Raw genomic sequence first — 72,089 nt, forward strand, 5'->3', positions numbered from 1 at the left:
CTTTACCTTGTGAATGAATTGTTACTTTAGCATAAGAAATTATATGGCATTATATGTTGCTGTTCTAAAGATGATCATGATGCCCTCATGTCCGTATTTTATTTTATCGACACCTCTATCTCTAAACATGTGGACATATTTATCGATATCGGCTTTCGCTTTAGGACTAGTAAGGTCTAAACTTGGGGGAGTTGATACGTCCATTTTGCATCATGCTTTTATATTGGTATTTATTGCATTATGGGCTGTTATCACGCATTATATCACAATACTTATGCCTATTCTCTCTTATTTTATAAGGTTTACATGAAGAGGGAGAATGCCGACAGTTGGAATTCTGGACGAGAAAAGGAGCAAATATTAGAGACCTATTCTGGACAACTCCAAAAGTCCTGAAACTTCACGGAGCATGTTTTTGGAATATATAAAAAATATTGGGCGAAGAAAGTACCAGAGGGGGGCCACCAGTTAGCCACAAGGGTGGGAGGCGCGCCCTACCCCCTGGGCGCGCCCCCCGACCTTGTGGGCCCTCTGGAAGGCCTCCAGTGCCCATCTTTGGCTATATGGTGTCTTTCACCCTGGAAAAAATCAGAAGGAAGCTTTCAGGACGAAGCGCCGCCGTCTCGAGGCGGAACTTGGGCAGAGCCAATCTAGGGCTCCGGCGGAGCTATTCTGCGGGGGAAACTTCCCTGTCGGAGGGGGAAATCATCGCCATCGTCATCACCAACGATCCTCTCATCGAGGGAGGGTCAATCTCCATCAACATATTCACCAGCACCATCTCCTCTCAAACCCTAGTTCATCTCTTGTATTCGATCTTGGTCCCAAAACCTCAGATTGGTACATGTGGGTTGCTAGTAGTGTTGATTACTCCTTGTAGTTGATGATAGTTAGTTTATTTGATGGAAGATCATATGTTCAGATCCTTAATGATAATTAATACTCCTCTGATTATGGTTATGAATATGCTTTGTGAGAAGTTACGTTTGTTCCTCTGAAGTAATCATGTGAATTTGGTATTCGTTCGATATTTTGATGAGATGTATGTTGTCTTTTCTCTAATGGTGTTATGCGAACGTCGACAACATGACACTTCACCACTATTTGGGCCTAGAGGAAGGCATTGGGAAGTAATAAGTAGATGATGGGTTGCTAGAGTGATAGAAGCTTAAACCCTAGTTTATGTGTTGCTTCGTAAGGGGCTGATTTGGATCCATATGTTTCATGCCATGGTTAGGTTTACCCTAATTCTTCTTTCGTAGTTGCGGATGCTTGCGAGAGGGGTTAATCATAAGTGGGAGACTTGTCCAAGTAAGGGCAGCACCCAAGCACTGGTCCACCCACATATCAAATTATCAAAGTAACGAACGCGAATCATATGAGCATGATGAAAACTCGCTTGCTGACAACAATTCCCATGTGTCCTCGGGAGCGCTTTCCATTATATAAGAGTTCGTCCAGGCTCGTCCTTTGCTACAAAAAGGATTGGGCCACCTTGCTGCACCTTAGTTACTTTATTTACTTGTTACCCGTGACGATTTATCTTATCACAAAACTATCTGTTACCGATAATTTCAGTGCTTGCAGAGTGTACCTTACTGAAAACCACTTATCATTTCCTTCTGCTCCTCATTGGGTTCGACACTCTTATTGAAAACTCGTCTGAAATTCATGAAACTTGACATGATATCATTGAACGGCGACATGTTGTGGTAAAAATATTGTCCCATTTGGGGGAGGTTTGGGTATAAGCTTCTCGCAAACCAGAGCTTCTCTCACAACAAGCCTGGTGGTTTCGGTAGGGAATGTGCCACCTTGGGGGACGAAACGATATCTGTTGCCTCTTCTTACTTTCAATTTTTTTCTCGTGTCAACATAGAACAACAGGAGTGTTGTGTCAATTTTTGGGACTTTTCGGGGTTCGCTTGGACATTCTTATACATTAACTGATATTTCTATGCATTTATGTGCATAATTCAAATTTGAACTACATGCACATGCTCTAGTGCATATAAATGGGTTCAAAATTAAAATGTGTGTCCTTGGTTGCATGCTTAAGTCCCATGCAAGAAATGAGAATGAATGTCAAACACCTTGCCACCATCGCTCGACTGCTAACATTGAGATACATGGTTTTTAAATTCTAGTAAATCGAAAACGCATCTGAAATTTATCAAACTTGACATGCTAGCATGGAACGGCATCAACATGTCGTGGTAAAAATATTGTCCCATTTGGGGTAGGTTGGGGTATAAGCTTCTCACAAACCAGAGCTTCTCATAACAAGCCTCATGGTTACGGTAGGGAATGTTTCACCTTTCTGGACGAAATGATATCTGTTGCCTCTTCTTGATTTCAATTTTTTTCTAGTGTCAACATAGAACAACATGAGTGTTGAGTTAATTTTAGGAATTTTTGGAGGTTCGTTCAGACATTTTTATACATCAACTGAGTTTTCTATGCATTTATGTGCATAATTCAAATTTGAACTACAGGCACATGCTCCAGTGCATGTAAATAGTTTGAAAAATCAAATCTGTGTCCATGGCCGCATGCTTAGGTCCCATGCAAGAAATGGGAATGAATGTCAAACACCTTGCTACCGTCGCTCGGCCGCAAACATTGAGATACATGGTTTTTAAATTCTAGTAAATCCAAAACTCGTCTGAAGTTCATGAAAATTGACATGCTATCATGGAGTGGCATCAACATGTTGTGGTAAATTTTTTGTCCCATTTGGGGCAGGTTTGGGTATAAGGTTCTCGCAAACCAGAGCTTCTCACAACAAGCCTCATGGTTACGGAAGGGAATGTTTCACCTTTCTGGACGAAACGATATCCATTGCTTCTTCTTGATTTCAATTTTTTTCTAGTGCCAACATAGAACAACATGAGTGTTGTGTTAATTTTAGGAATTTTTTGGGGTTCGTTCGGACATTTTTATACATTAACTGAGTTTTCTATGCATTTATGTGCATAATTCAAATTTGAACTACATGCACATGCTCCAGTGCATGTAAATTGTTTAAAAAATCAAATTTGTGTCCTTGGCTGCATGCTTAGGTCCCATGCAAGAAATGGGAATGAATGTCAAACACCTTGCCACTGTTGCTCGGCCGCAAACATTGAGATACATGGTTTTTAAATTCTAGTAAATCCAAAACTCGTCTGAAGTCATGAAACTTGACATGCCATCATGGAGCGACATCAACATGTTGTGGTAAAAAAATTGTCCCATTTAGGGCAGGTTTGGGTATAAGATTCTCGCAAACCAGAGCTTCTCACAACAAGCCTGATGGTTTCGGTAGGAAACGTGCCACCTTTGGGGATGAAACGATATCCATTGCCTCTTCTGGCTTTCAAAAAATTTCTAGTGTCAACATAGAACGACAGGAGTGTTGTGTCAATTTTTGGGATTTTTCAGGGTTCGCTTGGACATTTTTATACATTAACTGGGTTTTCTAGCCATTTTATGTGCATAATTCAAATTTGAACTACATGCACATGCTCCAGTGCAGAAAAATGGGCTGACATATGAAATGTGTGTCCTTGGGTGCATGCTTAGGTCTCATGCAAGAAATGGAAATGAATTTCAAACACCAGGGCACCATTGATTGCCGGCGAAACATTGAGATACTTTGTTTTTAAATTATACTAAATCCAAAACTCGTTGAAATTCATGAAACTTGGCATGCTATCATGGAATGGCACCCGACATGTTGTGGTATTTTTCGTGTCCATTTTGAGAGAAGGCGCACTCGAATAACAGCCAACAAAGGCATTTTGAAAAAATAGCCACCACTTTAACATCTCAAACGTTTGTATAATTTAAATCGTGTGTGTTCTGTTAACCATTGACGTGACGCCACGTGTCTGGCTTTTAATGGCTATAGGAGGTGCCGTGCGGACAACTCCTTGACTGCACGGGAGGCGTGCGAGCGCAGTCCGGTGCGCAGGCTGACCGAGAGGCGTGCAAGCTGTCCTCCAATGCACAGGCTCACCGGGAAGCGTGCAAGCTGTACGCTGGGCAGGCTCACTGGAAGCGAGCCCTTTGACTTCCATGGCCGCCTGCCTTGCTTGCATCCTCTCTATTAATGGCGCCTGAGCCGCTATTTAATAAGGGTGGCCTTACTATTCGCCTCCCATTCCCCTCCCTCCCGCAGACCTCCACCAACGCCATGGCACAGAAGGATCATCTGCCACTAGTCTTCAAGTTTGGTGAAGTCGACTCCGAGCCGGAGGAGATAGAAAATAAGGAGGAATAGGGCCTCATGGACATGGCCCTGAACGAGCTGGCCGCGGCGGTTGCTGCCCCCATGCCCGTCCCAGCTCCCATCCCCGCGCCTGCGCCAGCGACCGTCCCCATAACATTGACAGGCTGGTCGCCGAGCACTATCGCAGAGCTGGAAGCTGCAGGCGTCAGCGAGGTCTCCGCGGACCCGCACGAGCTCGTGTACATGCCAGCGCTAGCACCCGTGCTCGTGCCCGTGTGCGCCCCTCCACCCACCGCGGCGCCGGTCCCTGTGCGTTTGCCTGCACCTGCCGCACCCGTACTCATGCGCGCGCCCCCCTTAGCGGCATGGGACACCGCCGTCGACCGCTACCTCGTAGCGCTGCCAGTTGCCGTCCTCCCGCGCCCTGCCCGTCAATCGCGCGACGACATGATGTTTGATTTCCAAGTGAAGAACATTCTGTGCTTCCTTGAAGACTTCAACAACGGCATCCCAGAGGACGACAATGACAACGCCGGCGCGGCATGCCGCCTCCGCCGCTGCTGGAAATATTTTTTTGGGTTTAATACTATATCTCGATCATATGAGTATAAATTCGAAGTGTGACTGAATGAAAGATATGGTTTTAACGAACTTGTGTTTTTCTCTCTTAATGTACAGACTTATCAAATGATTTTCTTTTGAAAAAAAGGCAATGGTTTTTAAATATGAAACACTCATCGCAAACGTTTTAGTTAGAACACCCGTATGCAAACCGACAACTTCCCCATGAAGCCAAGGGAAAATGTGCCGAGCATGTGCAGCTCTTGATCGTAAACGTTTTAGATAGAACACCTGTATGGAAAGTGAGAGCTATGGTCTTCCCCCATAAGTCAAGGTAAAATTCGCAGCATGGGATTTGTGCATCTCTTCAACGCAAACGATTCAGATTGAATATGTATGCAAAGCCAGACTTCGGCGCTAAGCCAAGAGAAAATATGCCGAGCAGGATTTGTACATCCCTTCAACGCAAACGGTTTTTTGGATGACCCGTGTGCAACCATGTACAGACAATTTGATAAGATTTGCATCTGTCATATTAGGTATATTGCCATTTGTCAAACTGGAAAGATTGACATCTGTTGACCTAGTAACATTGCCATTTGTCAACCTTGTAACACTGCGATTTTTCAAAATATGCAGCTAAAAATCACTAGCACTATCTAATTTTTGCAACTAAAATTCAGTAATTAAGCATAGGTTTCATTCATAGATTAAGCAGTCGTTCTTTATACAAACAGTTCAACTTGACAACTGAACCGACCAAACTTTTCCCCAATTGTTGCCAACCACATACTGAAATAGCTAGTTCAACTATATATACTAGCTAATTTTTAAGTAGGTTGTACAGTTTCACCACATCTATAGTCAGATGAACTGAACAAAATAGCCCCTAAATACTACTACTACGGAGGGGCTTTGTACTACTTTCGGCAGCCTCTCCTCTGCCGAGCGTGCTCGGTAAGAGGCAGAGGAGGAGGAGCCTACCGACGAGCTGGACAACTACAATACGGTGCCTGCCGCTGCAACACCTTCAGTGACGCTCACCTCGAATGCCCTCTGCCGCTCCAGACGACCCCTCTCTACGCGGTGGTTCTCCTCGTAGATCTCCTACTTCCTCGCTTGTGCGTCGACGTGTGCTGCGGCCACGGCGGCGGTAAGGCCCTTTGCGTGCTCGATGAGGCGCTCCTCCTCCTCCCGCAGGACCTCAATGTAGCGCGCAAGGTCGCTGACGCACGTGCGGGCCTCTACCTCTGCCTCCCGCCTTCGAGCGGCGGTGGTGGACCGGGTGATGACCCCAGCAGTCGATGGTGGGCTGGTGGCCACGGCGGTCGACGATGGGGTGCCGACCAGAACCACCACCTCCCGCCTTTGGGCCGCGGCGGCGGCGGGGGTGACGGCCATGGTGGCCGGCAGTGGGGTGGCGGCCACAACGGCCACCTCCCGCCTTCGGGCCGCGGTGGCGAAGCGGGCGATGGCCTTGGCTTTCGATGGTGGGGTGATGGCCACAGCGGCCGGCAACAGCCGCCGACGGGCAGCGGCGGCAGAGTGTGTGGTGGGTGTTCCGAGCAGACCCAACAGGGACACCACGCGCACTACACTACACCGGGGACTGTGCCGCCGCGGTGTAGCCTCCCAGCTGGAGTTGTCCTCTGATGACGATGGAGTGGTTGAGCGACGATGATGGACCGGTGCCATTGGCGATTGTGGGAGAAGCAGACGAGATAAGCTACAGGGAGGGATGGGAAAAATGCAGCGCAGGACTCGCCAGCCGTGAGGATTTATATAGCAGGCCGGTAAGCATTGGGATTTGTGGGGGATTTCACTGACTCGGGCAGGAAGCTTGCACGGGAACCTGCGCAGTTGCGTGGGAACGGGCTCACCACCGTTTGGCCAAAAGAATGCCCCCGCGCGCTCCTCAAGCTTGCGCTCTAAGCCGTCTATGGCAGCGGCGTGACAAGACGTGCAGAGGAGGACGAAAGGACATGTACACATACGGTTAACAAAATAAAAACGTTTGCGATTAAATTACCTACTACCCCCGTCCTGGTTTATAAGTGGTCTATGTATTTTTGTGCCAAATTTTGACTATAGATTTAACTAATAAAATACGAATGCATGTCACTAGAGATTATATCGTTGGATTCGTATTTGAACCTAGTTTCCAATGATATAATTTTTGTAACATGCATTAACATTTTGTTGGTTAAATTTAAGGTCAAAATATGGCACAGAATATAAACGAGACTAATAGACCAAGACGGCGGTAGTAGCACACGGCCGCTCTCTACGCTGCGATGCAACTGTCGGCCGGCTTGTAGACGACCATTTCCTGCGTGCTCAACTGCTCTATGCGTGTGGTTGCTTGCGGTTGGGGCGGCCGCGACGCGCTCTGCTCGCATCCCTCCGGGTGCTCTGCCTTGTCCCTCCACGCGCACTACAAGTGTTTGGGGTTGGCGCACGGTCACACACGTCCCTGTGCATGCGGCTGCGCCGGACGCGACGCCATGATGCAGTTACCCGCTGCAAAAGCTGCCATGCGGATGCGCCGAGAATCCAGGCCGCCCGGCCCCCATTTGTTCCTATGGCCAGTTACCTTCATTTCTCGCGTCACACGACACAATAATCACACCCACGGCGACACATACAGAGAGGACATCCAGCGGTTCCAATGGCGCTCCCCGTGGCTCCAATGGCGCTCCCAGCGGGCGACGGCGACAACAGTGGGCAGTTCACCATGCATCACGTAGTGGACACCCATGTGAGGGGGAAGGCCCTCTCGATGGTGTACACAAATGAGCTGGTCTCAGTGGAGAGCTCCATCCAAACTATCGAGCAGTTGCTTTGCCGAGGACAAGTACCAAGTGGTCAGCTTCGACCTCGAGTACACCATCGGTCATGCCCGACACGATCAAAAGGTTGTCGTCGCCCAGTTGTGCGTGCAACATCACGTCATCGTCTACCACTACCACCTGGCCACAAGGCCTTGCGAGAGTTTCTCCAGGTTTATCAACATCTCTGAGTACAGTTTCGCTACGGTGGACACCACCAACGATCTAAAAGTGCTCAAGGTTTCGGGCTTGAAATGCCAGAATCTTGTCAACATCCAGGACCACTACAAGGTCTGGGGCAGCGACAACAACAAACAGAACTCCCTAGTTGACCTCGCCTCAGCCATCATCGACCCCTACTACATGAAGATGAAGGATGAGAGCAAGAAGGACAAGAACTTCTGGCACAATGTCTGGCATGAGAGACTGGATGAACAACACGTCAAGTACGCGGCCAAGGACACGTACACAAGCTACGAGATGTACATGCGGATCGTTGACATGAGGGAGTGTCTTCTTCCTGCCCTAGACAAGGGATCGAGCCACAAACCAGTGGCGTGAGCGTCGCAAGAAGTAGATGACTAGACGATCGTTTCTCCTAGTTTAGAATGCATACAATTGTTTATTGAGGTGTGTGCGAATGATCTGTACACTCACTTATGTAATAGGATGTTTATTTCAGTTATATATATATATATATATATATATATATATATGTTATTCTTCTGTAGATAGAGCAAATCACATGGCTTATTAGCAGCAATCGTCTGTGTTATTAGTGGTCTTCGCACACATTTCTGATTACTGATATGTCTCCAACGTATCTATAATTTTTCATTGCTTCATGCTATATTATATTCTGGTTTGGATGATTAATGGGCTTTGTTATACACTTTTATATTATTTTTGGGACTAACCTATTAACCGGAGGCCCAACCCAAATTCCTGTTTTTTGCCTATTTCAGAGTTTCGCAGAAAAAGAATATCAAACGGAGTCCAAACGGAATGAAACCTTCGGGAACGTGATTTTCGGAACAAACGTGATCCAGAGGACTTGGAGTCCATGTCAAGACATCAACCAGGAGAGCACGAGGCAGGGGGGCGCACCTACCCCCTAGGCGCGCCCTCCACCCTCGTGGGGCCCATGTTGCTCCACCGACGTACTTCTTCCTCCTATATATACCTATGTACCCCCAAACCAACAGAAGCATCCACGAAAACCTAATTCCACCGTCGCAACCTTCTGTACCCGTGAGATCCCATCTTGGGGCCTTTTCCGGCGTCCTGCCGGAGGGGGCATTGATCACAGCGGGCTTCTACATCAACACCATAGCCTCTCCGATGATGTGTGAGTAGTTTACCTCAGACCTTCGGGTCCATAGTTATTAGCTAGATGGCTTCTTCTCTCTTTTTGGATCTCAATACAAAGTTCTCCACGATTCTCGTGGAGATCTATTCGATGTAATCTTCTTTTGCGGTGTGTTTGTTGAGACCGATGAATTGTGGGTTTATGATCAAGTTTATCTATGAACAATATTTGAATCTCCTCTGAATTCTTTTATGTATGATTGGTTATTTTTGCAAGTCTCTTCAAATTATCAGTTTGGTTTGGCCTACTAGATTGATCTTTCTTGCAATGGGAGAAGTGCTTAGCTTTGGGTTCAATCTTGCGGTGTCCTTTCCCAGTGACAACAGGGGCAGCAAGGCACGTATTGTATTGTTGCCATCGAGGATAACAAGATGGGGTTTATATCATATTGCATGAGTTTATCCCTCTACATCTTGTCATCTTACTTAAAGCGTTACTCTGTTCTTTTGAACTTAATACTCTAGATGCATGCTGGATAGCGGTCGATGTGTGGAGTAATAGTAGTAGATGCAGGCAGGAGTCGGTCTACTTGTCACGGACGTGATGCCTATATACACGATCATACCTAGATATTCTCATAACTATGCTCAATTCTATCAATTGCTCAACAGTAATTTGTTCACCCACCGTAATACTTATACTCTTGAGAGAAGCCACTAGTGAAACCTATGGCCCCCGGGTCTATTTTCCATCATATTGATCTTCCAACACTTAGCTATTTTTATTGCCTTTTATTTTACTTTGCATTTTTATTATAAAAATACCAAAAATATTATCTTATCATATCTATCAGATCTCACTTTCATAAGTGACCGTGAAGGGATTGACAACCCCTTTATTGCGTTGGTTGCGAGGTTTATATTTGTTTGTGTAGGTGCGAGGGACTTGGGCGTGGCCTCCTACTGGATTGATACCTTGGTTCTCAAAAACCGAGGGAAATACTTATGCTACTTTACTTCATCACCCTTTCCTCTTCAAGGGAAAACCAACGCAGTGGTCAAGAGGTAGCAATTACTAACCTGTTTGCCGCGTATCACACACATCTTGTTCAGTTGAACTATTTCTATTGTGTTTCCTAATCACACATAGTTCATCCTAGTGAACTGTATGTCGTATATCGCACACACCCTCATCTGGCTGCCTGTTTCTATTGTTCTGCATCATCGCAAATAGTTCTTCTGGATTAACCGTTTGCCACTCATCGCACACGCAACTCCAATATGAACCGTGTTTGATGTCACCGCCATTGCAAACGTTTTCCATCTTTTTTGACGGTTTTATTACATCACCATTTGTGATTGATGCATCGCACACAGTTTCGTCAAAGGGTCTCAGATTCGACTGTCGCGTTTGGACCATCCTGCAGTAGTGACTCCACCTTCGGGATGGGAGGTTGAAGCCGAAGAGTAACCCGCTTGGAGTCTTGAGATCGGATGTGTCATGTTAAAGCACGACGGAAGCACAAACTAATTTTAAGACCAACTTTTGGATTGGCACCAAAAAACTTGATTTACTTTCGATGTAATGTTTTCGCATAAGTTTTTTTTTGTTTTTCGAGCTTAAAACACTTTAACCTATTTTATGTTTTCGTTTCAGTAGGCGGGACATCCTCTTGGTCGAGGTGTTTGGCATGATGGTTTTTCTCAGGAAATATTTTCTGACCAGCAGTTCGGCATCTCTCCTGCCGAGCTACCCCTCGGTGTTATCAAAATACATTCAATAGATGAAACAGTTTCCGAAGAGATTACGATCCTCGGGTTGGTTCATTGCGGCTAGAACTACGTCGGTATTTCCCCAAAGAGGAAGGGATGATGCAGCACAACTACAGTAGGTATTTCCCTCAGTGATGAGATTAAGGTTATCGAACTAGTAGGAGAACCATGCAACACTACGTGAACGGCACCTGCACACAAAGAACAAATACTTGCAACCCGACGTGCAAAAGGGGTTGTCAATCCCTTTCGGGTAGCAGCCCCAAAAAATGGCAAACGGAGGTGAGGAAGTTGTAATAGATTAGATGCAAATAAAAGTAAATAAAATTTAGTGAGGTATTTTTGGGTTTTTGATAATATAGATCTGAAAATAAGAGATGCAAATAAAAGAAAAGACAAATAGCAAAATAGATCTGAAAGTATATGATGGGAAAATAGACCCGGGGGTCGTAGATTTCACTAGTGGCTTCTCTCGAGAAAAATAGCATACGGTGGGTAAACAAATTAATGTTGGGCAATTGATAGAACTTCAAAAAATTATGACGATATCCAGGCAATGATCATTGTATAGGCATCATGTCCAAGATTAGTAGACCGACTCCTGCCTGCATCTACTACTATTACTCCACACATCGAGCGCTATCCAGCATGCATCTAGTGTATTAAGTTCATGGAGAAATGGAGTAATGCAATAAGAACGATGACATGATATAGACAAGATCTATTCATGTAGGAATTAGAACCCATCTTGTTATCCTTAATAGCAATGATACATATGTGTCATTTCCCCTTCTGTCACTGGGATTGAGCACTGTAAGATCGAACCCATCACAAAGCACCTCTTCCCATGGCAAGAAAAATCGATCTAGTTGGCCTAACTAAACCAAAGATCCGGAGAAGAAATACGAGGCTATAAGTAATCATGCATATAAGAGATCAAAAGACTCAAATAACTTTCATGGATAAAAAGATAGATCTGATCATAAACTCAGAGTTCATCGGATCCCAACAAACACACCGCAAAAAAGAGTTACATCAAATAGATCTCCAAGAGACCATTGTATTGTGAATCAAAAGAGAGAGAGAGAGAGGAAGCCATCTAGCTATTAACTACGGACCCGAAGGTCTACAACGAACTACTCACGTATCATTGGAGAGGAACCAATGAGATGATGAACCCCTCCGTGATGGTGTCTAGATTGGATCTGTGATTTCTGGAACTTGCGGCGACTGGGATTGTTTTTCGTCAACTCCCCTAAGGTTTTTGGGTATCAAGGGTATTTATAGAGGAAAGAGGCAGTGCAGGAGGCGGCCAAGGTGGGCACAACCCACCCGGGCACGTCTGGGCCCCCAGGCGTGCCCTGGTGGGTTGTGCTCCCCTCGGAGCCCCCTCAGGTACTTCCTTGGCCCATCGTGTGTCTTCTGGTCCAAAAAAAATCACCCAAAATTTTTGCTGCGTTTGGACTCCGTTTGGTATTGATTTTCTGCCAAGTAAAAATCAAGAAAAAACAACAACTGGCACTGGGCACTATGTCAATAGGTTAGTCCCAAAAAATGATATAAAGTAGTTATAAAATGATTGTAAAACATCCAAGAATGATAATATAAATGTTGGGAAACGTTGCATGGAAAAACAAAAAAAATTCTATGCACATGCAATGATCTATCCATGAGATGCATAGCAACGAGGGGGAGAGTGTGTCTACGTACCCTCATAGACCGTAAGCGGAAGCGTTTCACAACGCGGTTGATGTAGTCGAACTTTCTTCGCGCTCCACCGACCGAGTACCGAACGTACGGCACCTCCGAGTTCTGCACACGTTCAGTTCGGTGACGTCTCTCTCCTTCTTGATCCAGCAAGGTGTCGAGGTAGTAGATGAGTTTCGTCAGCACGACAGTGTGGTGACGGTGATGGTGAAGTGATCCTCCCAGGGCTTCGCCTAAGCACCGCGAGAATATGACTGGGGGTGTAAACTGTGGAGGGGGCGCCGCACACGGCTAACAATTGATGTTGTGTGTTCTAGGCGCCCCCTACCCTCATATATATAGGTGGGAGGGGGAGGGGAGCAGCCAGGGTGCGCCCCACGTAGGGTCCGAATCCTACTTGGGGTTTCCCCAAGTGCCCCCTTCTGTATATCATCAGAGAGAAAAGGGAAGGGGAAAGAGAGAAGGAAGTGTGTGTGTGTGGGGGGGGGGGGCGAACCCCTTCTCCTCCTTCTCCCAATCAGCCTCCTGCCATAGGGGGGGGGGCGCCACCCCTTGTGGGCTGGTGTGCTCCCCTCTCATGGCCCATATGGCCCATATATTCCCCCGAGGGTTCCGGTAACCCCTCCGGTACTCCGATAAATACCCGATACACTCCCGAACACTTCCGGTGTCCGAATACTATCATCCTATATATCAATATTTACCTCTAGACCATTTAGAGACTCCTCGTCATGTCCATCATCTCATCCGAGACTTCGAACAACATTCGTTCACCAAATCACATAACTCATATAATACTAAATCATCATCGAACATTAAGCGTGCGGACCCTACGGGTTCGAGAACTATGTAGACATGACCGAGACACCTCTCCGATCAATAACCAATAGAGGAACCTAGATGCTCATATTGGCTCCTACATGTTAGTTGCCCGAGATTCGATCGTCGGTATCTTCTTACCTAGTTCAATCTCATTACCGGCAAGTCTCTTTACTCGTTTTGTAATACATCATCTTGCAACTAACTCAATGGTCACTTTGCTTGCAAGGCTTCTTATGGTGTGCATTATCGAGAGGGCCCAGAGATACCTCTCAGATACTCGGAGTGACAAATCCTAAACTCGATCTATGCCAACTCAACAAACACCTTCGGAGATACCTGTAGAGCATCTTGATAATCACCCAGTTATGTTGTGACGTTTTATAGCAGACAATGCATTCCTCCGGTATCCGGGAGTTGCATAATCTCATAGTCGAAGGAATATGTATTTGACATGAAGAAAGCAATAGCAATAAAACTGAACGATCAATATGCTAAGCTAACGGATGGGTCTTGTCCATCACATCATTCTCCTAATGATGTGATCCTGTTATCAAATGACAACTCATGTCCATGGTTAGGAAACCTTAACCATCTTTGATCAACGAGCTAGTCAAGTAGAGGCTCACTAGGGACACATTGTTTGTCTATGTATTCACACATGTATTTAGGTTTATGATCAATACAATTCTAGCATTAATAATAAATATTTATCATGAATAAGTAAATATAAAATAACAAGTTTATTATTTCCTCTAGGGCATATTTCCTTTAGTCTCACACTTGCACTAGAGTCAATAATCTAGTTCACATCACCATGTGATTAACACCAATAATTCACATCACCATGTGATTGACAACATAGTTCACATCGCCATGTGACCAACACCCAAAGGGTTTACAAGAGTCAGTAATCTAGTTCACATTGCCATGTGATTAACATCCAAAGAGTACTAAGGTGTGATCATGTTTTGCTTGTGAGAGAGGTTTAGTCAACGGGTTTGCCACATTCAGACCCGTATGTATTTTGCAAATTTCTGTGTCTACAATGCTCTGCACGGAGCTACTGTAGCTAATTGCTCCCACTTTCAATATGTATCCAGATTGAGACTCAGAGTCATCTGAACCGGTGTCAAAGCTTGCATCGATGTAACTCTTTACGACGAAGTCTTTATCACCTCCATAACCAAGAAATATTTCCTTAGTCCTCTTAGGTAACTAAGGATAATTTTGACCGCTGTCCAGTGATCTACTCCTGGATTAGTATTGTACCCCCTTGCCAAACTCATGGAAAGGTACACAATATGTCTGGTACACAGCATGGCATACTTTATAGAACCTATGGTTGAGGCATAGGGAATGACTTTCATTCTCTCTCTATCTTCTGAAGTGGTCGGGCATTGAGTCTGACTCAACTTCACACCTTGTAAAACAGGCAAGAACCCTTTCTTTGGCTGATCCATTCTGAACTTCTTGAAAACATCATCAAGGTATGTGCTTTGTGAAAGTCCTATTAAGCGTCTTGATCTATCTCTATAGATCTTGATGCTCAATACATAAGCAGCTTCACCGAGGTCTTTCATTGAAAAACTCTTATTCAAGTATCCTTTTATGCTATCCAGAAATTCTACATCATTTCCAATCAACAATATCTCATCGACATATAATATTAGAAATGCTATAGAGCTCCCACTCACTTTCTTGTAAATACATGCTTCTCCGTAAGTCTGTATAAAACCATATGCTTTGATCACATCATCAAAGCGTATATTCCAACTCCGAGATGCTTGCACCAGTCCATAGATGGATCGCTGGAGCTTGCACACTTTGTTAGTACCTTAAGGATCAACAAAACCTTCTGGTTGCATCATATACAACTCTTCTTTAAGAAATCCATTATGGAATGCAGTTTTGACATCCATTTGCCAGATTTTGTAATCATAACATGCGACAATTTCTAACATGACTCGGACAGACTTAAGCATCGCTACGGGTGAGAAAGTCTCATCGTAGTCAACTCCTTGAACTTGACGAAAACCTTTTGCGACAAGTCGAGCTTTGTAGACAGTAACATTACCATCAATGTTAGTCTTTTTCTTGAAGATCCATTTATTCTCTATGGCTCGCCGATCATCAGGAAAGTCCACACTTTGTTCTCATACATGAATACTATCTCAGATTTCATGGCCTCAAGCCATTCATTGGAATCTGGGCTCATCATAGCTTCTTCATAGTTCGTAGGTTCGTCATGGTCAAGTAACATGACCTCCAGAACAGGATTACTGTACCACTCTGGTGCGGAATGTGCTCTGTTAGACCTACGAGGTCCAGTAGTAACTTTGTCGTGGAATTGTCACGGCAGATGTCCTAATGAAAGGACTTAGTCATGAGACCAATGCATCTATGTGGTAGCTTGAGAGGGGTTGAGCGGAATCGAGAGACGCGACACAAGACAGGGATTTAGACAGCTTCGGGCCCCGGGAAACATCATCCGATAACAACCCTACATGTTGTTTGAGGCTAGGTCTCATTATCATGACGAGGGAGTCGCCGGTAAACCGGCTCTTTGTGTCTAGCCCTAGAGATTGTTTCTTCTTCCTTGCCCCTCCTTATATATGTTGAAGGGGCGGGTTACATTTGGAGTCCTATTAGGATTAGGACTAGTCTATCTCTAATACAAACTGGATAAAGGTCCAGGTCTTAACTCCTTGTAAAACAAATATTCCCCACGCCTTTCCTCTTAAACAGGCCCACCATAGTATGAACCGGCCTTCATGAACCGCCCGTTGGGCCACCGGGTCTTGTCGCTCTTCTGAACCGCCTGCCGGATTACCAATGAATCGTAAACTGCCAGGTCCAAATGGGTCGCCAGTGAATTGTTATGTCTCAGCCGGCTCTCAAGTAAACCGCCAAGTCCGGCCGGGTTAAACTTTCGGCCGGTTTACGCCGCGGAGTATATCCCCGACATTAGCCCCCAGTTTAATTTGGATTTATCCATGTTAAACTGATCCTGTAAAATAAACACAAGAACAAACTTGACAGATTATGCTCCGGGTTAAGAATTCTTGTAAACCGGCACCTGATCATCATTATTTTCTTGTCATTTCCTTCTTCTAGAAAACCCAGGTCAATAAGCCAGCTTCATACTCAATTTGCTGACATTGGTTTCTCACAGAGAAATATTGTGAAGAATAATCCACTTGAGTTGGCTTCCAAAGCGCCGGTTTAAGTACTTATCTGATATCCAGCCGGTTTGAAGATGTAAAACTTGCCGATTTAATATTACCAAAATTGCCGGTTTATAAATATTGATGGCACCGGGTCATAATTGTTGTCGACACCGGGTCATGTAATTGATCTTCCTGATTTGCTCAAAACTGATAAACTGAAGACGTTCCTCCTTTATATGCATAATACCTGTAGCCCCCAAGTCTTAAGAGGAGAACATAGTGATAACTTAAGACTTGCTCTAAGTGTTTTCAACCTTGAAGAAATCCGGTTTGTTCATCTCAATCATATAAACTGAATACTCCATATATGTAGCCCCCAAGTGCCGGGTTGTCATGCTTGCAGCAACCTGGGACTTGTAATTGCTTTAAAAAACTTCAATCAGTGTAGCCCCCAAGGGCCGGGTCATTATGCAATAATGAGCAGGGACTTTGTAAATGTAATCATGTAGATTTTAGCAGTGATGTGTAGCCCCCAAGGGCCGGCTCATTATAATATGATGAGTCGGGTCTTCAATAAGATGAGCAAAAAATGACTTTGCATTGGCCCCCAACTGTCATGGTGCATGCTCGCAGTTTCATGATCATCATCATTAGCTTCCTCTCTAGTTGGTGTAGGCATCACGGGAAATTTTTTCTGTGATGAGCTACTTTCCAATTTGAGAGAAGGTACAATTACCTCAACAAGTTCTACTTTCCTCCCACTCACTTCTTTCGAGAGAAACTCCTTCTCTAGAAATGTTCCATTCTTGGCAACAAAGATCTTGCCTTCGGATCTGTGGTAGAAGGTGTACCCAATTGTTTCCTTAGGGTATCCTATGAATACGCACTTCTCCGATTTGGGTTCGAGCTTATCAGGCTGAAGCATTTTGACATAAGTGTCGCAACCCCAAACTTTAAGAAACGACAGCTTAGGTTTCTTGCCAAACCATAGTTCATACGGTGTTGTCGGTGTTCTGGGAACGGGGGTCCCCAGACTTGCCTGCGTGCGGCCCATGGCGTGGCTCTGCGAGCGGGCCCGTATGGCCCATCTTCACCAACAAGCATTCAAGACCCTTGCGAGGGGCCAAGCCTCGTGAGGCAGACGACACAAGACCTCCTAAGGAGCGGCCTCACCAGGTTGGCTCGCGAGGGGCGGAGAGATCAAGGCAAGGCAAACCTCGCGAGGTTCTCGTGACGTGAGCCATGACGACCGAGGCCAGGCGGGCGCCAGGTGGGAGCCAGTGCGCGCAGTGTCCTTGTTTCCTCTTTGGTGCTAAGGAAGCAGGCGCAGGCGAGGAGTACCGAGGCGTCAAGCAAAAGTTTCCATATCGGTGCAACAAGACCAAGACCAGCAGGACGGCAAGACGGAGGTCACCATGGAGCCCAAGCTGGCGTCACCACCAGAGCCTTTTGCAGGCGAAGATTGCTTTTGTCAGGATAAGCTGTACTAGCTGTCCCCTTTCAAATTGGCCATTGTTGGCTCCCTTCCCGCTCAATATTTGGGGAGAGGACCAGGGCCTCTATAAATAGGACTAGCCACCACAGTAGGAGGCAACTCAGCTCGATCTGATCTTTAGCCAACCCTTAGCCACACACTGAGCACAAGAACACCTCAACCTCAGGAGGCTGTTCTTCCCCTTGTAACTGTTCATCCTCGGCCCGAGAGGCAATCCACCACCACCACACTGGAGTAGGGTATTACACCACAACGGTGGCCCGAACCAGTATAAATCTTGTGTCCTTTGTGTTGCGAGTTCGTCGAGTTAGTCCGTGAGATCTTAGCAAAGCTAGGACGTGGATCGGTAGGGGGAGATCTTCGTGCGCACCCCAGTGTTCAAACCTTGAGGGTTTTGCCGGAACCCATGATCCGACATTTGGCGCGCCAGGTAGGGGTGCGCCGTAGCTTTCCTTCCATCGACCTGTGCCCCGACTGCACCGTGCTCCACCCTCATGGCAGGTGTCCCGCTCCCGGCTCCGATGACTGGCGCCGACGACGGGGCCAGGGGCTCCGAGCCCTGGCCCTGGCCTTGCGGCAGGTGCAGTGGCCGCCCAAGTTCAAGCCGGAGATGCCGCCGCGCTACGACGGCGCAGCGGACCCGTCAGCTTTCCTGCTGGCATATGAGGAGGCCGTCCTCGAGGCCGGGGGTGATGACAAGGTCATGGCTAACTGGCTTCCCATGGCCCTCACTGGCGCGCCGCGCGTCTGGCTGCTCAACCTCCCCGGATCTACGGTGGCGTCTTGGGAGGAGCTGCGCGGCCTCTTCACTGCGCGCTACACGGCACCGGCGCACCACGCGGTCACGGCCCTGCTAGGCGGCTCTCAAGCACCGCCTTCAGATCGCCGTATCAAGCCGTTCCTTCGCCAGATCAGCGCCGCTTCCAAGCGCTCGGGGGCTCAGCCGGGCTGGGCTGCGCCCGAGGCCGACCTCACCTTCGACTCGGAAGACCACCCCGCCACCACCGCCGGCTCGGGTATGCTCCCGATGCTTTGCATGCCCACCATTTGCAACGTGGCTGTCACCAAGACCCTCATCGACGGCGGCACCGGCCTCAACGTGCTCTCCGTGGAGGCCTTCAGCCTTCTTCATGTACCGCTCGAGCGGCTCCGCCTCAGCAAGCCTTTCTTAGGAGTTGGCGGCGGCACCGCCCACCCCCTGGGGCAGATCCGCCTCCCTGTCACCTTCGGCACATGCGACAACTACCGCACCGAGCTGGTCGACTTCGACATCGCCCGCATCGCCCTCCCGTACAATGCCATCCTTGGGTACCCAGCTCTGGCCCAGTTCATGGAAGCGACCCATCCGGCCTACAACCTCATGAAGATGCCTGGGAGCAAGGGCGTCCTCACCATCAAGGGGGACGCCAAGGAGGCCCTGACGGCGCTCAAGCTTGCCCTCAAGACCGCCGCGGCGGCATAGCCCGCCGGCGCGGACACCTCCGAGGCCGAGGGAGCCGCACCAACTAAGAAGAAGCAGCTGTTCACCCAGGACAAGGTAGAAACCAAGCAGGTGTCGGTCGATGAGGATGGGTCCTCAGGAGCCACCTTTACCATAGGTGCTGACCTCGACCCAGGCCAAGAGGAGGCATTGGTGAAGTTCTTGCGCGCAAACAAGGAGATATTTGCATGGGAACCCAAGTAGCTCGTGGGGGTCCCGACAGAGGTGATTCAGCATCACTTAAGGGTATGCCCCAATGTACGCCCTGTGAAGCAGCGGGCGAGACGATAGTCCACAGAGAAGCAGGCCTTCATCGTCCAAGAAACCCGCAAGCTGGAGGCGGCGGGTGCCATTCGCGAGGTCCGGTACCCCGAGTGGCTGGCAAACCCCATCGTTGTGCCGAAGAAAGGCGGGAAGGAGCGAATGTGCGTCGACTTCACCAACCTCAACAAGGCCTGCCCCCAAGATCCGTTCCCGCTTCCACGCATCGACCAGATCATCGACTCCACCGCCGAGTGCGACCTGCTATGCTTCCTGGATGCGTTCTCAGGGTATCACCAAATCAAGATGGCGGTAGAAGATGTAGAGAAGACAACCTTCCTGACCCCGTGTGGGGTGTACTGCTACACTTGCATGCCTTTCGGACTGCGTAACGCGGGCGCGACCTTTCAGCGGTTGATGCACATCGCCTTAGGGCAGCAGCTCGGGAGGAACGCGGAGGCCTACGTTGATGACATCGTGGTGAAGTCTCGGGAGGCGAGAACCTTGATCCAAGATCTGGAGGAGACTTCCGCGAGCCTACGCCAGGTGAACTTGCGACTTAACCCGGAGAAGTGCGTGTTTGGTGTCCCTTCCGGCAAGCTGCTGGGTTTCCTCGTATCCCACAGAGGGATCGACGAACCCAGAAAAGATCAAGGCCATTGAAGACATGAGCCCACCGCAGACCCTCAAGGAAATGCAGAAGCTGGCTGGTCGGGTAACTGCGTTGGGGCACTTCATCTCCAAGCTGGGAGAGCGCGCCCTGCCCTTCTTCAAGCTGATGAAGAAGAAGGGCCCGTTCGAATGGACCCCGGAGGCCGACCGAGCTTTTCAAGACCTCAAAAGATACCTGACCAGCCCTCTAGTGATGGTGGCGCCACGACCTCTTGAGCCCCTAGTGCTTTATCTTGCCGCCACCCCACACTCCGCCAGCGCGGCTCTGGTGGCGGTTCGGGAAGAGCGCCAAGCCAGAGGCGCGTCGCGCCTAGCTACATCGCCAGCCGAGATGACACAAGATCAGGAAGGCGCCGCAAGAGCCATGGCAACAACAGAGAACCAAGCTCGGCAGGACACCGCCGCCAAGATCCCGACAAGCGATCAAGCGTCGGGAGTTCCGCTACCTCAGGAGACGCCCCGACTCCCGCAAGACACAAGCCTCACCAACGCGCCAGCTCTCGTCGAGCACCCGGTGTATTTCATCAGCACGGTGTTGCGGGACGGAAGGGCATGATATCCCATGCCACATAAGCTCTTACTCGCGCTCCTGGTGGCCTCGCGTAAGTTGCGGCACTACTTCCAGGGCCACCCCATCAGGGTCATCTCAGCCTACCCATTGGAGAGAGTGCTCAGGAGCCCCAACTCCGCTGGAAGGGTCACTGAGTGGAACATCGAGTTGCAGGCGTTCCAGTTGGAGTTTAGCACTACCAGGGTCATCAAGGGAGCCGCACTCGCTGATTTCTTGGCAGAATGGACGGATGCCCCGACGCTTGAAGTAGGCGAGGACCAGTCCACCTCGCCGAGAGGTGAGGCGCCTGATGGATGGGTCATGTTTTTCGATGGCGCCTTCGCGCACGAGGGCACGGGGGTTGGAGCAGTACTTATCTCGCCCACCCAAGACAAGCTCTACTACGCCGTGCAGCTCTGCTTTCAGCAGGGCAAGAAGGTCTCCAACAACATCGCAGAATACGAAGGCCTCATAGCTGGCCTGAAAGCTGCGGCAGCTCTGGGGGTGAAGCGCCTCACCGTTAGGGGCGACTCGCATCTCCTCGTCAACTTCTCCAACAAGGTATACGAGCCGAAGGAGGAGCACATGGAGGCATACCTCGCGGAGGTGCGCAAGATGGAGAAACAGTTCCTAGGCCTGGAGTTGCAGCACGTGCCCCGCAGCACCAACAAGGAAGCTCACGACATCGCCAGGAGGGCATCCAAGCGGCAGCCCCAAGAGCCTGGCGTCTTCGAGGAGCGGCTCTTCAAGCCATCGACGACACCACCACTTTCAAGGACAGCTCGACCTCGGGAGGAACTCCCGCAGCCGCCTGCCACAGGAGCCCCAGCCTGTGGCCCGACTTCGGGAGCACGCCTACTCTTGGCGCTCGAGCCCCAGGAGGGAAGCTGGACCAAGGAATTCAAGGAATACTTGATGCAAGGGGCGCTGCCGGAGAAGGAGGGGGACGCGGAGCGTGTGGCCCGGCAAGCCACGACATACTGCATTTGGGACGGTAAGTTGTACAGGAAGCGACCAAATGACATTTCACTGCGTTGCATCTCAAGGGATCAGGGGAAGGAGTTGCTATCTGACATACACGCTGGGGATTGCGGGCACCACTCGTCATCACGGACCCTCGTCGGCAAGGCATTCCACAGCGGATTCTACTGGCCCACGACGCTCAACGACGCAACCGAGCTGGTGAAGTCCTGTGAAGCCTGCCAGTTCCACGCCAAGCAGATCCATCAGCCGGCTCAGGGCCTCCAGACCATCCCACTCACATGGCTGTTCACGGTCTGTGGGCTGGATATCTTGGGCCCGTTCCCTCGAGCGCCTGGGGGCTACCGCTACCTCTACGTCACCATTGACAAGTTCACCAAGTGGGCGGAGGTGGAAGCCGTCCGCACCATCCCAGCAGGCTCCGCGGTCAAGTTCATCAAGGGTCTCGTGAGCCGTTTCGGGGTCCCCAGCCACATCATCACTGATAACGGCTCGCAGTTCACTAGTAATCTCTTCAAGACATGTTGTGCTAACCTTGGAACGCAGATCTGGTACGCTTCGGTGGCGCACCACAGGAGCAATGGTCAGGCCGAACGCGCCAACGCAGAGGTCGTGAGGGGCCTCAAGACCAGGACCTTCAAGAAGAAGCTCGAGGCCTGCGGCAGGGGCTGGTACGACGAGCTCCAGTCCGTGCTGTCATCCATCCGCACCACCGCCAGCAAGCCAACGGGCGAGACCCCGTTCTTCCTCGTCTACGGAGCAGAAGCGGTCCTCCCTCATGAGGTCAAGCATCGCTTCGCACGGGTCCCGGCGTTTGATGAAGCGCAACAGGACGCCACGCGGGGGATGGACCTCGTGCTAGGGGAGGAACGTCGCCGCGAAGCCGCACTGCGGGCGGCAAGGTATCAGCAGGCACTGCGGGGATACCACTGCCGCAACATCCACTCCAGGACACTTAAGGCGGGTCCTCTCCAGGGAAGGGATGCATAAGCTCTCAACCATGTGGGAGGGCCCGTTCAAGGTCGTCCATGTCTCCAGGTCTGGCGCCGCGTGCCTGGAGACACAAGACGGGGTACCCATCCAGAACGCCTGGAACATCCAACACCTCCGGAAGTTCTACCCATGAAGAAGGCCCAGTGCCTGTGAAGAAAGGCCCAGTGCCTGTGAAGAAGGCCCAGTGCCTGTGAAGATCGCCACCCGTGACACTCTCACGTAATAACAAGTGGGGCTGTACACGCCCCGGAGTCTCAGGAGTGCCGCCCTCGGGCCTCGGGGGCTCCCTCCACGTCCTAGTGGCAGCACTTAGCTCTGCGCTGGTGAGAAGACTTGAAGACTAGACTAGGTGCCAGACGCGGCTTTTCATTTGCTTTCCGTAGTTGGCTCGCCTCCTTTTAATTGAAATTTGCTTCTGGTGTTCCTTGCTAATTTGGTTCCGTCGCCTTTTGCCACTATTTCCGACTCCGGTTTAACCTGTTCTCTCTCTCGCATTCCTCGCGAGGGGGCTAGGCAGGTGCCCTCGCGAGCGTTTTTCCTTTTCTCTGCCTTCCGTCTGTTTTTTCGTGAGGCACCCTCGTTCGAGCCCACAAGCTGGCGCATCTCTCCTAATCTGTGCCCCTCGGGTACCGCGATATGAAGCATTGGGTCAAGGCTCGGGTGAACGATAAGCCTCCTAGCAAGCTTCCTAACGATTTTTTTGCAGTTCCTAAGCGCCCACTGAGTCAAGGAAGGCCTTGACAGGCACCAGGAAACAAGTGCCTCGTGAAGAGGAGGCTACCCCGAACGTGCCAAGCTAAGTTGTCTCTACACAAAACAACGGCACAACATAGAAACGATAGGCATAACATAGTGATTGAGGAATCATGGTTCGATACACGCCCCACCGGGGCCCAAACTGGTTACTTTTTTGATACAGGAAGGAAAGGAAGAACAAGATAAAAACGGCGCCTGCCCCTACAGTGGTTCACGGGGATGGGCTCTTGGCGACGTCCTAAGCTCAGCCGGACCCCTCCTCGCGCTTCACGGAGGCGCGGTGACGAGACGACCCGCTGCCACCTTCGAACCGGGCGCGGCGGCATGGCGTCTGGTCGTAGCCACCACTGCTGAAGTTGTTTCCAGGGGAAGAGCCACCGTAGCTGGACGAGACGCGGTCGGCACCAAGGGCGGGTTCGCCCTCCTCCTCGTCCCGACCATCGCCAAGGCCAAGCACCTCCTCGCCGTCGTTCACCTCGGGGCAGCACCCGGCGCGGCGACCATCTTCCCCAGACACCCTCACGTAGAGGGTCGCATCACCGTCATACTTGAAATGGAGGGTGCACCGCCTGCCCAGGCCGCGCGCGCGGGCGAACGTCTACCAACCGCGGGCCAGAGCAACGTTGCCCGCGACGGAGACCTCGACTGCAACCCAAGAAGCCCTGCTGCAACAACCGTCCGCCTCCAGCCAGAGCCCACCTGGACCGGAGGCTGGCAGCTCGTCGGAGAAGAAGCGCGGGAGCTGCGGCCAGTTGCCGGCCGGGTTCTCTGACCAGACGACGAACTCCGGCAGCACCTCTGCCGAGTGGAAGCGCGGCCGGGGAGGCCGTGCAACCATGGCACATCTCCCTTCATCGAGAGGGCTGCCACGACTGGAGCGACCCCTGCCACGCGCAGCGGCGCCACCGCGGGAACAGGGGGCCGCGGTGGGGGTCACGGCGTGCTTACGGGGACGGCCACGTCCACGCTTGGGCGCCGGGGAGCCGGGCCCCTCGCGAGGGGCCTTCCCCTTCTCCGCAGCAGAGAACCTCCTCGACGGCGCCATTGGTGTCGTTGCTAGCAATGGAGCAAGGGGGAAGAAGCAAGTGGATTGGAAGAGATGGGCGACGGGGGCTCTGCCCCCTCCTCAATTATAGCAAGAGAAGGCCAACCAGCGCCCCCCATGATCACAGGTAATGATGGTTTTTCCTTGCATGTCGCAGGGACTTGTCAAGTCGGGCAGTTGCCAAGGCAGCGTGGGGAAGCGGAGACACCCACGTCCAATCAACCGCCACGCGTCGACCAAGGCCGCAGGCTATTGGGGCCCGCGGCGCTCCGCACTTGACCTTTGGTTCGCCTCGAAGCCAAGCCCGAGCGCGCCTTGGGCCCAGGGGCTACTATCGGCATTCTGGGAATGGGGGTCCCCAGATTTGCCTGCCCGCGGCCCATGGCGTGGCTCTCCGAGCGGGCCCGTACGGCCCATCTTCACCAACAAGCATTCAAGACCCTCGCAAGGGGCCAAGCCTCGCGAGGCGGACGACACAAGACCTCCTCAGGAGCGGCCTCACCAGGTTGGCTCGCGATGGGCGGAGAGATCAAGGCAAGGCAAACCTCGCGAGGTTCTCGTGACGTGACCAATGACGACCGAGGCCAGGCGGGCGCCAGTGCGTGTAGTGTCCTTGTTTCCTCTTTGGTGCTAAGGAAGCAGGTGCAGGCGAGGAGTACCGAGGCGTCAAGCAAAAGTTTCCATATCGGTGCAACGAGACCAAGACCAGCAGGACGGCAAGACGGAGGTCACCATGGAGCCCAAGGCGGCGTCACCACTAGAGCCTTTTGCAGGAGAAGACTGCTTTTGTCAGGATAAGCTATACTAGCTGTCCCCTTTCAAATTGGCCGTTGTTGGCTCCCTTCCCGCTCAATATTTTCGGAGAGGACCAGGGCCTCTATAAATAGGACTAGCCACCACAGTAGGAGGCAACTCAGCTCGATCTGATCTTTAGCCAACCCTTAGCCACACACCGAGCACAAGAACACCTCAACCTCCAGAGGCTGTTCTTCCCCTTGTAACTATTCATCCTCGCCCCGAGAGGCAATCCACCACCACCACACTGGAGTAGGGTATTACACCACAACGGTGGCCCGAACCAGTATAAATATTGTGTCCTTTGTGTTGCGAGTTCGTCGAGTTAGTCCGTGAGATCTTAGCAAAGCTAGGACGTGGATCGGTAGGGGGAGATCTTCATGCACACCCCAGTGTTCGAACCTTGAGGGTTTTGCCGGAACCCGTGATCCGACAGGTGTAGTCTCAATGGATTTAGACGGTGCCCTATTTAACGTGAATGCATCTGTCTCTAATGCATAACCCCGAAACGATAGTGGTAAATTGGTAAGAGACATCATAGAACGCACCATATCCAATAAACTACGGTTACGATGTTCGAACACACCATTACGCTGTGGTGTTCCAGGTGGCGTGAGTTGTGTAACTATTCCACATTGTTTCAAATGAAGACCAAACTCATAACTCAAATATTTGCCTCCAAGATCAGATCGTAGAAACTTTATTTTTTTGTTACGATGATTTTCTGCTTCACTATGAAATTCTTTGAACTTTTCAAATGTTTTAGACTTGTGTTTCATCAAGTACATATACCCATACCTACTCAAAACATCTGTGAAGGTCGGACAATAATGATACCCACGGCGTGTTTCAACACTCATAGGACCGCATACATCGGTATGTATTATTTCCAATAAGTCCTTAGCTCGCTCCATTGTTCCGAAGAACGGAGTTTTAGTCATCTTGTCCATGAGGCATGGTTCGCAAGTATCAAATAATTCATAATCAAGTGATTCCAAAAGTCCATCTGCATGGAGTTTCTTCATGCGCTTTACACTAATATGACCAAAACGGCAGTGCTACAAGTATGTTGTGCTATCATTATCAACTTTGCATCTTTTGGCATCAATATTATGAATATGTGTATCACTACGATCGAGATTCAATAAACCATTAACATTGGGTGTATGACCATAGAAGGTTTATTCGTGTAAACAGAACAACAATTTATTCTATGACTTAAATGAATAACTGTATTGCAATAAACATGATCCAATCATATTCATGCTCAACGCAAACACCAAATAACATTTATTTTGGTTCAACACTAATCCCGGAGGTAGAGGGTGCGATGGTGATCGTATAAACCTTGGAATCACTTCCAACACACATCGTTACTTCACCCATAACTAGTCTATGTTCATTAGGCAACTCCTGTTTCGAGTTACTAATCTTAGTAACACAGCCGGTATCAAATACCCAGGGGCTACTACGAACACTAGTAAGGTACCCATCAATAACATGTATGTCAAATATACCTTTGTTCACTTTGCCATCCTTCTTATCCTCCAAGTATTTGGGGCAGTTCTGCTTCTAGTGACCATTTCCTTTGAAGTAGAAGCACTCAGTTTTAGGCTTGGGTCCAGTTATGGGCTTCTTCACGGGAGTGGCAACTTGCTTGCCATTCTTCTTGAAGTTCCCTTTCCTTTTTTATTGAAACTAGTGGACTCGTTAACCATCAACACTTGATGCTATTTCTTGATTTCTACCTTCTCCGATTTCAGCATCGCGAAGAGCTCGGGAATCGTTTTTGTCATCCCTTGCATATTATAGTTCATCATGAAGTTCTAGTAGCTTGGTGATAGTGACTAGAGAACTCTGTCAATCACTATCTTTTCTGGAAGATTAACTCCCACTTGATTCAAGCGATTGTAGCACCCAGACATTCTGAGCACATGCTCACTTGCTGAGCTATTCTCCTCCATCTTGTAAGCAAAGTACTTGTCAGAGGTCTCATACCTCTTGACACGGGCATGGCTCTGAAATACCAATTTCAGCTCGTGGAACATCTCATATGCTCCGTGGCGTTAAAAATGTTTTCGAAGTCCCGGTTCTAAGCCGTAAAGCATAGCACACTAAACTATTAAGTAGTCATCATATCGAGCTTGCCAAACGTTCATAACGTCTGCATCTGCTCCTGCAACATGTTTGTCACCTAGCGGTGCATCAAGGACATAATTCTTCTGTGCAGCAATGAGGATAATCCTCAGATCACAGACCCAGCCCGCATCATTGCTACTATCATCTTTCAACATAGTTTTTCTCTAGGAACATATAAAAAATAATACGGGGGAGCTATAAGCGAGCTATTGATCTACAACATAGATATGCAAATACTATCAGGACTAAGTTCATTATAAATTAAGTTCAATTAATCAAATTACTTAAGAACTCCCACTTAAATAGACATCCCTCAAGTCATCTAAGTGATACGTGATCCAAATCAACTAAACCCATGTCCGATCATCACGTGAGATGGGGTAGTCATCAATGGTGAACATCTCTATGTTGATCATATCTACTATATGATTCATGTTCGACCTTTTGGTCTCCAGTGTTCCCAGGCCATGTCTGTACATGCTAGGCTCGTCAAGTTTAACCCAAGTATTCCGCATGTGCAAAACTGTCTTGCACCCATTGTATGTGAACGTAGAGTCTATCACACCCAATCATCATGTGGTGTCTCAACACGACGAACTGTAGCAACAGTGCATACTCAGGGAGAACACTTTTACCTTGAAATTTAGTGAAGGGATCATCTTATAATGCTACTGCTGTACTAAGCAAAATAAGATGCATAAAAGATAAACAACACATGCAATCAAAATATGTGACATGATATGGCCATCATCATCTTGTGCTTTTGATCTCCATCTCCAAAGCATTGTCATGATCTCCATCATCACCGGCTCGACACGTTGATCTCCATCATTGCATCGTGGTCGTCTCGCCAACTATTGCTTCTACAACTATCGCTAACGCATAGTGATAAAGTAAAGCAATTACATGGTGTTTGAATTTCATACAATAAAGAGACAACCATAAGGCTCCTGCCGGTTGCCGATAACTTTTACAAAACATGATCATCTCATACAATAACGTATATCACATCATGTCTTGACCATATCACATCACAACATGCCCTGCAAAAACAAGTTATACGTCCTCTACTTTGTTGTTGCAAGTTTTACGTGGCTGCTACGGGCTTCTAGCAAGAACCGTTCTTACCTACGCATAAAACCACAATGGTGTTTCGTCAAGTTTGTTGTTTTAACCTTCTTCAAGGACCAGCCACAGTCAAATTTGATTAAACTAAAATAGGAGAAACAGACACCCGCCAGCCACCTTTATGCAAAACTAGTTGCATGTCTGTCGGCAGAACCGGTCTCATGTACGTGGACATGTAAGGTTGGTCCGGGCTACTTCATGTACGTATGACTATTACCGCCCACAACTCTTTGTGTTCTACTCGTGCAAATCATCTACTCATAGACCTGGCTCATGATGTCACCGTTGGGAGACATCACATGGAAAAACAAAAAATTCTATGCACATGCAATGATCTATCCGTGGAGATGCATAGCAATGAGGGGGAAAGTGTGTCTACGTACCCTCGTAGACCGTAAGCGGAAGCATTTCACAACACGGTTGATGTAGTCAAACTTTCTTTGTGCTCCACCGATCGAGTACCGAACGTACGACACCTTCGAGTTCTCCACACGTTCAGCTCGGTGACGTCCCTCGCCTTCTTGATCCAGCGTGGTGTCGAGTTAGTAGATGAGTTCCGTCAGCACGATGGTGTGGTGACGGTGATGGTGAAGTGATCCTCGCAGGGCTTCGCCTAAGCACCACAAGAATATGACCGGGGGTGTAAATTGTGCAGGGGGGCGCCGCACACGGCTAACAATTGATGTTGTGTGTTCTAGGCGCCCCTCCCCTCATATATATAGGTGGGAGGGGGAGGGGAGCAGCCAGGGAGTGCCCCAAGAAGGATCCGAACCCTACTTGCGGTTTCCACAAGTGGCGCTCCCTTCCATATGTCATGGAGAGAAAGGGGAAGGGGGAAGAGAGAAGGAGGGGGGGGACCCCTTCTCCTCCTTCTCCCAATCGGCCTCCTGCCATAGGGGGGGTGCCACCCCTTGTTGGCTGGTGTGCTGCCCTCTCATGGCCCATATGGCCCATATATTCCCCCGGGGGTTCCGGTAACCCCTCCGGTACTCCGATAAATACCCGATACACTCTGGAACACTTCCGGTGTCCGAATACTATCATCCTATATATCAATCTTTACCTCTCGACCATTTCGAGACTCCTCGTCATGTCCATGATATCCGGGACTCCGAACAACATTCGGTCACCAAATCACATAACTCATATAATACTAAATCGTCATCAAACGTTAAGCGTGCGGGCCCTATGGGTTCGAGAAATATGCAGACATGACCGAGACACCTCTCCTGTGAATAACCAATAGCAGAACCTGGATGCTCATATTGGCTCCTACATATTCTAGGAAGATCTATATCAGTCGAACCGTTATGATAAGACACGTTATTCCCTTTGTCTGTCGGTATGTTACTTGCTCGAGATTTGATCGTCGGTATCTTCATACCTAGTTCAATTTCCTTACCGGCAACTCTCTTTACTCGTTCCGTAATACATCATCCTGCAACTAACTCATTAGTCACTTTTCTTGCAAGGCTTCTTATGATGTGCATTACCGAGAGGGCCCAGAGATACCTCTCCGATACTCAGAGTGACAAATCCTAAACTCGATCTATGCCAACTCAACAAACACCTTCGGAGATACCTGTAGAGCATCTTTATAATCACCCAGTTGCGTTGTGACGTTTGATAGCACACAAGGCATTCCTCTAGTATCCGGGAGTTGCATAATCTCATAGTCAATGGAATATGTATTTGACATGAAGAAAGCAATAGAAATAAAACTGAACGATCAATATGCTAAGCAAACGGATGGGTCTTGTCCATCACATCATTCTATTAATGATGTGATCCCGTTATCAAATGACGACTCATGTCCATGGTTAGGAAACCTTAACCATCTTTGATCAACGAGCTAGTCAAGTAGAGGCCCACTAGGGACACAGTGTTTGTCTATGTATTCACACATGTATTTAGGTTTCCGATCAATACAATTCTAGCATGAATAATAAACACTTATCATGAATAAGGAAATATAAAATAACAACTTTATTATTGCCTCTAGAGCATATTTCCTTTAATAACAACATGGAATAATCAAAAGTTATAGATATGTTGGAGACATATCATTGGTCGGCCGCACCCAACCTGGGTCTCGGGGGCTACTGGCTATACATCTCGGCAGAGGATAAATTGCACTAATCGGAAATAAATTCCGCAAAAAATCAACCCAAGGCCGAGGTGGTGCACCACCTCGGAAGTAGTTTGGCATAAAGCTTGGCTACGAGTGTCTGACTCTATAGAGAACTTTTCCGGAATTAAGCTCAGATGAACTTCTTCAACTTTTTCAGAGACCGAGGTAATCTATGACACCTCGGATGCTGTCGGTGTACACAAGTTGGGGCTCTTCTTTTGACCCCTTTACTTGTGCACAGGTAGTCAGAGCCGCGCGCCACGGCCATACTTAGCAGGGCAGAGGAGGGAAGCCGGAGAGAAGCCGAAGCCCAAGACAAACAAGACGGCCAAGGCAACGCCAAGACCAGAAACACAGGAGAGCAAAGGGGCAAGGTGGACTCCCTCGGCAATACTCTTGCCGGGGCGGCCTCCGCGGCCCCAGCAAGAGCCTTGCCGGGGCAACTTGCCCGATGCCAGCAGAGCAGGCCACCCTTGAGCCCGTGGGTTCCAACACCAGCCAACCAACTACATTGGAACCAGGGCTCGGGAGGCCCCTCTTTGGTGGCATGCAGATCTTCATCAAGATCATGAACACACAAGATCATATGAGGACCAGAAGACGGTGACCCTCGGTGGGATCCTAGCCGAGGAGATCCACAAAACCCCCGGCAAGCGCCTTGCCGGGACGACTGCGACGCCACGGCAAGATCCTTGCCGCCCCCCCGGCAAGACCCTTGCCGAGGGCGTCAGCGGGGCCACTGCCAGGCCCGCACCAGCCAAGACTCCATCGCCGTTCCCAAGTAGCTGCTAGCTCAACCAGCTGGGCAGGCACCTGCGTGGCGACGGGCGGCCTCTACACCGACTCAGCAAGCACCTGCGTGGTGACATGCAGATCTTCGTGAAGGCTCCACCACCGCACCACCTCAGCTGCCTGCCTGCCTACATGGCACCGCACGCATCGCTGGCCTGGGCGCGTGTCGAAGCGAGGCGGAGCGGCGACGGACGGGACGGGCCTCGTTCCCGTCCCTAATAAAGTTAATGGACACCTAAGTAGCGCATTGAATGCGTTTTGTCCCGTAACGCCGGGCGATATGCTCGTGCGCTGTAGACCTTTCCACCTCCTGTGTGCCACTGTGGCAACCCCTTTTGCCTATAAAAGGAGGCCCGAGGCGACCAGGAGAGGGATTCGGCTCTTTTGGGCAAGTTACACCCCGTAGCTAGCTCAAGAACACAAGAACACTCAATACATCCACCAAAGCAGGACTAGGGTATTACGCATCCTCGCGGCCCGAACCTGGGTAAACGATCCGCGTGCTTCCTGTCAGACCTGCTCTTCTCACAACCCCGTGCCCGCCGACCATAGAACGGTCCCAGTGATCCCATAGGTGTCGTTCCCACCGACATAGTTGGCGTGCCAGGTAGGGGGCGCAGTTGTGAGAATCTGGTCTAGCAGTTAGCCGAGCAGTTCATCATCGCCATGGCTCCCAAGAAGAAGACAATCACGGCGATCAGCTCATCGGGGGCCGAGCGGCCTGCGCCAGTGCGGGCGGGCAGCGGACCAGTCGCGGATGGAACCTGAGCCGCGGCCCGCAAGCACCAGCATCGCCCCGGCAGTCAGAGCCTGGCGAGCGGCGTCGTTCGTGCGCCAGACGACGAGCCGCACACCGCCAGATCCAAAGACGGGGCAGGGCCCCCCGCAGGCGACGCGGGGCCCTCTAGGGGCGTCGTTGTGCCCCCTACAGGTGGCGTAGCGACCTCCAAGACGCCCACCCCGGCGCCCACAGCGCACTCTTCCCATGGTGTGCACGTCGAGCAGCGTCACCACGCCGGTGACCCTGGACACCGCCGTGGGAAGAGCCCTGTGCATCGTTCGCGGGATGAAGGAGTCCAGCATGCCCGCCGAAGTGCTGGCGAAAATGGCGCGCAGCCGCTGGGCCGTGATAGAGCTCCTTCTAACGTGGTTAGAAGTCGAAGCGCGCCATGGTCCACGCAGCTGTCGCCACCACCCACGCCAGTAAAGCTCTGGCGCGCGCACAGCTGCTCCTCGACTTCCCTCCTGCTGAGGAGAAGCTCGACGAGTAGAGAGCCACCATCCGGAGCCTCGTCACCGTCGCCAATAAAGATGATCCGCGACCGGCGGGGCCCTCAGGCCGGCGCTCCATCGAGCCACCGCATGTCAGTGGTGGGAGGACCGGGGGAGCTGCAGCCACAGTACACTCTCCTCCCCCGCGCCAGCTGCCGCCGGTGTCGATCCGGCGTGACGACGCATGTGATAACATTTCCATAGCATCGTCCGACCCACGGACCCACCGCGACCAGCGCCAAGTTCTTCGAGAACGAGCCCATGAAGATGCTCGAACCACTATCGAGCGCCGGCGCGATACACACCACCAGTCGGATAAGCGGGCGGGACCCGCTATGGACCACCCAACACCGGGGGGGGGGGGCTCCGACGGCCTACCTTACGAGGTGGGTTGCCCAGCCTTTACCCGTGAGCTGCGACAGTTCCAGTGGCCGTCCCACTGCATGTTCAAGCCCGACGTCCGCGAGAAGTACAACGGCAAGACCCATCCGTCAGAGTTCCTCAGCATCTACACCATCGCGATGCAAGCTACCGGAGCTCGCGACGACAAGGTGCTTGCCAATTACTTCCCGTTGGCACTGAAGCCCAATGTCATGTCTTGGTTGATCCAATTGCCGGCGGATTCCATTTCTTCTTGGTCGGATCTATGCCATGAGTTCGTTGGTGCCTTCACCAGAGGCCACCAAACTCATGGCCAGGCCAGTGATTTGCATATCATTCCCAGAAGGAAGGGGAAACCCTGCGCAAGTACATCCAGAGGTTCAGCCGGGTGTAGTACAACATCCCCGATGTTCATCCCGCCGCCGTGATTAGCGCGTTCCATCAGAACGTGCACAACCGCAAGATGCGCGAAGAGCTGGCGATGAACAAGGTTAAGGATGTGGCCGAACTTTATGTTCTGGCCGACAGATGCACCGGGCCGAAGAGGGAAGGAAGTACCCCGACGAGGACGCCGGCGCGGAAACCGACTCTACGGACGAAGACATCGCCGCCCCGATAAAGAAGGGCTGGCGCCGCAACAGGAAACGCAAGGATAAGACCGTGCTTGCCGTCGAGGGATCCGAGGACGCCGGCGCTACAAAGGAGGCCAAGGCAGACGACCCCGGCAAGGAAATAGCCGGGTGCGCCACCTGCCGGGCCTTGGCGGCTACCGACAAGCCAGGGGGCTCCGACAAGCAATACTGCAAGATCCACCGCACCAAGGGCCACGACCTCTAGAACTGCCGGCAAGTCGAGCTGCTTGCTGAGAAGCAAAAAGCTGAGTACGAGAGGCGGGACAAGGAGAAGGGCCAGGATGGTGCCGAGGGATCCGGCAAGAAGCGTGGTGGCCAAGGGGTCGCCGCGGCGAGGATAACCAGCAAGAGAGGCCCGCTCGGGGCCGCGACAAGAAGCAGGAAGACGATGATCATGACGAAGACGACGAGTCCGGCGAGCATGAGTTCCAGAAGGCTACAAAGGCCATGTGCGTCGATGGTGGGGCCTCGCTGCATACCTCTCACCGCCAGCTCAAGCAGTGGCCGCGTGAGATCACAGCAGCGGAGCCATCATTCGATGCTCAGAAGCCACTGAAGTGGTCCAGCATGCCTATCATCTTTGACGCCGAGGACCACCCTGATCGCACAACTGCGGTCGGGTGCTTGCCGTTGTTGGTTTCACCAACGATACGCAACCTCAAGGTGAACAAGATGTTAGTCGATGGCGGGGCCGGTCTAAACTTGATCTCGCCTGTTGTGATCAAGAGGCTGCAAATTCCTAATGGAGACCTCGAGGAAACGGGCACGTTTCAAGGGGTCAATCCGGGAAGGAGTCAGCCGAAGGGGAAGGTCACGCTGCCCGTGACGTTTGGGGGCGAGTTGAACTACAGGACGGAGAGGATCATCTTCGATGTAGCCAAGATCCCCTTGCCCTACAACGGGATTCTTGGCTGCGCGGCACTAGCCAAGTTCATGGCGGCATCACATTACGCCTACAACACGCTGAAGATGCCTGGTCCGATGACCATCATCACCGTTCCTTGTGACAAGAAGGATGCGCTGATCTGCACCGACCTACTCTACCGGGAAGCAGTTGCAACAACTGCCACCAAGGCACTTGCTCCTGCCGCTGAAGCCCCAGGAGGGAAGAAGAAGACCGACAGGACCTCTCGCACCCACTCCGGCAAGCGCACCTCTTCGGAGTGTTGTGCTACCGTCGAGGACGTGTCGAAGAGCTCCACCGGCAAGAGCAAGAAATCCAGAGCTGCACCACCAGAGACCAAGAAGGTGTCCATCAAGGAGGATGGCATGGGAGGGGCTTTCACCATAAGCTCCACCCTTGACAGCAAATAGGAAAGTGCGCTCGTCACTTTCCTGCGGGCGAATGTTGATGTGTTTGCATGGCAAGCATCTGACATCCCCGGCGTTCCCAGGGAAGTGATTGAGCACCATCTTGCTGTCTGCCCCCACGCGCGACCCGTCAAGCAGAAGGTCAGGAAGCAGGCTCTGGAACGGCAAGAGTTTATCACGGAAGAGATCAGGAAGTTGGAAGCGGCAGGCTTGGTGAGGGGAGTGCTCCATCCGACGTGGTTGGCCAATCCGGTGGTGGTGCGCAAGGCAAACGGGAAGTGGAGGGTGTGTATTGACTACACAGATATCAATAAGGCTTGTCCTAAGGACCCCTTCCTGTTGCCGCGCATTGACCAGATTGTTGACTCCACGGCCGGGTGTGATCTGTTATCATTCCTCGACGCCTACTTGGGCTACCACCAGATCTTCATGACAAGAGAAGACGAAGAGAAGACAACATTCATCACCCCATGTGGTACGTACTACTTTTTACGGATGCCTTTCGGGTTGAAGAGTGCTGGCTCGACGTTTACAAGGGCAGTCCAAATTGGTTTTGAGCCCCAGCTACATAGAAATATGGAAGCTTATATGGATGACATAGTGGTCAAAACCAAGGATAGGGCAACTCTTGTACAAGACTTAGAAGAGACGTTTGCCAACCTGCGCAAGATCAACCTCAAGCTGAACCCTGAGAAGTGTGTCTTTGGCGTCCCGTCCGGCAAACTTCTCGGGTTCCTTGTGTCGCAGCGTGGGATTGAGGCAAACCCAGACAAAATCGAGGCTATCGAGCAGATTGAGGCGCCCAAGCAGATCAAGGATGTGTGTCGGCTCACTGGCTGCGTTGCCGCCATGAGCCGATTCATCTCCAAGTCTGCCGAGCTCGCTCTTCCCTTTTTCAAAATTTTGAAAAAGGCGGGCCCAATGGAGTGGACCCCGGAGGCCGAAGCAGCACTGAAGGATCTAAAGAAATACCTCTCTTCTACACCAGTACTGGTGGCGCCTAAAACGCAAGAGCCGTTGCTGCTGTATCTGGCGGCGACGAATCAAGTGGACAGCTCCGCGCTAGTGTTGCAGAGGGAGGTCGACGAAGAGGCAGTGGCAACGGCAGGACCGGTAGATGGCGAGTCAGAGATTCCCCTAGCAGGGCCTGGTGCCGGCAAGGCAAGGCCCCCGGCGGAGTCTGACACTGTCAGGACAGGGCCCACGCAGCCCAATGAAATGGTGCAGAAGAAGAAGATGATGCAGCACCCGGTTTACTTTGTCAGCTCCCTCTTGCAGGGGGCTAGGTCAAGATACTCCAGCGTGTAGAAATTGCTCTTCGGCCTCCTTATGGCCTCAAGGAAGCTGTGTCATTACTTCCCGGCCCACGAGATCACTGTCGTCACCCGCCTCCCGTTGCAACGGATACTGCACAACCCATACGCAACCGGAAGGATTATGGAGTGGGCCTTGGAGTTATCAATTTTGGGTTGAAGTTTGAAAGTACTTCAACAATCCAGAGTAGAGTCCTGGCGGGGTTCATTGCAGAATGGACCTCAACGCTTGATGAAGAGATCCAGGAGACCACTCTCCCCGGCAAGGAAACAACTCGCGACTGGATTATGTACTTTGAGGGAGCTTTCTTGCTGCAAGGCGCCGGTGCTGGTGTGCTGCTCGTCGCACCCACCGGAGAGCACCTCAAGTATGTAATCCAGATGCACTTTCCCAGGGAGATGTCCACCAACAACACTGCTGAGTACGAGGGGTTGCTTGCCGGTCTCAGGATCATGGCAGACCTCGGAGTTAAAAAACTCATCGTCAGGGGTGATTCGCAGCTTGTCGTCAGACAAGTCAACAAAGATTATCAGAGCCTGTTGATGGAGGCCTACGTAGATGAGGTGAGGAAGCTGGAGGAGCACTTTGACGGTATACAAGCGGAGCATGTTCCCCGAGCGGAGAACGACATCGCCGATTACCTGTCAAAGCACGCTGCATTCGAGCTACCTATGGAACTAGGTACCTATTTGCTTCGGTTAACTCAACCATCCGTCGAACCATCAACGGAGCAGAACAAGCGGAGGAAATCAGGCCCCGGCAAGTACTTTCCCGCTGAGCCCCCAGGGGCCGCCGGCAAGGGTGTTGCCGTGGACTCTGAGCCTGTCGAGGAGCGACCAACTCCGGCAGGCCGTCAAGCCCGGGCCGTAGAGACAGCCGCTCCCATGGCAGAAGAAATGCCTTTGGTCCTTGCCGTCGAGCCCCAGGCTTCAGCATGGGCACAGCATACCGTCCGATTCCTCCAAATAGGGGAGCTTCCTGAGGAGCAGGAAGAAGCGGATAAGGTAGCCCGTCGGTCTGCTATGTATCAGTTTGTCGATGACATCCTGTACAGGAGGAGACTGAACAGTGTGAAATTGAAGTGCATTCCCCGGGAGGAAGGACTGGAGCTATTGGCGGAGATACATGGAGGCATATGTGGCTCCCACATAGGGTCGAGGGCCCTTGCCGGCAAGGCGTTCCGGCAGGGTTTCTTCTGGCCCACTACCCTCCAGGATGCAACGACACTAGTAACCAAGTGCGAAGCGTGTCAGTTCCATTCGAAGAAGCTTCATCAACCAGCTCAAGCCCTTCAGACAATTCCTCTCTCCTGGCCATTCTCGGTCTGGGGGCTCGACATACTGGGCCCTTTCCCCCACGCTGTAAGGGGCTTTGAGTACTTGTACATTGCGATCGACAAGTTCACAAAGTGGCCAAAGGTGGAAGCAGTTGTGTCCTGGACTAGGGGGTACTCACCACGTCGTCTCCCGATCAGTTGGATTGGGCCGAGGACCCCCATGGCCGTATACTCATGGGCCAGTTCGGACAGCCCCTACCGCATACAAGGAAGACTCCACAAGACTTGGCGCCCAAGACAAGGACACTCCTAAAATCCTAGGCCTTCGGTGTCTTATATAAACCGAGGCCAGGCTAGTCAATAGACAATCTCATATTCATTACTACAATCTCATGGTAGATACATCTACTCTGTACTACACCCATATAAAAACAATCAAAAGCAGCATGTAGGGCATTATCTCTTCAAGAGAGCCCGAAGCTGGGTAAAACCCCGTGTCCATGTTACCATCGCTCCAAGACGCCTAGCTTAGGACCCCTACTACAAGATAGGCCGAATATTGAACCGACATTGGTGCTTTCATTGAGAGCCTCGCTGGGCGATCATCGCGGTTTGATGGGAATAAAAATCAATGATCTGGTGATGTTTTTTCAATTAGATCGGTTTTGTAAAGATTGGTTTGTTTGGAAAGGATTTCCACTGTCATCGTCCTTGTTTTGTCCGCAGATTAGATCATAGTCAGCGGACAGTTCGGTGGATACTACCAAAACCAATGTGATGCGAGTTGCTAGATCCGATTTGACATCCGGCGGCAACTGCTAATGTGCCGCCCTAAGCGAACGCTTACGCGGACAATTAGACAACGGCAGCCCGTGTGCACAGGTTCCAAAGGGCGTCACCATGTAAAGCTTCCCGAAGCTAAGTATCGAACTTGGTTTTGTACTAGTACTTTCTCCAGTACAGGAGTTGAGACCAATTCAATTTTAAGTACTAGTTCTGTTGCTTGCTAGTTGGCCTGCTCAAAGGCCATCAATACAATCTATTGTTTCATGTAAATCATCTCGTTTGCAAAATTATTGCTGTCACGCCGTGCCACTTTGTTTACTAGCAGGTCAGAATTGAGAAAATTTTAGCAGCGACAGCCGTGTCTGCCACCGGGCAGTACTTCGGATCTGAGAAGTGCTAGCGTGCAAACAAGAGCCTGGAGTTTGCAGCCTCAATCCAGATTAGCGTAATAAAAAATATGTGGCGATCCGACCGGCGGCGTTCCAGCCCAGGAGATCACGCGCGCACCAGCACACCAGGGCCGACGAGAATTCGGCCATGCGGCAACTCACAGGGAGACTTAATCCTTCCTCTCCTTTTTGTTTATTTAATCAAAGCCTGGAGGCAGCCTATGCTTTTCTCTTGTCGTATGCCTTCCATGCACCTTTTCCAGTATCAGATGGATTTTATCCTTGCGTGAGTAGTACGCCAATACTTGCTAACACCCACGTGAGATGCTAGACCTTGTGCACCGTCTCGATTTGGATCTAACGACTGATTGATAGCTTACTACCTCCCTGATGTCTAATTGCTACTGATTGCCTCACAAATCATCAGGTGCTATTCTTCCTTATGTACAATATAATTATTTATGCCATCATATTCTCTGTTAGATTCGTACTGCTGTATATATACAAATTGTAGTACGGCCTATGTTCGCGTCCGCTACTTGGCGATACATCAGATCCAGACTCAATCTGGCCCACGGGTGATCCGGCCGAAGAGATAGTGCGGAGCAGTGCACCAATCAGAGCTCGGCTCGATGGCAGCACACCACAGGAAGATTTGTTTCTTCCCTTTTCTTAATTCAATACCTCGCACCATCGCTCGAGGACCAAAAAGTTTCTATCTCGTCGGTCGCCGGCATCATACAGGGGAGATCCAATCGCTGTCTCTTTTCCTTGTTATTTAATTAAGACAGTATAAGCTTTTTGTTAATCATCTCTCTCGCGCACTTCTCACGTGCTATTACTATTGCTAGTTCGGCTTGCGTCCGCCTAACAGAAGCAAATCCGTGAACATCCACATGTGTCTCTTCAGATTGGTACAACAAATAAACCAGTTCCCCATCTGCAGTTCGGCGAATGCCGCATCGAGGACTCGACCCGCCCTACGAATTCAGACTTTGTCACGCCGACGCCCCGCTTCGAAGCCAGGCCACACCCCTTTAAAAAATTATTTTGCATAAATTAATTATGTGAGGTTTTTCTCCTATATTTATATTATTATTTCCTGGACTGCACTATTTTACATGTGTAGGTAATCGACTTCGACTGCGTCACGCCGTCACTTCGGCGTCATACTGCTGGCCTGCTCCGTCACTTCGGTGCACTGCTTGTGCCATCATTAAGATGATGCTTGATACGTTGAACTGCTTCGTCATGTTAATGGGGCTGGGGGCTCCACCTCGCCACATCAACGATGTTGCATTGCCACTTCGGAATGCCGAGCTCTTCGCTCGTCCACCTTAGGGCCAGCTCGGGGGCTTGGCCTAGTCCGGCCGCAGGCTCGACTGCGTCATCTACACCAAGCACATTAACTAGCTAAGTTGCTTCCACACTCAGTTTTAAATTTTATTCGGTTCGACCAAGCATTATACTTTTTTGGCAAAAAGTTGTTTGTGAAAAAAATTCCTTGTCATAACTTTGTTTGTGACACACAAATTCAAATACCTCGTTTACTTGGGGACTTCCTTTATGAAGCCTTTCCTCTTGCATATGATTATACTTGTATGGCTTCGTTCCTTGTTTGTCTATTACGCCACAATATGCACCATGTTGACTTAAGTGTTCCACAAGCTGGGTTGCCTTGCTCCTGTGTTTACCCCTATGTTCCCGATTGTTCGGCTAGGGAGTAAAGGGAGCACCTCTGCGATTGTCACGATCGGGTCATCCGAGCTTGGACCTCAGACTGGGTGAAGCCGAAAGCTAGCGCTCTTATTGTTTTCAATCATGGTCGGCACACAACGGAACTCATGAATACAAAAAATCTATTGCACAAGTCTCATAGTAACAATGAGCAACCGAAGAAATGTATCGGTGGAGGTACTATTTTCTTCGAAGATGCTTCTTACACTTCGTCAGTAATATAGCATAAGTTCCCTGAGCGTGCTTTGTCTATTACAGCCTTATGGCCTGATTGCCTGGTTATCGGAAACACCGTCGATATTCTCGACAGGTGGAGTACATAACACTTTTCGGCCGTTGACCGAAGAGGGAGAAGCCGACGGTCGGTTAAGACGCGTTTAAAGTTCGGGTGAACACAGATATGATATAAGTACTTCGATACATACAATCATTATACATAAAACTCTTTTACCCAAGTCACTTGGGGGCTCTTAAATTTATACGAGCCATTTTATAAGTGTTCTTCTTCTTAGTCGTTGCAAAGTCTTTTTCTATCACTCCTTTTTTCGACGCGAGTGTGTGGTCAATAGCCAGGGAGCCTAATTTCTCTCTCAAATCGGCTAGAGTTTAGTTTGATAAACTGGCCTAACGAGAAGTACTACGCCTTCAGGATAGGGGGTTGAAGCTGTAGGCTGACCCGCTAGAAGTCTTGAGATAGGATGTGTCATGTTAAAGCACGACAGAAGCACAATTTTTTTCTAAGACCAATTTTCGGACCGGCACCGAATACTTGATCTAGTTCAGACGTCAAGTTTTTATGGCAGTTTATTTATTTTTCAAGCCTATGGCACTTTTAAACTATTTGTGTGTTTCCAGCATTAGTCTCACAGTGCAACGTCGGGCACCTTTAGAGATTCGGTAAAAACATTCTCGGATATTGCTATATACGCATCGATTTCGAATTGTGTCTTCGGTCAATACTTGGGTTGCCCGGCTCCTGTGCTTGCCTCCTACGTTCCGCTTTGTTCGGCTAGGTGGGCAAAGGGAGAACCATTGCGATTGTGCTTCTAGCTAGCATGGTTAAGCGCCTCAATGGAGAAAGCCGAAAACTGACTGTCACAATAAGCGTAAACTAGTCAGCGATCCGATGACTGAATTAAACTATAAAGATCGATAGAGGTCACCTCGTGTTAAATGACGGTCCGTTCATAACGTTGACCGAAGTGTTTATGGCTTGACCTCGACTGTCGCCGAACACTAACCGGGGGCTAGTAACTGGCCTCCTAACTTTAAGCTCCTATGACTAAGTGAAAGTTATAAAGCCTGCATATCTGATTGCCTCGTTTCCGCTAACACAACCGCCTTCGGGCACCAAGACGTCGGCTAAGGGTTGTTTTGTTATTGCGACAATGATTTCTACTACGCAACCTTCTTCTTGTAGACGTTGTTGGGCCTCCAAGTGCAGAGGTTTGTAGGACAGTAGCAAATTTCCCTCAAGTGGATGACCTAAGGTTTATCAATCCGTGGGAGGCGTAGGATGAAGATGGTCTCTCTCAAACAACCCTGCAACCAAATAACAAAGAGTCTCTTGTGTCCCCAACACACCCAATACAATGGTAAATTGTATAGGTGCACTAGTTCGGCTAAGAGATGGTGACACAAGTGCAATATGGATGGTAGATATAGGTTTTTGTAAACTGAAAATATAAAAACAGCAAGGTAGCAAGTGGTAAAAGTGAGCGTAAACGGTATTGCAATGCGTTGAAACAAGGCCTAGGGTTCATACTTTCACTAGTGCAAGTTCTCTCAACAATAATAACATAATTGAATCATATAACTATCCCTCAACATGCAACAAAGAGTCACTCTAAAGTCACTAATAGCGGAGAACAAACGAAGAGAATATGGTAGGGTACAAAACCACCTCAAAGTTATTCTTTCCAATCAATCCGTTGGGCTATTCCTATAAGTGTCACAAACAGCCCTAGAGTTCGTACTAGAATAACACCTTAAGACACAAATCAACCAAAACCCTAATGTCACCTAGATACTCCAATGTCACCTCAAGTATCCGTGGGTATGATTATACGATATGCATCACACAATCTCAGATTCATCTATTCAACCAACACATAGAACCTCAAAGAGTGCCCCAAAGTTTCTACCAGAGAATCAAGACGAAAACGTGTGCCAACCCCTATGCATAGGTTCATGGGCGGAACCCGCAATTTGATCACCAAAACATACATCAAGTGAATCACGTGATATCCCATTGTCACCACAGATACGCACGACAAGACATACATCAAGTGTTCTCAAATCATTAAAGACTCAATGCAATAAGATTACTTCAAAGGGAAAACTCAATCCATTACAAGAGAGTAGAGGGGGAGAAGCAACATAAGATCCAACTATAATAGCGAAGCTCACAATACATCAAGATCGTGCCAAATCAAGAACACGAGAGAGAGAGAGAGATCAAACACATAGCTACTGGTACATACCCTCAGCCTCGAGGGTGAACTACTCCCTCCTCGTCATGGAGAGCGCCAGGATGATGAAGATGGCCACCGGTGAGGGTTCCCCCCTCCGGCAGGGTGCCGGAACAGGGTCCCGATTGGTTTTTGGTGGCTACAGAGGCTTGCGGCGGTGGAACTCCCGATCTATTCTGTTCCCCGATCGTTTTAGGGTATATGGATATATATAGGTGAAAGAAGTACGTCAGGGGAGCCACGAGGGGCCCACGAGGGTGGAGGGCGCGCCCCCCTGCCTCGTGCCTTCCTCGTTGCTTTCTTGACGTGGACTCCAAGTCTCCCGGGTTGCTTTCCTTCCAAAAATAACTTCTCCAGAAGGTTTCATTCCGTTTCGACTCCGTTTGATATTCCTTTTCTTCGAAACACCGAAACAAGGGAAAAAACAGGAACTGGCACTGGGCTCTGGGTTAATAGGTTAGTCCCAAAAATAATATACAAGTGCATAATAAATCCCATAAACATCCAAGATGGATAATATAATAGCATGGAACAATAAAAAATTATAGATACGTTGGAGACGTATCAGCATCCCCAAGCTTAATTCCTGCTTGTCCTCGAGTAGGTAAATGATAAAAACAGAATTTTTGATGTGGAATGCTACTTGGCATAATTTCAATGTAATTCTTCTTAATTGTGGTATGAATATTCAGATCCGAAAGATTCAAGACAAAAGTTTAATATTGACATAAAAATAATAATACTTCAAGCATACTAACTAAGCAATTATGTCTTCTAAAAATAACATGGCCAAAGAAAGTTAACCCTACAAAATCATATAGTCTGGCTATGCTCTATCTTCACCACACAAAATATTTAAATCATGCACAACCCCGATGACAAGCCAAGCAATTGTTTCATACTTTTGACATTCTCAAACTTTTTCAATATTCACGCAATACATGAGCGTGAGCCATGGACATAGCACTATATGTGGAATAGAATGGTGGTTGTGGAGAAGACAAAAAGGAGAAGATAGTCTCACATCAACTAGGCGTATCAACGGGCTATGGAGATGCCCATCAATAGATATCAATGTGAGTGAGTAGGGATTGCCATGCAAAGGATGCACTAGAGCTATAAGTATATGAAAGCTCAAAAAGAAACTAAGTGGGTGTGCATCCAACTCGCTTGCTCACGAAGACCTAGGGCATTTTGAGGAAGCCCATCATTGGAATATACAAGCCAAGTTCTATAATGAAAAATTCCCACTAGTATATGAAAGTGATATCATAGCAGACTCTCTATCATGAAGATCATGGTGCTACTTTGAAGCACAAGTGTGGTAAAAGGATAGTAACATTGTCCCTTCTCTCTTTTTCTCTCATTTTTTGGGCCTTTTCTCTTTTTTTGGCCTCTTTTTTTTAGTCCGGAGTCTCATCCCGACTTGTGGGGGAATCATAGTCTCCATCATCCTTTCCTCACTCGGGACAATGCTCTAAAAATGATGATCATCACACTTTTATTTTCTTACAACTCAATACTTAGAACAAGATATGACTCTAGGTGAATGCCTCCAGCGGTGTACCGGGATATGCAATGAATCAAGAGTGACATGTATGAAAGAATTATGAATGGTTGCTTTGCCACAAATACAATGTCAACTACATGATCATGCAAAGCAATATGACAATGATGGAGCGTGTCATAATGAACGGAACGGTGGAAAGTTGCATGGCAATATATCTCTGAATGGCTATGGAAATGCCATGATAGGTAGGTATGGTGGCTGTTTTGGGGAAGGTATATGGTGGGTGTATGATACCGGCGAAAAGTGCGCGGTATTAGAGAGGCTAGCAATGGTGGAAGGAGGAAAAGTGTGTATACTCCATGGACTCAACATTAGTCATAAAGAACTCATATACTTATTGCAAAAATCTATTAGTTATCGAAACAAAGTACTACGCGCATGCTCCTAGGGGGATAGATTGGTAGGAAAAGACCATCGCTCGTCCCCGACCGCCACTCGTAAGGAGGACAATCAATAAATAAATCATGCTTCGACTTCATCACATAACGGTTCACCATACGTGCATGCTACGAGAATCACAAAATTTAGAACAAGTATTTCTCAAATTCACAACTACTCAACTAGCATGACTCTAATATCACCATCTGCATATCTCAAAACAATCATAAGGAATCAAACTTCTCATAGTATTCACTTCATGTTGTATGGAAGTTTGTACTAATCTTGAATACCTAGCATATTAGGATTAAGCAAATTACCATGCTGTTTAAGACTCTCAAAATAATATAAGTGAAGCATGAGAGTTCATATATTTGTTCAAAATAAATCCACCGCCGTGCTCTAAAAGATATAAGTGAAGCACTAGAGCAAACAACACACTACTCCGAAAGATATAAGTGAAGATCAATGAGTAGTCGAATAATTATGCAACTATGTGAAGACTCTCCCATTTAATAATTTCAGATCTTGATATTTTATTCAAACAGCAAGCAAATCTAAAGAAAATAAAATGACGCTCCAAGCAAAACACATATCATGTGGTGAATAAAAATATAGCTCCAAGTAAAGTTACCAATGAACGAAGACGAAAGAGGGGATGCCTTCCGGGGCATCCCCAAGCTTAGATGCTTGGTTATCCTTGAATATTACCTTGGGGTGCCTTGGGAATCCCCAATCTTAGGCTCTTGCCACTCCTTATTCCGTAGCCCATCGAATCTTTACCCAAAACTTGAAAACTTCACAACACAAAACTTAACAGAAAATCTCGTGAGCTCCGTTAGCGAAAGAAAACAAAACACCACTTCAAGGTACTGTAATGAACTCATTCTTTATTTATATTGGTGTTAAACCTACTGTATTACAACTTCTCTATGGTTTATAAACTATTTTACTAGCCATAGATTCATCAAAATAAGCAAGCAACACAATTAAAACAGAATCTGTCAAAAACAGAACAGTATGTAGTAATCTGTATCAAACGTATACTTCTGGAACTCCAAAAATTCTAAAATAAATTGGTGGACCTGAGGAATTTGTCTAGTAATCATATGAAAAAAGAATCAACTAAATAGCAATCTCCAGTAAAAATATGAAGCTAATCTCGTGAGCGCTAAAGTACTTGAGCACAATTTTCCTTTCCATCATACTCACGAAAGATATTAAAAAGATGAAGCGTATGAGGCAAACTCAATTCCATTTTTTTGTAGTTTTCTTTTTATAGACTAAACTAGTGCTAAAAAAAGAAACAAAAAGATTCGATTGCAAGATCTAAAGATATACCTTCAAGCACTCACCTCCCCGGCAACGGCGCCAGAAAAGAGCTTAGTTGACGGGGTGTGAGTGCCGCTTACCTAGCCTCCCCGGCAACGGCGCCAGAAAAGAACTTGATGTCTACTACGCAACCTTCTTCTTGTAGACGTTGGTGGGCCTCCAAGTGCAGAGGTTTGTAGGACAGTAGCAAATTTGCCTCAAGTGGATGACCTAAGGTTTATCAATCCGTGGGAGGCGTAGGATGAAGATGGTCTCTCTCAAACAACCCTGCAACCAAATAACAAAGAGTCTCTTGTGTCCCCAACACACCCAATACAATGGTAAATTGTATAGGTGCACTAGTTCGGCTATGAGATGGTGATACAAGTGCAATATGGATGGTAGATATAGGTTTTTTTAAACTGAAAATATAAAAACAGCAAGGTAGCAAGTGGTAAAAGTGAGCGTAAACGGTATTGCAATGCGTTGAAACAAGGCCTAGGGTTCATACTTTCACCAGTGCAAGTTCTCTCAACAATAATAACATAATTGGATCATATAACTATCCCTCAACATGCAACAAAGAGTCACTCCAAGTCACTAATAGCGGAGAACAAACGAAGAGATTATGGTAGGGTACGAAACCACCTCAAAGTTATTCTTTCCAATCAATCCGTTGGGCTATTCCTATAAGTGTCACAAACAGCCCTAGAGTTCGTACTAGAATAACACCTTAAGACACAAATCAACCAAAACCCTAATGTCACCTAGATACTCCAATGTCACCTCAAGTATCCGTGGGTATGATTATACGATATGCATCACACAATCTCAGATTCATCTATTCAACCAACACATAGAACCTCAAAGAGTGCCCCAAAGTTTCTACCAGAGAATCAAGATGAAAACGTGTGCCAACCCCTATGCATAGGTTCATGGGCGGAACCGCAAGTTGATCACCAAAACATACATCAAGTGAATCACGTGATATCCCATTGTCACCAAAGATACGCACGGCAAGACATACATCAAGTGTTCTCAAATCATTAAAGACTCAATCCGATTATATTACTTCAAAGGGAAAACTCAATCCATTACAAAAGAGTAGAGGGGGAGAAGCAACATAAGATCCAACTATAATAGCGAAGCTCGCGATACATCAAGATCGTGCCAAATCAAGAACACGAGAGAGAGAGATCAAACACATAGCTACTGGTACATACCCTCAGCCCCGAGGGTGAACAACTCCCTCCTCGTCATGGAGAGCGCGGGGATGATGAAGATGGCCACCGGTGAGGGTTCCCCCCTCCGGCAGGGTGCCGGAACAGGGCCCCGATTGGTTTTTGGTGGCTACAGAGGCTTGCGGCGGCGGAACTCCCGATCTATTCCATTCCCCGATCGTTTTAGGCTATATGGATATATATAGGTGAAAGAAGTACGTTAGGGGAGCCACGAGGGGCCCACGAGGGTGGAGGGCGCGCCCAGGGGGAGTGGGCGCGCCCGCTGCCTCATGCCTTCCTCGTTGCTTTCTTGACGTGGACTCCAAGTCTCCCGGGTTGCTTTCCTTCCAAAAATAACTTCTCCAGAAGGTTTCATTTCGTTTCGACTCCGTTTGATATTCTTTTTCTTCGAAACACTGAAACAAGGGAAAAAACAGGAACTGACACTGGGCTCTGGGTTAATAGGTTAGTCCCAAAAATAATATAAAAGTGCATAATAAAGCCCATAAACATCCAAGATGGATAATATAATAGCATGGAACAATAAAAAATTATAGATACGTTGGAGACGTATCAGACAACACCCTGCGTAGCATCTACAAGGGGGTGGAAGCCGACGATGGGCCACTTTCAACTGATAAACGGTCGCACTGGAGTCATAATAAACATATCATCGGCATTTGTTTTTAAGGGCCGCCTTCCGTAATCATCATTATGAAGCCATAAATATGCGTCAATTTGACTTAAGATTTTGGCCAAGCTGGGTTGCCTGGCTCCTGTGCTTACCCCTACGTTCCCGATTGTTCGGCTAGGCGGTAAAGGGAGCACCTCTGTCATTGTTACTACCGGGTCATATGAGTTAGTACCTTAGACGGGGTGAAGCCGAAAGCTAGCAATCTTAAAGGATCACATTGGTCGGCGACGACGGAAGTGAAAATTTTGGTTCATTAATACCATAGAGTTCGGGAAATTTCCCTGAACTAAATCCTCAATATTTTCCTCCCACATTGATCGGAGGTGAGGTTTCATGGTCATGATAACCATGATGACCCAAGGAAAGGAACCGATAGCGGGACTAATTTCTTTGGAAGATGTTTCTTACGTTAAAAAGTAATATAACATATCTCTCTGCGTACCGTTGTTTATAAAACCGTATGGCCGGATTGCCTTGTTTGCCGTAAATCTTTGCCCTCATAAAGGATTTATAAAGTAGGACAAACACTCCTCGGCTGCTGGCCGAGGAGGTTGAATCCGGTGGTCGGTCAACAAAGTTTTGTACAATGCAGATCTGAGCATTAATGATGTAGAGTACTTGGATACATAGAATCATTACACATAATTTGTGATTTTACTCTGGATATCGATTCTTAATTCGGCCACCCGTGCCCACTTTAAGGCTCGGGGCTACTGGGCTTCGTGCTTATCATTTACAAATATTAATGGAGTACATCGATCCCCTGATCTGGTGTTGCCACCCGACCAGTGGCTCGGGGGCTACTGCACTGACAATCCAATGCCGAAAATTTAAAGTGCAATATAGTTTTCAAGGAGATTATGATCCTCAGGTTGGTCAGCCGCACCCAACCTGAGTCTCGAGGACTTTGCACACCGCTTTTTGTCCATAAGTATTCTGCCGAGCTAGGAGTTGATCCTCAGGCCGATTTTGCGAATCAACCCGAGTCTCAGGGGCTACTGGGATCAGCGATCTTGTGTCATTCTTCAGGTGCATCTCGGGTTTTAGACCGATACACACCATGAGGGCTACTAGCTATATATCTCGGCAGAGAATAAATTGCACTAATAAAAAATATTGACAAAAAATCGGCCTGCAGTTGGGGTGGTGCACCACCTCGGAAGCAGTCCGGCATAAAGCTCGGGCGCCAGTGGCTGGCTCCATAGAGGGCGTTTCCGGCATTAAGCTCGGCTAAACTCCTTCAACTTTTTTGAACCAAGGTGATCTATGATACCTCAGATATAGTCCAGCATTGGAGCTTGGACATAGTCCGGTGTTGGAGCTCGGATACAATCCGGCGTTGGAGCTTGGACATAGTCCGGCGTTGGAGCTCGGATACAGTCCGGCACTGGAGCTCGGATGTAGTCCGCCGCTGGAGCTCGGATGCAGTTTGGCGTTGGAGATCGGCTATAACAATACTCTTCGGATACAGTCCGGCGTTGGAGCTTGGATTCATCTCGGCGTTGGAGCTCGGAAGTGGTCCGGCGTTGGTGCTCGGCTGCAAAAGATACCTCGAATGCAGTCCGACGTTGGAGCTCGGACGCAAGAGGACACTGCCGCCCGGGAACAGCTTCAAACCTGAGGTGTGGCATAAAAACAACAAGGCATTGTGTCGTGGTATTCTCACGGGGGGCTTGCGAGTCGACAGATGCCACAAGGGCTTAGTGTGAGGATAAGACTGCCGCTGATAGGCCCGGGAGCGGGTATGCGAATAGCACGCGCTAGTTTATCTAGGTTCGGGGCTCTCCGGAGAGATAATACCCCTACTCCTGCATGTCTGTATGTATGTGGCATATCTCAGTACAGAGTGCTCCTAGAGCTGTATCATTGGTCAGTGCCATAGGCATCCGACTTTGTATATGCGGATGGCCGGATAGGCAAGGATGCTCTAGTGGCCATATGGCTTATGGCCATGAGTGTGTGCGTGAGCATGCTAGTGTCAATCCATCCTGGATGGATGGATGCTCATATATATAGGCTTGAGGGGTAGCTTAGGATGTAAGCTAGGTAGGTATGGTAGCTGGGCATGGTGGGGTGTCACACTTGTCCCCTGGGTCACTTCATAAATAGTGCCCAGGGACAAGTGACACTGTACATGATGGTGTCGCGGTACAGCTGTCTCGTCCGCGGTATGGCTGTCTCGTCGGGGTCTTGTCGGTGTCGGGTCAGGCTGCAGTCGGCAGCCGGCTGGTTGGTGCAGTCGGCAGCCCGCAACCGGCCAGGTAGCCGACCGGGTGGAGCAGTCGGACGGGGAGCCGGCAAGAGCGGCCGGGCAGTCGGACTGAGGGGCTTTGCTAGCCCCGATGTCTTGAAATATTGTCTTGCCGTCTTCGGGATACCCGTGGCCAATTACTCCGACAGTAGCCCCCAAGCCTCCGGGCAACTTGGCAAAGTTGGGCGGAGGTTTTTTTGGCGGGTGTTCGCGGAAATGATCATACAAAAGACAAAGTTAGTCCACGCAGATATATCAAATGAATGTTTTTAGCATTGCAAGTTTTATGCGGAGGGTGCTGACTCGGTTTCGTCCAAGCCCCCTTCAATCTTTTTCGTGTTCCCTCCGCTTTTTGGCTTGTGCTCTCGCTCGCCCGACAGCCGCTCTGCGGTCTGTGGCTGAGAGTGGGCCGCGAAGTGGAGTGTACAGTACTCAGAGTCTGAGGGCATATTCGACCGAGCAGATACTTGTAAAGGAAACGGCCGGGTCGCCCGAACCGTTTTTCTTCCCGGACGTCTTTCGCGTGGGTGGCCTCCAGCGTTCACTCTTGCTAGCCGGACAGCCGCTCTGCGGTCTGTGACTAAGAGTGGGCCTTTGGTACCGCGCATGCTACTAAGCCGTCTGCGGGAACAAACGTCTCAGGCCAAGCGGCCAGCCCCCGGGCCAACTCTGGCTGGCGCCGGGGCGAACAGAGTTGCAACTGTAATAAAATGCGCAGATAGCCCCCGAGCATCGCTCGAGGTTATCCGTGCTCTCACGGTGAAAAAATATGCGGGTGAGGAGCTCACATTGATTTTCGTGTAGCCGAGGCGGAGGTCGTCGAAGACAGCCGGCGCGGCTCGGCGCTCGCCGAGCGCGTCGGCGCACCCGCTGGGTGTAGCCCTCGAGCCTCTAGGCGCTCGAGGAGGGTCCAGCCGGTCGGGCCTGACCGGCCAGGCGGCAAGCAGAACGCAGCCGAGCCGGCCAGGCACAACCGGCCAGGTGGCGAGGCGTCTGGCAGCGCCCTTTTTCTTCTTTCTTCTCTTGTTTTTGTTTCTTGCAATCTTCCGTGGGGGCGCGCCAGCGCACCCACTGGGTGTAGCCCCCGAGATGCGGGTCGACTGCTGAGCAGTCAGGCCGGATCTCCCGGCAACTACTTTGTCTTCTTCCTTGCGGGGGCGCGTCAGCGCACCCGCTGGGTGTAGCCCCCGAGATTCGGGACAACTGCTGAGCAGTCGGGCCAGATCTCCCGGCGACTACTTTGTCTTCTTCTTCGCGGGGGCGCGTCAGCGCACCCGCTGGGTGTAGCCCCCGAGATTCGCGCCGACTGCTGAGCAGTCGGGCCGGATCTCCCGGCGACTACTTTATCTTCTTTTTCGCGGGGGCGCGTCAGCACACTCGCTGGGTGTAGCCCCCGAGATTCGGGCCGACTGCTGAGCAGTCGGGCCGGATCTCCCGGCAACTACTTTGTCTTCTTCTTCGCGGGGGCGCGTCAGCGCGCCCGCTGGGTGTAGCCCCCGAGATTCGGGTCGTCGGAGCAGGAGGCAATCCAGCTGGCTTGGCACAGCCGGCAGCGCGGGTCACAATTGACCGTTCGAGTGGCGAGGCAAGCGGACGGGTCATCCGGACGAGTTTTTCTTTTCTTCTCTTTGTCCCAACCCACTTCTTTTCTCTCTCTCTTTTTTTTTGCAAAGCCGGGTAGCAGGTGTGAGGACCTGGCCTGTCCGGGTGGCAGGAGCCGGCCGTCTGGGAAACAGGCGCAACCCGGCCATCCGGGTGGCGGGAGCCGGCCAATTTCTTTCTCTTCTTTCTGTCTGAATCCATATGGGTAGCCGGACCCTTCTTTTTTTTGCAAAGCCGGGTAGCAGGCGTGAGGACCCGGCCTGTCCGGGTGACAGGAGCCGGCCGTCTGGGAAACGGGCGCGACCCGGCCATCCGGGTGGCGGGAGCCTGCCACTTTCTTTCTCTTCTTTCTATCCGACTCCATATGGGCAGCCGGACCCTTCTTTTTTTGTGTCTGCCTGCTGGACAGCCGGCTTTGACTTTTCTTTCTTTCTCTCTGCAGGCAGCAGAATGCGCGGGCGTCGCTCCCGGCCTAGGTAGCGGGCGGGAGCCCGCCAACCAGTAGCAGCGGGTGCGGCGGAGCCGGAGCCAGCGCTGGCGATGGGAAGCCGGCCCGGGGCCGGCGCGCGAAGGCGGGGGCGAAGAGACGCGGCCGGGCAGTCGGCAGGCGGTGCAGAAGCCGGCACGGGGCGCACGGGGATAGGCGGAGGCCGGCGCAAGGCAGCGCGGCGGGAGGCGGGGCCGCGCTAGCGGTTCAGGCAGCCGGGCGCACGCGAGAAGGCCCCAAGCGGCGTCCGCGCAGGGCAGCGGGGGTCGGAGCGAGCAGCCCGGCGCGGCTTGGGGCGTGCAGCCGGCCTGGCCACGGGCGGAGGCCAAGGCGGCCGCAGAGGCGAGGCGCGAACGCGGAGAGGGCGGCCGACGGCGAAGACCTGCCGCCCCTCGCGGCCATTCCGGGGGCATGTCGATGTCGAGCTCCCGACCACTATCGGAGAGACGGCGCGACGCCGCGCCGGTGATGGCGAAGATGATCCCGCCCGGACTGGAAACCAGCAGCAGCGTGGTAGCATACTAGTAGTACCACACCACGGTGGGCGCCAACTGTCGTGGTATTCTCACGGGGGGCTTGCGAGTCGACAGATGCCATAATGGCTTAGTGTGAGGATAAGACTGCTGCTGATAGGCCCGGGAGCGAGTATGCGAGTAGCACACGCTAGTTTACCCAGGTTCGGGGCTCTCCGGAGAGATAATACCCCTACTCCTGCATGTCTGTATGTATGTGGCATATCTCAGTACAGAGTGCTCCTAGAGCTGTATCATTGGTCAGTGCCATAGGCATCCGACTTTGTATATGCGGATGGCCGGATAGGCAAGGATGCTCTAGTGGCCATATGGCTTATGGCCATGAGTGTGTGCGTGAGCATGCTAGTGTCAGTCCATCCTGGATGGATGGATGGATGCTCATATATATAGGCTTGAGGGGTAGCTTAGGATGTAAGCTAGGTAGGTATGGTAGCTGGGCATGGTGGGGTGTCACACTTGTCCCCTGGGTCACTTCATAAATAGTGCCCAGGGACAAGTGACACTGTACATGATGGCGTCGCGGTACAGCTGTCTCGTCCGCGGTATGGCCGTCTCATCGGGGTCTTGTCGGTGTCGGGTCGGGCTGCAGTCGGCAGCCGGCTGGTTGGTGCAGTCGGCAGCCCGCAACCGGCCAGGTAGCCGACCGGGTGGAGCAGTCGGACGGGGAGCCGGCAGGAGCGGCTGGGCAGTCGGACTGAGGGGCTTTGCTAGCCCCGATGTCTTGAAATATTGTCTTGCTGTCTTCGGGATACCCGTGGCCAATTACTCCGACACATTGATAAAGGCTGGAAACTTAAAGGGGCTCCTCGGATACTCGACGTGTAAACTTTTCGGAGGCACTTCGGCGATCCTCAAGATCGAAGATGAGAAGATTTGTTGAACCAGTTTTCAAGATCGACGACCGAAGATGAAGAACAGTTCGGAAGAATCGAGGAGCGTCCCCAACTTGAAGACCGGTTCAGGGGGCTACTGACGGTGTCCTGGACTAGGGGGTACTCACCACGTCGTCTCCCGATCAGTTGGATTGGGCCGAGGACCCCCATGGCCGTATACTCATGGGCCAGTTCGGACAGCCACTGCTGCATACAAGGAAGACTCCACAAGACTTGGCGCCCAAGACAAGGACACTCCTAAAACCCTAGGCCTCCGGTGTCTTATATAAACCGAGGCCAGGCTAGTCAAAAGACAATCTCATATTCATTACTACAATCTCATGGTAGATACATGTACTCTGTACTACACCCATATGAAAACAATCAAAATCAGCATGTAGGGTATTATCTCTTCAAGAGAGCTCGAAGCTGGGTAAAACCCCGTGTCCATGTTACCATCACTCCAAGACGCCTAGCTTAGGACCCCTACTACGAGATACGCCGGATATTGAACCAACAACAGTGAGGAAGGTGACAGCACAGTCAGCCGTCAAGTTCTTCAAGGGGCTAGTGTGCTGTTTTGGTGTGCCAAGCAGAGTCATCACCGACAATGGCATGCAGTTCACGAGCCACACCTTCATGCAATACATCCAAGACCTTGGCAGCAAGGTCTGTTTCGTTTCCGTGGCACACCCACGGAGCAACAGCCAGACAGAGAGGGCAAATGCTGAAGTGTTGCGTGGCCTGAGGACAAAGACTTTTAACAGGCTGCACAAGAGCGGAAGGCGCTGGATTGATGAGTTGCCGGTGGTTCTTTGGTCGATCAGGACGACGCCAAATCGAGCCACCGGCCAGACACCCTTTGCCCTGGTATACGGGGTAGAAGCAGTTCTCCCCACGGAACTCATATATGGGTCACCTCGAGTGCTCGCTTCCGACGAGCTTGAGCAAGAGCAATTGCGGCAAGATGACGCAACGCTCCTTGAGGAAGATCGTCTTCGGGCGGCTGTGAGAGCATCACGCTACCAGCAAGCCTTGCGCCGCTACCATAGCCGCAAGGTTCATGCTCGAAGCATTGAGGAAGGCGACCTTGTTCTTCGGCGCATTCAGTCGGCCAAGAATTCCAACAAGTTGACGCCGAGGTGGGAAGGCCCTTATCGGGTAATACGAGTCACCAGGCCCGGTGCAGTCCGCCTGGAGACCGAAGATGCTGTCCCAGTGAGCAACTCCTGGAATATCGAGCATCTTCGCAAATTTTACCCTCCCGACAAGCCACCTTTTGTACAAGCTTTGCTGACAAGGCATGTAACCCTCTGTATGAAGCCAGGCGCAGACCCTGAGCATAAATAAACGAAGCGCTGGCGCCCTAAGTTATAGCATGCATGCTAGGTTGAGTCCCTCCCTCGGTTAGGGTTGATAGTGCTTAGCGGCGACTAACCCGTAGCCTAGAGGTCGAGTGTGCGTCTTTCTGTCCTCTTTGGTTTGCAGGGCACGTGGACACTTCTACTGAGCCGCTTGGGAGAAAGAGAACGGACTGGCGCTCCGGCCCCGGCAAGCCAAGACTGCCGGGGGCTGAAGACACAAGGATCCAATCACGGCAAGCCAAGGTTGCCGGGGGCTGCGGATTCAGATAAGTATTTCATCCACTGCTATGCATTTCCGTATGGAACTGGGACAAATGAGACCTCATTTCGCTCTGAAACCACCGTGCTCCCCATTCTTCTTGTACCCAAGCCACCGGGACAGAACCGGGTCGCAAACGCGGTGGCTAGGAAATACACGAGGAGCCTAACTCTACTTCGCCCTGCCTCCGCCAAGAGCGCAAGAACGGTCGACAGAAGTGGGGGGACAACAAGGCCTGTTGCCGGGCGATAATGTTTATCTTAGAAATAACAAGGACTCGTTCCTTGGCATGGGCCTCGCTCACGCACAAAGAACCCGGCAAGCACCCTTTTTCATTAAAAACGTCCCATACAGGTACAGTTCGTACGGAATTAAAAACATGAGCAATGGGATTACAATTCTTAAAATTAACAAGTGCCAGCAGGCTTACAAACTAAAAAGAGATAAGGTGCCCGTAATCCCTTTATTGTCCCTCTCCTCAGAAGGTGGAACAAGACAGTAGGAGGGCAAAAGGGGCACCTAGGCAAGGTGCGAGGAGCAGAAGGCACCAAGAGAGCATCTTGGTGCCGGGAAAGGAGCTGGAAGACGAGGCAGCGGGCCGGCAATACGCGACGAAGGCGTCGGTGCCCGTGTACTCCGACTTGATGGCCGCCACCCGCCTTCTTCGCCTTCTCCGGCCCTCCTACGCCAGCCGCCCAAGGAGATGACGGGGAGCGCCCCGATGGAGAGCTTGGCGAGGAAGGCCCTCGGCAGGGCGTGTGGCCGAGGGAGGGGCGACGCGGTCAGTCTAAGTCGGGGTCGGCATCCTGCGGCTCGACTCCCTCGTCGTCGCTGTCGCTGTCCTCCTCGTCAGTCCCGCTCGAGGAGGACTTCATCATCGGAGGAGCTCTCCACGCAGCCCTTTAGGTGAGTTCCAAGATCTCTGAAGACCTTGACGGAGAGCAGGCTGCCCTCCATTAACTTGAAGTAGAGGACGAGCCCTGCCGTCAGGCTATGGATGTGAGCAAATGTCTTCCACCCGCGACGGAGGTACATAACATGAGGAGCGGGGAAGTCGACGTCGACCTGCGTGCTGCCGTTCCCGCAGCCCCTCATGTGCAATCTGAGGGTCTGGGGCGGGTCGAGCTCCATTTCCCGAGAAAATGGGGTAGGGAGACGGGGACGACGACGCGGTGGCCGGCGCAGCCTGATGAAGAACTCCCGAGGCTGGTCCCCGACATGGCCCTCCATCACGGGCGGCATCGCCGGCGGAGGCACGACCATCGCGCCGCCTCGTTCCCCTCTCCCCCGACCACCGCGGCGACCTCGACCTCGCCCCTTCCTCTCGTGGCCGGCTCCGCCGTCGCGAGCTCACGGGAAGGAGGAACGCGCTGTCGAGCAGCGACCCTCGCCCCCACCGTTGAAGGGCCTGCACCCCCTCTCGCCATGATGGGTGGAAGGGAGGAGCGGAAGTGGAAGAAGATGGATGTTGGGAGAATGTGGGAGTGCCATCCCCCTCCCCCTTCTTATAAAGGGGCGGGGTCGAGGCTCGGCCGCCCCGCTCAGCCAATCCGGTCATCGGGGGCGCAGGGAATCAAGACCGACCCGCTGCCCCAATCGGCGATGGCCCGGTTTCCCGCCTCCATCGCCTGCCACCTGCATGAAAGGCACGTTGCAAGCAAGCAAAGTCGAAGGGACGGGTGAGGCAATCGTTCCCCGCCCCGTGATCGTGGGGCGTGGGCGCCTTGAAGACCGAGACCCGAGTCCACTCAGTAAATGAGCCGCGCCTCCACGCCTCCCTCTTCTTACGGGGAAGGCGCGAGCCACCTCTTTACTGCGATATGACGCATGCGTGCGGGAACCGCCCCACGCATGACCCCCACGTCACGCGCGATCCTCCATGTCGCGCGTTCAACGCAAGTCGCGGGGAAGCGCAGCGGATGAAACAGTTACTGCGGTAAAAATCCGCCTCACCTGCCCGCGCACCATTCTGGGCCTGGCCCAACAACGCGTCACACTTATGTGTGGCCCAGGCCCGGGGGCTCCTGTCGGTGTACAAAAGTAGGGACTCTTCTTTTGACCCCTTTACTTAGCAGGGCAGAGGAGGGAAGCCGGAGAGAAGCCGAAGCCCAAGACAAACAAGACGGTCAAGGCAACGCCAAGACCAGAAACATAGGAGAGCAAAGGGGCGAGGTGGACTCCCCCGGCAAGACTCTTGCCGGGGAGGCCTCCGCGGCCCCGGCAAGAGCCTTGCCGGGGCAACTTGCCCGATGCTAGCAGAGCAGGCCACCCTTGAGCCCGTGGGTTCCAACACCAGCCAACCAACTACATTGGAACCAGGGCTCGGGAGGCGCCTCTGTGGTGGCATGCAGATCTTCGTCAAGATCATGAACACACAAGATCAGATGAGGACCAGAAGACGGTGACCCTCGGCGGGATCCTAGCCGTGGAGATCCACAAGACCCCCGGCAAGCACCTTGCCGGGATGACTGCGACGCCACGGCAAGATCCTTGCCGGGCCCCCGGCAAGACCCTTGCCGAGGGCGTCAGCGGGGCCACTGCTAGGCCCGCACCAGCCAAGACTCCACCGCCGTTCCCAAGCAGCTGCTGGCTCAACCAGCTGGGCAGGCACCTGCGTGGCGCCGGCGGCCTCTACACCGACTTAGCAAGCACCTGCGTGGTGACATGCAGATCTTCGTGAAGGCTCCACCACCGCACCACCTCAGCTGCCTGCCTGCCTACATGGCACCGCACGCATCGCTGGCCTGGGCGCGTGTCGAAGCGAGGCGGAGCGGCGACGGACGGGACGGGCCTCGTTCTCGTCCCCAATAAAGCTAATGGACACCTAAGTAGCGCATTGAATGCGTTTTGTCCCGTAACGCCGGGCGATAAGCTCGCGCGCTGTAGACCTTTCCACCTCCTGTGTGCCACTGTGGCAACCCCTTTTGCCTATAAAAGGAGCCCCGAGGCGACCAGGAGAGGGATTCGGCTCTTTTGGGCAAGTTACACCCCGTAGCTAGCTCAAGAACACAAGAACACTCAATACATCCACCAAAGCAGGACTAGGGTATTACACATCCTCGCGGCCCGAACCTGGGTAAACGATCCGTGTGCTTCCTGTCAGACCTGCGCTTCTCACAACCCCGCGCCCGCCGACTGTAGAAGGGGTCCCAGTGATCCCATAGGTGTCGTTCCCACCGACAGATGCCGACTAGTGTTAGAGCTCGGCTACAAAACGATACCTTGGATACTTTCCTGCGTTGAAGTTGGACGCAGTCTAGCGTGGAGCTCGGGCTGCAAAAAGACACCTCTGATACAGTCCCGCGTTGGGACATGGATGCAGTCCGGCGTTGGAGCTTGGATGCAGTCCGGTGTTTGAGCTCGGCTGTAAAAAGACACCTGGGTGTTGTCCGGCGTTGGAGCTTGGATGTAGTCCATCGTTGGAGCTCGGACGCAAGAGGACACCGTTGCACATGATACACTTCAAACCCGAGGTGTGGCGTAAAAAGATAACAAGGCATTGATAAAGGCCGAAGACTTAAATGGCTCATCAGATGCCTGACGTGTGAACACTTCGGATTTAGCTCGGCTTTCCTCAAGATCGAAGTTGGGGAGATTTGTTGAAATAGTTTTCATGACTGATGGCCGAAGATCAAGAACAGTTCGGAAGAATCGAGGAGCGTCGCCAACTTGAGGACCAGTTCAGGGGGCTACTGACGATGTCCTAGACTAGGGGGTAGTCACCACTTCGTCTCCTGACCAGGTGGATTGGGCCGAGGACCCCCATGGCGGTTCACTGATGGGCCACTTCGGGCAGCCCATGACGCATACAAGGAGGATTCCACAAGACTTGGTGATCAACACAAGGACTCCTCTCCGCCAATGTATTCGGCTAGGACTCTTGTTATCCTAGGCCTCCGGTACATTATATGAGTCGAGGCTAGGCTAGTCGATAGATCATTATGACATTCATCATCATACTATTAGGGTTTAGACCACAACATACGATCACGAGGTAGACCAATTTTGTATTTGATACTCCATCAGTATGAACAAGAGCAGGATGTAGGGTTTTACCTCTTAGAGAGGGCCCGAACCTGGGTAAAACATCATCTCCTTCGTTCCTGTTACTATTGTTCCAAGAATCCACAGCTCGGGACCCCCTACCCCGAGGTTTGCCGTTTGACACCGACAAAGCCCAAGAATTTATGGGCCCTCAGTAGGCCAAAAGCTAACACTGGCTGGAAACAGACCATGTGAATCATGGGTCGTTAATTGGTATAAAGTAATTTACTGTTTATTATGGGCTAGATTCACCACAGGCCACTAAAGGGCCCAAAGATACGAAAGGCCACATATGGGCCGAAAGAAGTCATGGGCCATACATGGGCTGAAAGTGAAACGAGTTGGTATTATACTGGATGGCCCACATGACGTTATTGGACCCAATTCAGAAAGGCCATAACGGGTTGTGAGTATAAATGTCGTAAAATGGGCTATATGCGAACAGACCGTTAACAAGCTTTTCATGGGCTGACCCGCTAGCTTTTGACCAAGTCAAACAGGCCAGCCTTTGTAAGCTAAATAGTCCACTATTGGGTCGTGCCACGGGTCGACATATCATAGGCGCCTATCTGTCCCAATGGCGAGCTGACACGTGGTTCCTGTGGCTAATGAGAATTTTACACGTGGAAAATCCCCATTGGTCTGGGCTGTTAATGGGTTATCGAATGCAAACCGGAACCCGATAGCTTAACGACGACCCGTTACGGTGGAAGCCACGTGTCGGTTACCCTTGACGAAAACACTTCCATGACGCAGCATTTATCGTCTTGGAAGTGGACACTTCCATGATGATAATTTTAGTATTATCATGGAACACTTCTACGACAACACAAGTATGACTATCTTGATTCTGTCATAAAATCATCATAGTTGTACATGCATGACAGAAAACGTGACCTACTGTGACAAAGACGTATCATCACGGAAGTGTTTTTTTGTATTGTAGGCTTAGTTGGACACGCACGATCATGTGCATAGTTGGGACACACAAAAAATCTTCTCCCTTCCGTCCATGCCTTCTTCCGGTCAGTATACACATTCACCTTGCAAACATCTCCACACCAACATGGTAGGGCTATCACATCTTTCTCCTTTGTCTTGTCCAAGCTTGCCCCCTTCCACTTGCTCGGCATGTCCTCTCGGTTAGCACACTGCGGCCTCGTCATGGAACCGGATGAAGCCATGCCTACAAGAATATTTTTTTTTAGTGAAATATATCAACAACTTAGCGTGTAGAGACAATAAAACAACAAATGCAAGCTTGGAAAAAAATAATTTACCATTTATATTCTACCAACCATCCAGATTAAGCAAAACGTCAATATGCCGTCCTCTATCAATCCTTCACCTCCGACTACCACCGGAACCATTACCACCACCACCGGCACCTCTAACTCTCAGCGATCCTCTGCGTCCACCACTAGTGCATTCTCATGCACTACCTGTAACACTAGTCCATCCTCCATGGCCACTACTCCTACCTCCTTGTTCACCACTGGAACCTCCTCTACTGCCACCTGCCTGATGATGTCCTGCAAGTGCACATGGTTTAGTTGTAGCTTCTTCGAAGTATGAGTATTGATCTCATAGGGAGCACATGAATCAATATATTCGTCACTCAAATGATGTGAATAGAGTGCATGTTAGTTGTTAGTTCTCCTAAGAAGTAGTAATGTGATGGATAATGTTGAAGGCGCGAAGGTAAATAAGTAAAAGCAAGCTAGAGTTGTTATTTAAAGGTCTAGAGACAGATAGGATTAGAACGTTCCCGAGGAGTCCGGAATCCCCGCTAGTCTGCATCTATAGTTGTGCCTAAACACAATGCTACTTCGGATTTCTAAGCCACTTTACATGTTTCTCTTTGTGGGCAGAGCCGGTTCAGATACGTGCATATACACGCGGCAACTCTATATCACATACGCCACCACCATTCTTCCCAACTCCGGTTCTAAAACAGTAATTAAGGGGAAAGATGTCCCTATGAATGTAGCCAAGGTGGTCTCTATTTTACCCCCCTGTTGCAACGATCCACTACAAAAGGAAATGGGGTCTGTCACTCACCCACCTTGCCAACCACACGGTTTGCGAGTAATAACCTTCCGTCCAAAATTGGCATACATTGGATGGTCGACCTCACCCGATGTCAAGAAGATTATTAACATAAACATGCAAAGAGGATATCAAATCCTAATATCAATCGATCTATCACACACTAGGGTTCATCCATGTCCCCAAGAACTAAGGGAACTACTCACAAATGAAGGCAACGAACATCACACCACCGTAGATAGAAATCATGAATGAATCGCACATGTAATACACAAGTTATTCCTCTAGGGTTCTTGATATTACAATAGGGGAGAAGGTAGATGATGATGATGATAGTGGGGATGATGTTGGAGCCTTCTTGATGAGGATGGTGGAGGCGGCGGCCTCCTCTTGTCGGTTCCTCCCTCCGGATCACTCCAACGGCTAGGGTTCCTGCTTCTGGACGAGTTTCTGGTGTCTCTGGGCTTCTGGTCCATGATCCGTCTTCATGGGGCGGATATAGTTGATCCGGCGGTGGCGATGGCACTCCATACAACCTCTCATATGGGCGGGCGATGTCGTATGGAATGCTGTCTTTTGCTTTGGACCTCCTACGGCGACTGCTTCTTTGACCAGTTCACTTCTTTCTCTTGTGGTAGGTGATTATCACTTTAACTGCGTGATTCCACTACCATTTTTGAGATTTCTTCTGTATAATAATATTTGGTCCAAAAAGCTTTATCGAAGGAAAACGACAAAAGAAGCGTGCGAACGCGGTATTCCACAAAGCCTACAGAGTAGGCACAAAAACACTAACAATATAATCACATAATCTGGACTCATCAACTCCACCAAGCTTAAAGGTTTGCTCATCGCCGAGCAAATGCCACAACTTGTAAGATAGAGGTCATCTTGATTATGAGATGCGGATAAGTCAAAGATGAATGAGTCCGTCATCACAAATTCAGAATTTGCATCATATTATGGGCCCTATCGTGTACCGCAATATCTTGGTTTTCTTTGGATGAGTATGAAGGTTTCCACACCTTACAATCAATCATTAAAAATATGCCTAGCAACTCTAAGTGATACTAGTTTCTTTCCTTCAGCTGGACAAGCACTTTATGGCTTATTGCTTTTACTTGAGTCATTTTTCCCTTTCCCCTTTATTTCTCAAGTCACCAAGCCTACCTCATATCACTAGAATTTTATTTTTATTTTCTCTCTTCGATATGTGATATGAAGGGTATGCTTGATTTCTCAAGTTTTATTACTGGGATTTCAAAAACCATTTTAACCTTTAAATTTGCCAGCACCTTAAATAAAACGTGTCCTCTTTTCATGCCTATCTCATTAGTTTAGAAACTTTGCCAAGTAATCACTAAATAAACTGAAATGAAAGTTGATTCATCACATGCATCAAGTTGTAAACTTCTTATTCCTGATTGATACTTAAGATGTGTAAGACTTATAGTCATCGTCTAAAAACAAAAATATCTAGTGCACGAAGATGCAAAATCATACTAGGCAAATCCAAAATAATCATGATTGATCACTCATTAAATCATCCCTAACTCATTGGATAAAACTCACCCCTCTTATCAGGAGGGCAGGATTGTCCTTTCTTATTCAAACTAAATGAAAAACTTTCGAATGGAGTTTAATGGGAAAATAATAACAGGGGATATAAAAGGGCCTCAAAACCTCCCAAGATAAACATGCTAAGCCAGCTGGATTCATTTAGTCTCCTTTTATTGATACCAGTGCTCTCTTTTGAAGGTGCAGGGGTGACGCTGGTGAGGACTGATACGTCTCCAATGTATCTACAATTTTTTATTGTTCCATGCTCTTATATTATCATTCTTGGATGTTTTACAATCATTTTATAGCAACTTTATATCATTTTTTGGGACTAACCTATTGACATAGTGCCTAGTGCCAGTTGCTGTTTTTTGCTAGTTTTTTACTTCGCAGAATATCAGTACCAAACGGAGTCCAAACGCAGCAAAACTTTTTGGAGATTCTTTTGGACCAGAAGACACCGAGTGGACCAAATAAGTACCAGAGGGGAGCCCTGAGGTGGGCACAACCCACTAGGGTGCTCCAGGAGGACCAGGCGCGCCCAGGGGCTTGTGCTCCCCTCGGTGACCTCCCGCACCGCCTCTTCGCCCTATAAATCCCCAAATATTCCGGAAACCCTAGGGGAGTCGACAAAACACAATTCGAGCCACCGAAAGTTACAGAACCACGAGATCCAATCTCGACACCATCATGGAGGGGTTCATCATCCTCATTAGTGCCTCTCCGATGATGCGTGAGTAGTTCACCATAGACCTACTTGTCCATAGGCTATAGCTAGATGGATTCCTCTCTCTCTCTCTTTTGATTCTCAATACAATGGTCTCTTGGAGATCTATTTTGTGTACCTCTTTTTGCGGTGTGTTTGTTGGGATCCGATGAACTTTGAGTTTATGATCAGATCTCCATGAATATTATTTGAGTCTTCTTTGATCTCTTATATTCATGATTACTTATAGCCTTGTATTTCTTCTTCGAATCTTTGGTTTAGTTAGGCCAACTAGATCGATTTTTCTTGCCATGGGAAGAGGTGCTTTGTCATGGGTTCGATCTTGCGGTGTTCTTTCCCAGTGACAGAAGCGGCAACAAGACACAGATGTATCGTTGTTATTAAGGATAACAAGATGAGGGTCCTACACGAATAGATCTCGTCTACATCATGTCATCGTTCTTATTGCATTACTTTGTTTTTCCATGAACTTAATACACTAGATGCATGCTGGATAGTGGTCGATGTGTGGAGTAATAGTAGTAGATGCAGGCAGGAGTCGGTCTACTAATCTTGGACATGATGCCTATATACTGATCATTGCCTTGGATATTATCATAATTATTCGATCTTCTATCAATTTCCCAACGGTAATTTGTTTACCCACCGTGTGCTATTTCTTGAGAGAAGCCACTAGTGAAATCTACGACCCCCGGGTCTATTCTTTATCATATTTGCTTTCACATCTATTTTTATTCGCTTTTGTTTTCAGTTCTATTATTCCAAAAACCCAAAAATACCTTGCTGCACTTTTTTATTACTTATTTTATTTTGCATTTTATCGAGATCTATTTATCCAATCTACCCAAATTTTATCCCGTCAACTTGACAATTTCCGGCGCCGTTACTCGAAGAGGTATTGACAACCCCTCATACGCGTTGGGTTGCAAGTATTCGTTCTTTGTGTGTAGGTACCGTTTACATAGTGTTGCTTGGTTCTGCTACTGGATTGATACCTTGGTTTCACAACTGAGGGAAATACCTACCATAGGTGTACTGCATCATCCCTTCGTCTTTGGGGAAATACCGACGCAGTTTCAAGCGACGTCAAAAGGAATTTCTGGCGCCGTTGCCGGGGGGACATCATCAACATCTATCAGGTTCGTAATCACAAACCTCATCCCCTTGCAATTTACATTATTTGCCATTTGCCTCCCGTTTTCATCTCTCCCACTTCACAAAAATTTGCCGTTTTATTCGCCCTCTTTTTCGTTCGCTGTTTTCTCGTCAGATCTATTTTTGTTTGCAATCTTGCTTGCGTAGTCACGATGTCTCAAAGGAAGTACTACGATGTTCCTTACCCCAATATTTTGCTTGAGATTGAAAAATGTACCAAGGAATATATGACTACACAATTTGAGCATAATAAGAATTTTACCGAGGAACTTAAAGAACACTCTACTGTGTTAGATTCTATAACAACACAACTTGATGATATTAGTAGAGAAGTTTGTAATCTCCAATCTAAGTATGCTTTTGCTAAAAATTTGCTAGGCAAGATATCCGATGCACAAGCTACCCTAGTAAATCAAATGGCCGCTAAACCAATTTCTTTGGAGGATAAAAATGAAGATCCTAAAGTGATTGGTGTTTCTTCTATTGATTCCTTGTTTAGTAAAATTAATATTGGTGATAAAGGGACTGAAGAAGAGTCAACTTTAGCTAGAAAGCGTCTCGATAATTCAGAGGGTGAAAATCTTGTTGAAAAAATTGATAAAAGTGGGTTTGGAGAGGTAAAAACTTTAACTAGTGATGTGCCCACTCTTTTGGATTACAAATACTCTAATTATGATAATTTTTCTTTGATTGATTGTATTTCTTTGTTGCAATCCATGATAAATTCACCTCGTGCCTATGAAAAAAACAAAGCTTTTACTAAACATATTGTGGATGCCATGATGAAAGCTTTAGAAGAAAAGTTGGAATTAGAGATTTCAATTCCTAGAAAATTACATGATGAATGGGAACCCACCATTAAAGTCAAGATAAAAAAATTATGAGTGCTTTGCTTTATGTGATTTGGGTGCTAGTGTTTCCACAATTCCGAAATCTTTATGTGATGTGCTTGGTCTTGCCGATATCGAAGAATGTTCTCTTAATTTGCACTTGACGGATTCCACTATTAAAAATCCTTTGGGAAGAATTAGTGATGTTCTTATTCTTTCAAATAGAAATTATTTGCCCATAGATTTCATTGTTCTTGGTATTGATTGCAATCTGTCTTGTCCTATTATACTTGGTATACCGTTTTTACACACTATAGGTGTCGTGATTGATATGAAAGAAGGGAATATTAAATTTCAATTTCCACTATGAAAGGGTATGGAACACTTCCCTAGGACAAGAATTAAGCCACCATATGAATCAATCATGATGGCAGCCTATGGATCAAAAACCAAAGATGACAATACTTGAATCTATGCGTTATGCCTAGCTAGGGGCATAAAATAATAGCGCTTGTTGGGAGGCAACCCAATGAATAAATTTTATTTTTTCCTTTCTCTTTCTGTTCTTGAGTGTTTACACAATTATTCTACTGTTATGATTGTGTTTTTTATGTTTTAGTTAGTGTTTGTGCCAACTAAAGCCTTTAGGACCATGTTAGGTGATAGTTGATTTGATCTTGTTGAAAAACAGAAATTTTTGCGCCAAGTAGTAGAATTGTTTAAAATCACACAAGATTGATAAAATTCTAATTTTTTTACAAAATATTTATATACAAATTGCCTACTATTTCCTAATTTTTCAGAATTTTTGGAGTTACCCTCTTTATCTAACGACCATCGGTATTTTACTTGGAGCTATATTTTTATTTGTCACATATCATGAGTTTTGCTTGGAGCATCTTGTATTATATGAGTTTTTACTTGTTTTGATTTTTAGTTCATGTCAGCTATCCTTGCTAGACACACCTATTTGAGAGATACAAAATTATGCTATGATTTGCTAGAAATGCTCTTTATGCTTCACTTAAATTTTTTGAGCTAGGGAATTGCTCTAGTGCTTCGCTTATATCTTTTTTAGCATGGTGTGCTTTAATATTTTTGATGAAATGCTCTCATCCTTCACTTAGAATTATTTAAGAGTTAGATTTTTTTGAAGAAATTCTCTCATGCTTCACTTATATTATTTTGAGAGACAAAAAATTCTATGCTCAAGTTCTTCAATTGAATTTGTTTGAGCCTATCAAAAGCAACATATGAAATTAGTCCCAAAGTGATAGATATTCAAGAGGGATATAATAAAAACTTTCATGAAGATCATTGGTCAAAATAAACTTGATTCTTTGTAATAGTTTTGAGATATGATGATAGTGATATGTGAGTCATGTTGGCGAGTAATTATGCTTTAGTAAGAATATTGGTGTTAAGGTTTGTGATTCCCTATGCAAGCACAGAAGTCAATAGTTATGCAATGAAATTACATCCTACTTATGGTGTATTATTTGGTGTTAGTTATGCTTAATGCTAGCTTATGTGATTTTTTGTTTCTTGGTTGGTTGCTTCTCAATATATTTGCTAGCTTCCACTTGTACTAAGTAGAAATACTACTTGTGCATCCAAAATCTTTAAACCCAGTTTTGCCATATGAGTCCACCATACCTACCTATATCTAGCATTTCCATGCCGTTCTAAGCAAATTTGTATGTGCCACCTCTAATTTTCAAAATGAACTTCCTTTTTGTGTGCTCGTACCGCTCATGAAGCGGCAGGGGGTGGCCAATATTTTCCATGCTAGATGTGTTATTCTCAAGATGAATGTTTATTCACTTGTCATTGCACGAGAGTACGGCGGTAATAGGGATGCTCAGTCCCGAAATGAAAAAGAAATTTACTTTATGTTGTCTAATAAATTCCTTGGAAAGTGTTGGTATGGAAGGCACCCGTGGATACAGCTAGCCATGGATTGTGAAAGAATGGTGGAAAAAGGAATAAACTTTATTTTCTATTTGGGAACTGCCTATGATATATCTAGCATGGAAAGTGTTGGGAATTACTCGATCGTTTTCATTGACGGGAAAAGTATGCCTCTCAAAAAAATATCTCTCAATTTTTGCTTTGAGCTCTGGCACCTCTACAAATCCCTACTTCCCTCTGTGAAGGGCCTATCTATTTACTTTATGTAATTTTTATTTTTATTTGAGTCTCCATCTTCTCTTATAAATCACCAACTAGGGAGCACTATGATCATACTTGAGCATTGGGTGTAGCTAATATGCGAGTGTGTTTCATGAATGGATCAATGATTGAGCATGATGGGCTGGGATAACTTTCTTTAGTGTGGATATTTTGTAAGACATGGTTGCTTGTTGATATGCTTGAGTATTTAAATATTCATGTCAAAACTAGACTATTGCTTTGAACCACATAAAAGTTCAAATGTCCATGCAACAAAAGAAAATAATGTGTGATGAACATGTTAGGCAGCATTCCACATCAAAAAATCTATTTTTATCATTTACCTACTCGAGGATGAGCAGGAGTTAAGCTTGGGTATGCTGATACGTCTCCAACGTATCTATAACTTTTGATTGTTCCATGCTGTTATATTATCATTCTTGGATGTTTTACAATCATTTTATAGCAACTTTATATCATTTTTGGGACTAATCTATTGACATAGTGCCCAGTGCCAGTTGCTGTTTTTTGCTTGTTTTTTACTTCACAGAATATTAGTACCAAACGGAGTCCAAACACAGCAAAACTTTTTGGAGATTTTTTTGGACCAGAAGACACCCAGTGGGCCAAGGAAGTACCAGAGGGGAGGCCCGAGGTGGGCACAACCCACCAGGGTGCGCCAGGAGGCCTAGGGGGGTTGTGCACCCCTCGGTGACCTCCAGCACCACCTCTTCGCCCTATAAATCCCCAAATATTCCAGAAACTCTAGGGGAGTCGATGAAACACAATTCAAGTCACCACAAGTTCTAGAACCACGAGATCCTATATAGACACCATCACGGAGGGGTTCATCATCCTCATCGATCCCTCTCTAATGATGTGTGAGTAGTTCACCATAGACCTACGGGTCCATAGGCAGTAGCTAGATGGCTTCCTCTCTCTCTTTTGATTCTCAATACAATGGTCTCTTGGAGATATATTTGATGTAACTCTTTTTGTGGTGTGTTTGTTGGAATCTGATGAACTTTGAGTTTATGATCAGATCTATATCCATGAATATTATTTGAGTCTTCTTTGATCTCTGATATGCATGGTTACTTATAGCCTCGTATTTCTTCTTTGAATCTTTGGTTTAGTTAGGCCAACTAGATCGATTTTTCTTGCCATGGGAAGAGGTGCTTTGTGATGGGTTCAATCTTGCGGTCTTCTTTCCCAGTGACAGAAGGGGCAGCAAGACACGCATGTATCGTTGCTATTAAGGATAACAAGATGGGGGCTATTCCTACATGAATAGATCTCGTCTACATCATGTCATCGTTCTTATTGCATTACTCCGTTTTCCCATGAACTTAATACACTAGATGCATGTTGGATAGCGGTCGATGTGTGGAGTAATAGTAGTAGATGCAGGCAGGAGTCGGTCTACTAATCTTGGACGTGATGCCTATATATTGATCATTGCGGATATCGTCATAATTATTCGATCTTCTATCAATTGCCCAACAGTAATTTATTTACCCACCGTGTGCTATTTCTTGAGAGAAGCCACTAGTGAAATCTACGGCCCCCGGGTCTATTCTTTATCATATTTGCTTTCACATCTATTTTTATTCGCTTTTGTTATTATTCCAAAAACCCAAAAATACCTTGCTGCACTGTTTTATTAATTATTTTATTTTGCATTTTATCGAGATCTATTTATCCAATCTACCCAAATTTTATCCCGTCAACTTGACAATTTCTGGCGCCGTTATCCGAAGAGGGATTGACAACCCCTCATACACGTCGGCTTGCAAGCATTTGTTCTTTGTGTGCAGGTACCATTTACATAGTGTTGCTTGTTTCTCCTACTGGATTGATACCTTAGTTTCACAACTGAGGGAAATACCTACCGTAGCTGTAATGCCTCATCCCTTCCTCTTTGGGGAAATACTGACGCAGTTTCAAGCGACATCAAGGACGTCAATCATCAGTGTATTGGCAACCTCCAAGTCCCTGATCCGAGAAGGGTACATGTGGAGCGTTGCATTTTTTGTTGGCGATGATTCTCTAGCTTGTGTCAACAGCCTCACTGGTCTTGACGGCTAGGGCCTTCTCCATCTCCCTAATCTTTCCAGTCATAGCTTTAGTTTCAACAGAAAAATTATTGACATGTACCTCATGCTGAGTAGACTTTGTGGCATGCCTATTCCTTGAAGGTCCCACATGCATGCGGGCACCGATGGTATGCATCTTGCGTGCCCTTGGATCGATCTCCTCTAATTATCCCAAAGGATCATGGATGGTGCAGTTGCTAAAAACCACACTACCCCATGGTGATGGAAGTATCCTTGATGAAGTCGACATTGTTCTCGTTGATGATGACCTTGATTGCGTTGATGGGGGTCGCCGTTGGCTTCTTCCCCCTCTTCTCATCTTCATCTTATTCACCACACTCAAAGGGTGGTTCCTCCGGATCTTCCTCCGAGGAGGACCAATTGCGTGAGCGCCAGAGCCTCTCTTTTATGCTTCCCGGTGAGTAGCCTTCTTGTTCTAGATCCTCCTCCTCCTGGGAGGAGGTTTTCTTGTCGTCCCACAAGCGATCCATCTCTCACGCACTTCAAAACTCAAGAAAGCATGGACTAGATTGGTTTTATTAGTTTTGACAGCGGAAGAGGCAAAGGTTTTGTAAATAAGAGGTTAGGGGTGCAGGGTTTGACGACATAAGGAAGTTAAAAAGAATCAGAAACAAACAAGGCAAAATCAGGCAAAATTCTATTGGAAATCGAAAAGAAATCACGATCGCCGGCCTTTCATACGACCGTGTCTAGTCATTTGAGCGGCTGTATGGAATTCCTCCAGCGAGCCCTTTCCAAAAAGAGTGTTTGACGACCTTTCGGATGAACGTACCCGCCCGTTCAATCTTCTCAGCTCTCTCTCTCCCTCTCTCTCTGTAGCGACCCGACCCGAATGGATCAAGTCTCTGTGCTTAAGTGTCATCCCTGGATCGGTATGCTGACACGCACAGTACTCGAGGATTTATAACAGAGGTAAATCACATGTATAAAGTAATGTAAATACTATTACCTCAATCCAAATAGCGGAAGTAACAAGGTTGTGGATTCCCATCAACACCAACGGCAAAGTTGAGTGTAGAAATCATGACCCTAACGTATCACTTACTCGTCGTAGATATCCTGCAACATGAAACATTGCAGCCCGAAAACAGGTCAGCACATGGAATATGCTGGCAAATTCATACCATAGAGAAATGATGAACAAAGGCTATCACTACATGCATATATGGCTAGTGGAAGAGCTCTAGGGTTATAATGTTTTTGCGAAAAGCCAATTTTCCCTACTGCAAAGGAATAAATCTTATTTGACTATCATGGTGGTTGTTAAACATTGAGATGGCTGACAGCATCTCAATCCCAATTAAGTATCATCATTTACCCAACAAGATTAATTGAAGTAACATGATGAGATCAATATGAAAATCCAGATACTAGATACTCAAGTTGTCCATAACCGGGGACACGGCTAACCATGATTAGATTGTACACTCTGCAGAGGTTTGCGCACTTTTCCCCACAAGACTCGATCTCCTCCGTTGGGATTCTCGCACTTCATGGTGTTTGAGAAACGGATGACCGAGACACAGTCTTTCAGAAGCATTAACTCTAACCCCGGGTAGACAGTACCAACCTACATCCCCTACATCTGCTAGCCTACCACTGGAAGAGGTCATGCAACATACTCAACTATGCTAGAGCCCATAATAGATTGTGGCTGCACACGGAAGTTTCTAGCATGAATAATCTTATGATCCCTTTGAGCCCGGGTGGCGGTCCATAGGAGAATCA

Source organism: Aegilops tauschii, chromosome 6 (assembly GCF_002575655.3).
Source record: "Aegilops tauschii subsp. strangulata cultivar AL8/78 chromosome 6, Aet v6.0, whole genome shotgun sequence".
Classification (NCBI taxonomy): Eukaryota; Viridiplantae; Streptophyta; class Magnoliopsida; order Poales; family Poaceae; genus Aegilops; species Aegilops tauschii.